The sequence below is a fragment of the Pelmatolapia mariae genome, linkage group LG3_W (assembly GCF_036321145.2).
Source record: "Pelmatolapia mariae isolate MD_Pm_ZW linkage group LG3_W, Pm_UMD_F_2, whole genome shotgun sequence".
Classification (NCBI taxonomy): Eukaryota; Metazoa; Chordata; class Actinopteri; order Cichliformes; family Cichlidae; genus Pelmatolapia; species Pelmatolapia mariae.
The window spans coordinates 83879195-83946209 of NC_086229.1; the positions used below are offsets into that span (position 1 = coordinate 83879195).

General features: G+C 40.2%; 1 protein-coding gene across 6 annotated transcripts; it reads right to left on the reverse strand.

Moving 5' to 3' along the window:
* Window positions 1–13234: 13234 nt before the first annotated feature.
* Window positions 13235–59164, reverse strand: LOC134624919 (sodium/potassium/calcium exchanger 2-like). 6 transcript variants are annotated; one of them, XM_063470109.1, is made up of 12 exons: window positions 58840–59164; window positions 56720–57796; window positions 38548–38586; window positions 37340–37448; window positions 34461–34475; window positions 28765–28815; window positions 24347–24445; window positions 21287–21369; window positions 14929–15063; window positions 14750–14839; window positions 14277–14443; window positions 13235–13784 (listed from the first exon to the last, which is right to left on the reverse strand). In XM_063470109.1, the coding sequence occupies exons 2-12, from the start codon at window positions 57620–57622 to the stop codon at window positions 13535–13537; spliced, it is 1941 nt and encodes a 646-aa protein (XP_063326179.1). In that variant the 5' UTR covers window positions 57623–57796; window positions 58840–59164; the 3' UTR covers window positions 13235–13534. The 6 variants fall into 6 exon arrangements, with proteins under 6 accessions (XP_063326179.1, XP_063326178.1, XP_063326180.1 ...); XM_063470108.1 differs by having other exon boundaries at window positions 38548–38594; window positions 56719–57796; XM_063470110.1 differs by lacking the exon at window positions 38548–38586 and having other exon boundaries at window positions 58840–59163.
* Between the last annotated feature and the right edge of the window lie 7851 nt (window positions 59165–67015).

Genomic DNA, 67015 nt, shown 5'->3' on the forward strand with positions numbered 1-67015 from the left:
AAAACAGGCCCAATTTAAAAATTTTAGTAACAATATTTAACAGCATGTGTCATAAAGAGATTAATGTTACACTGACAAAACATAAGAATGTTGCACCAAAAAAGTTTCTTTACAATCATCAGAAAGAAAACACACTTTTGTGAAATTATATGTAATGAATTTTATGACACACACACACACACACACACACAGAGTGAGAGAGAGAGAGTAAACCATGCATTTTGTTTTGTCTGCTTGCTGCAAATGATGTATACATAATCAGGGCCTGTGCTGTGTGAACCTGTAGGTTGCCCCAGTAACAGGTAGATTATACACAGTTAGCCCACATTTAACAGCATACATCACATTATATCAGCATAGAAAGAGTTCGCACATGTTCAAAACAAAAATGAAAGCGACATTTAAAAAATATGCATATATATTTGAGCGCAGGTATAGCTAATAAATAAATAAATAAATCTAAAAACAACAACAACAAATCCACTGTTTGTTTGGCAGCATAGGGGAGAGAAAGATGGCAATTTGTCGGCATAGCAGGGTTTTCAACTCAACAGCTATGCCAACATCTTGCCTTCCTTCCTGAACCCGTGGTCTAGTAACACGTTCCGCACGGTCCGCGCTTCAAGGTCCGCACCATGCTGTTCCCCACTCCCGCGTGGAAGATGAAAAATGTTGCTGGAGATGCTTTAAAGATTGGGAGGAAATTTAAAAAAAATTAAAAAGGTGAAGGTCTAAAAACAACGAGCGCAAGTGCCACGCCGATCTAAGAGGTAGGATTACTCCATCTCAAATGAACTCCAAAAACACCCAGTGTGGCATTTCCAAAATAGGATTTTCGTGGTTCTTGGAAAAAAAGGAGTGAGCTCTCATCGAGGCTTCACCTGAAAACGATGGAAACAGAAAAGTCGAGAAGAAAGAGTCTCCTGTAGTGTATGACACAACTTAACTGCAGGCCTACATTCCTCTTCCCTGCGCATGGCACTGCCCTGTAGGTGTATCATCACATCTACCTGTTGCTCTGTGGGAAACAGCAACTGGTAGAGCTCTCTCTCTCTCCGGTGTCCGTCGTCCAAGATCCACCGCCAGTGTCGGACATCCGCGAGTCAAAGTAAAAGTAGGCTCAGGGTTGAAAAGACAGGTTTGCCTTCCGCCACCCACTTTTGTAGCAGCACTGTCGGCGACTGACTGTTGCAGGAGGTGTGTTCTTTGCCCCAAAGAACTCTGGAGTGCGGCTTCCGGCACCTTTGGGCGCTGGCAAGGAATCCGATTGGTCCAATGATTAAGCAGGACAATCTTCCGAGGAGAAATCCGTCCAAACCTGTCCGGTCTGAAGAATCTCCCAAAAAATCCCCAAGTACTTCCACAGTAAAATAATGTTATGTTTAAAAAACAGGAAAAACAAACAAAACAAACGACAAAGAAAAGCCTGCAAACCTTACTCGACTTCTGGATGTTGCTGTAAGGGCACGCAATTTAAACAGTCGCACTTTAGCAGGAAATTTTGCTGATCTCTACAGGATACGGTTTGTTAATGAATCACACAGAATGATTCAAACACCGTCTAGACCAGAAAGTGGTCGCCATCCACGACAGGAAACGCCGTCAGTGTATGAAAGCGCACTTTCTGACCATTCATCATCATCTGTTTCATTTAGATGTTGCTCAGCGGATAGACTTATAACTTCCACACTGTTTTATTTATATTACTTTAAAAAAAAACGTCTTTCTTTCTTTGAGATAGTCACTCATTTACAGCCGTTGTAAATAAGTGAATCATGATGTGGGAACAGTCACCACCAACTAGCAAAAAAAAAGGGACATCTGTGTTCCTCCACACAAGCGTAAAAGTGAAGGGTTCTATGTTTTGTGAGTATTTCTATTTAAAGTTGATACTACTTCACTACATTCATACAATACATTAAAAAGAACATCTTGGAAGCTTATTATCAAACCTAATCACTACTAAAAGCAATGTCCAGCTGGAGCGTTTATGCTTTATGTATATACTAGTACCTCAACCACTGATGTCAGCTGATCCAAGTATATATATATATATATATATATAGAGAGAGAGAGAGAGAGAGAGAGAGAGAGATATTAGAATAAAATACATTTTCCATTTAGATTTTTTAGGGCAGCACAAAAACATTAAAGTGTTATTTACAGTCAGTATGTAATAATTTAACAGCACAGAGTTTTTAAATTTCTTTGCGGTATTTTGCCACTGCCCCTCACAGGTGCTAAATAGACTGTCCTCCCAACATTTAGCTTCATTTTTTTTAATGAAGTTAAAACAACATATTTAGCTGGCCGGTGATCAATGCCTAAGCTAGTGAGAAGGTCAAGATTCTGTCTTTTTAAAAGAAAAACGACAATCTTTCAGTTCATTTCAGTTTGGTCGGGGCTGATGATTCACTTCTCAACTCTGGACACACCTGTCAACTCCCAGAGAACAAATACTTCAAAGGATAAAAAGACAAAAACGATCTGTCAGGGTCAGTGTTTCCATTTCGTACAGTAAGCAGTTGTTTACCATGGCAACCACACTGTAAACAATACTTAGCAGTACAAATGTGTGCTGCAGGGAATGTAAATTTATTTTAAAAGGTAGGTTCATTAAGGTGAAGGTGCTTATTTGCAGTGTTTAAAGCACACTGAAGCAGTGAATTCATACTGAGAGAGCAAAACTACAGGAATGACACAACAGATACTTGTAACATCGCAAGTGAACATTAAACAGCACAGAAAGCATGTCACCACACATCCAATATACTAGATATACATCTGAAACTTGTCAGGAATACTCCAGGAGAGAAGCTCTCAAATTCAAATTCAAAATGACAGCAACACAAAGGGGCTCATTCCTGTAATAAAAAAAACAGATTCACATCTGAATCTGAAGAGAAAACATGAGAATCAAATGGAAATCACCGGTGTGAGGATCAAGATACAAGTCACTGTTATAACACCTGGGAAACGAGGTGTAAACATACAGTTGTGAGGAATAGTGCTTCACATTTTTTTCCCAGGGAAAATGTAAGGTGTGCTTGATTGTGGTTATACATGAATCAGTACGTAGGAGTCAGACTAAAATTCATGTGAAAAGCTTGCTTTCCCTTTTTATTGCTCTTTTAGTGAATGGAAGAATTTGCCTCTATGGATATTCCAACTGTTGATTGCTGTAAGATAAGATAAGATGACCTTTATTAGTCCCACAGGTGGGAAATTTGTTTCGTTACAGCAAAAGTGCAAAGTTATGTTGCAGAAATTAGAAAACACTGGAATGCAATAAAATAAAATAAAATACTATATACAATAGAATAAAATAGAATAATATATACAATAGAATAAAATAGAATACAAATGCTATATACAACTGCCTTGCATTGTAGGGGCAAGGACAAGCAACAGCCTTATTTACAGAGAGCTTATAAACTAGCTTTGCATGGTTTTGCTGAGTGGACGTCAACAAAAGGAAACAATATGAAGTACGGAATATAACAAGCACTATTCAGAATGATATGATGAAATTACTAAATTACTAATGCTTTAAAAACAATCTGTCCCAAGAAGAATTTACTTATTTTTTTTAATTATAGGTTTTTGATTTTAAACTTAATAACTGCTATCACTTTTTTCTTCCTAGACGCTTCATGTAACTGGTCTGTTGCATGAAATGCATCAAATATTTGACGTGCTGCAACAGTTACACACTAATGACATATACTAAAATGTATTGCAAAGCAGCCATTAGCAGCTATAAGTAAATTTGTAGTAGCAAAAAGGGTTTTTTTTTTTTCCCACCATTTGTTAAACTTACATAATTATGCTTCAGCTCCTGTCAGTATAAAAAGAATTACTGTAATGACTATTCTGCTCATTTCTGAAACATAAAGTTCCTCAAGGACTATAAAATGATTTTGTCACATGTCTGTGAAGGTTCTCAGTCATCCAGGTCATCGTAGTCTAAGGAGCTTGGAAAGAGAAGCATCTGGATTTCTTTACGTTTCCTTGAAGATGTTTCACCTCATCCGAGAAGCTTCTTCAGTTCTAAGAACAATTGGTGGAGTCCCAAATTTTAAGCCAGACTTAAAAAACATCTTCAAGGAAACCTAAAGAAGTCCAGACGCTTTTCTTTCCAAGCTCATTAGATTTTGTCACATGACATTTTTTTTCCTGCTCCTATAGCCGCAACATGTTGAAGCTGTAACCCTTAAAATCAGTTTAGTTTAAACCAGCTGCTGTGTTTTGTCTATATTTGCTGTTTTTCCACTCTTTCTGAGTCAGTTTGAAATCTCATGCTGACATATCAGTGCATGTCAGCTTGCATGGTTATTATTATACATCATTTTCTCTGTGCAGCTAACCAAAACCCTCTTACAAACCCGGCTCATGCTGAATCACACGGCCACATGTGCAGCAGTTACAAATCAGATCAACAGAGGCCCTGCTGTGAGTCATCATATGATCTCAGGTCCACCGAGACCCCCTTTTGAAATTGGTGATCTCGACTCCCCACACAAGTTCCCAAAAACAGCTAAATGGGGCAGCTTTAAGCGGTGACACGCATGAGTGTGACATATTTTTAAAATGATGCTCTCACTCTGTCTGCCTCAGACAAGAGTCTGCTGCCACACTTGTAACAGGATCAAATGAGTGTAGAGGATTTGGCTTAGGTGTATTTTGCTGAGTCAAACGTAAGCACGCCCTGTAACAGTGAGCAGATGAAGTCACTGGGCAAAAGTCTGATCGATAGAAAGTTGACTTGCTGAACCAGCCACCCTCTGTACTCCACGAGGAGTTTATTAAAAGCTGACAAATTAGCTACAAAGTCGTAAAATGTGAAGGGTAAGATGGGAACTCCCCACTGACTACAACAATGTCACTGACTAACACTTTTAAGAGGAAACTAGATTTGCTTCTTCTGCACTGGTTTTTATATTGTTTTGTCTATTGTTATATTATACATATCAGTATATAAAGAGAGAGGGGTAGAGCTTTATATTATATTAACGGTATTATGACTTTATTGTTACCAATGGTTTCACATTAAAGTGTTTGGGGTGCTCATAATGTTTGCCTTAAGTGCTGTATTAACTTCATAACATATAAAACAGTAATCCAGCCATGGTTGTGCTAAGTAAATACAACTAACTGCTTATTTACAGTAAGTCCAACTGAAAAAATAATCATTAATTTCCATGAAGAATTAAGAGAATTTTTTTTAATTTACTAAAGTGGATCTTTTTTGTTAAAAAAAAAAGCAAAAATGCAAGTGTAAACGAGACTGTAGGTGATCTTTACAGCTTGTGACGTACGTGGCTCACACTACTCCGTTGTGATTTATGAACAACATGAACTAAATACCCCCTTTAGCTTAGGTGAAGGATGTGTTCCTGTATAATTTATCATGGCTCCAGTGATACAAACCTGTGGGTTTTTCTCTTTAAGCCTCAGGTGATTTTAAGACAGTGATGACATTTGAAGTGGAGGTGATTTATGGTAGTGAAATTGAGGTTGCAGCGTGACAAAAAAGCATTTTTGACATTTAGTAAATCTTATCTCAGTTTACAGTAAGCTGTGAACTGAATTATTAATGCCTGCGAAAAGACAGGTTTGTGAGCTTAAATCTTACTCTTAAGTTAAGAAACTTTGGCTCCCTTTTTTAAATATAGTTTTTGCGCTTACTTGGTTTTTCGTACCTTCTTCAAATTCCTTAAAAATTTCACATAAAAGACACTCAACGAGGCATTAAATCTCAGTGCTTCGTTTTTGTTAGATCTGTCAAAATTGATATTTGACCATGTAGTAAACCACTTTAGCTTTCATTTAGTGTTTTACAACTCTGCTGCTTTAACTGTGACGACTACCAGATGATCTGCTTTCCCACTCAGTGTTTCCATGAACAGCACTGTTCACTCAACGCACGTCCACCCCTGAATAAGCAACACTTAAAAATGAATTCCATCAGCCTTACCGTGACATCGTGTATTTCAAGCAAATGTTTTGGGTATGTCCAGAAAAAGTAGAGGAGAATACCTGGAGAGCTTTGAAACTTAGCACTACTAACATGGTCATGACAGGAGATAAAGAGAGCTAGCACTACAAAAAGTCAAACGACTCTTATCCAGGGGAATACCAGTAAGTTCACTTTTTAACATGTTCAAAAATCCTAAATTTTTTGAGTAAATTACTTCAGTGATGATTCGGCCTGACTCACGGTTTCCAGTGAAAGGTGCTGGTGACACCACTCAAAGGGATTAACGTGAAAAAACTGGGAACACTTGGGGGAGTGAAACATGCTTCTGAGGAAAGATAAGAGATGTTGTTAGGTGTAGGTTTAAAAAGTTCACACAGACTGTGGTTGTTTTTGGTGTTGTAGACTAGCAGCGACCTTTCGTCTGCACATCTAATTGATTTCTAATGAAAACTCTTTGATGTGCATGTGCAGGAAAAGTTATCGAGAATCGGGCTGTGTTTAACTATCCCAGTGGATTTAGCAGGAAACACCCGGGAAATTCTTTGCCTCCCTGGAAGTACATCAGACAATAGCCAGTTCACCGTGCCTTGCCCTCATCAAAGTTTGGCTTCACCTTATAGAATCCAATGCATGTCCTATCAAGTTCAGTAATCCAAATCTCTTACTATCTCTCATCTCACCCACATTCTTACCCTTCTTTTCCCCCCACCTACAACCAGCGTCTCGCCAGTGTGTGTGCCTTGAACTAGATTTTATGTCTTACAACATGCAACCAGGTGAGTCTCAAGGCTATGCAGGGTTTGTGCTTCCTTTTCAATTTGGGTTCACACTGGCATTCAGGAACAAACTGCTGTTAAAAAAATAACAATGAAACATTGACATTTAGCAAATCCTACATTAAAGTAGATTTCTTTATGAATAAACTTATTTATTTCTTTTCTTTTTCAGTAGCAGAAGTAATCAGTTACATAGACCAGCCTTCATGTTCACGTTCATAAATGGATGGATGAGTAACATATTTTTTTCACAATAACCACTTGAGCGTATATTTAAAAGGGGAAATTTGTAGATTTCGTGCAGGAGGGGGTGGTGTCCGTTTTACCTGAGAAATTCTTTATGTTTCCTACAAGACGGATTGCAATAACAACAACACTCGTTTAATCCACCAGAGAGAATGGAAACAAAAATAGAGGTCAGAGAAACAGGTTTGAGTTTTATTGTATCCCTCTCCAGTTATAATGAACTGGGGAAAATCACAGAAAGTAAATATAGAAGTTCGTGGAAAACTCTGAGGCACGTTTCTATAGAAAGTCAAGCACTTTGCAATTCGGTAGAAATCTTAATAGCTGGAGGACAATTTTAAGTGGGTGGAACACGTCGAAGTGATGATTGCGTAACTTTCGCTCTTAGTCACAGTGACGTGTCAGTGTTTGAACAGAAGAGGGCGCCCTGTATCCACAGTTTACCCAGACAAACACAGAAGGCACAATGTGAAGCAAAGAGAATCAGTGCCCTTACTTATATTAGACTATGCTTAAGGCCACTAATAAAAACTTCTATCATTACTGATGATCTCAAACAACAATATAAAATGTATGTTTCATTGAGGATGAAAGTGGGGGCAGCTTATGTAAGCATAATAGCAGTATAGAGTCTATTGTATTCATACAGAGCCAAATTAATTCCAAATTAAAACTAATTACTCAGCTCCTCCCGAGGAAGTGGAAGTTGCAGCATGCAATGGAGAAATCAAATAAATCTGGAGGATGACAGACAGTGGGGTGTATCCTTTTACCAGCTACAGAAAGTGTTCAGTAGAACATCAAAAAGCATTAAGGCAGTACAGAAAACTGTATAGACAGGCCATTGCCACTCCCAGGGCATTAAAGACGGGTGCACTTTGATGTAGGTGATGTGACTCAGTCTTTGTAGCAAAAGTGAGAGGATGTCACTCACAGTTTGTAGCATACTCCTTCTGCAGGGATGTGTCCAAAGAAAGGGTTGTGGGGTGGGGCGGCCCCCAGAGTAGACTGCTATTAGTCTTATATTGGAAGGCACTACTGCATGAGAGCACGGATAGCATCATGCACTCATTGTCTTTACTGAGGTCAAAGTTATTTATGTATTAGTTTGTTGACAATATATTTTGTTGTATTATTTCAGATAACGCTAACCATCAGCATGTACCTAATTAAAATAATCTCCAGCTACACTAACATTTTATATATATATATGAATTGTTAGTGTAGCTGAGCACAATGCTATTAATAAAGTAGGGTTATGACTTTTACACAGGTAAAACGTTTAAAAATGTCAATATTCTTTCATGATCAAATACAAATCTTGATTTCGCACATCTCTGCTGAAGTGCACCATTTAAAAAATTAATAAATAGACACACCCCTGTTGTTCAGGGTGCTTGGCAACCTAGCCACAGGGTAGCATTATGATTTTTCTACATGCACAGTTGTAAATGGAGAAAGATAAAAGTGAAATCAGGAGATGAAATCACAAAACTCCCAAAGAGGACTCCTGCTTGAGTTTTTTTCTACCTTGTCTGTCTCTGGGATCAGAACACTTTGTTAAAGACCTGGAGTGCACTCTGACGCACAGTTATACGTGACTTAATGACACTATTTTATGCTGGTACGTGAATGTACTGAACAATACATTTGTGCTTAAAAATGCTTGAAAAGTAGGCTACACCTCTTTATCACACTCTCAAATCCATAAAAGCAGAATCAGTGTTTCAGATAAGAGAGAACCTCTTTTATTTAAACGTCTGTCCCTGAGGTTACCCGCTCCACCTGCCAAAGTATCTTTGGGGAAGATATTGAACCCTGAGATGCTCTCTGATGCGTTCACTGGAGTGTCAGTGTGTATGATTGTCAGATAGAAAAGCAGAAAAGCCCAGAAAAAAAGTACTTTTCGGAATGTGTGTCAATGAGTCAGCGAGGCACGTTGTATAAAGTGCTTTGAGTGCTTGAGTAAAAAAAGCACTATATAAGACCCTGTCCATTTATCATTTATCATCCGACATCTTGGGTCTGCCACTATCTTTGCTATTTAAGTATATGGTGCTTTAATCAACACAACATTGTAACTCCACAAATTACCAGGCGTGGGTAGTAATGGAAAAACTTAGAAACTTTAATCACCTTTAATCAGCTCAGACTGCATGCCAATGTATTTACACTACAGTGTCATTGTCAATGAGTGCTTAATAGCAGTCCTATTACGTCTTTAAAATATGGATAGAGACAGTCTGGCATCACTGCCAAGAAAGTCTATTTTGTAGTGGCATGCATCTCGACTTACCATTTTTCATGCAAAGTGGAGCATTTGCATAAGAAGCCCTGCATGCCAGGACTGCTTTTCCAGAGTCAGCAGAACTGGTTATCAAGAGTTTCACAATTTTAAAATTGGCACCGTAAAAGTCCAGAGTTTGAAACGTTACATGACTTTAATTCAAGTACATGACTTTAATTTAAGATAAGTTGATGTAATGGCAAGAAATAAAGAGTATTATTTTTAAAACAACAACAAAAAAAGTCATCAAACACACTATTGCATATTTGAAGCATCTTTATTTGTTTTTATTATATACTTTGTGTTTTTACATAAAGAGACATATTTCTTTTACACATATAGTTTATATGGTTAATTTGTATCTGTATATATGTACAACTTAAATAAATCTTACATTAACACCAAGAAAATAAAACATTTACAGTGCAAGAATGTTCATTAGTGGTCAACTTTCATGGTCGCTTACCGTGGTAAACCACAATCACTTCCAAGCTCATGTGCTAAGTCGCTTCTATGTTTTTTTTCTTCTTTTTTTTTGGTTTATTTTTTCTTGTTCTTCTCCCCATTCATGCTCTCAGTCAAAAAAGAAAAAGTATAAATATAAAATTTGGAAATTTGCTGACTTGATGGGAGGGGCTTTGGAGGAATGGAACAATGAAATGACCAGAGTATGCACATGTACCACATGACCAACCAAACTCAAATTACCTGTAAACATGTTGAGGGTAGTTGAGACATTTTAGGAAATTTGCTTGTTTGCTTTGTTGCTTGTAGTTAGACAAGAAGAAACAGCCACATGTAACTAAGTTTCCTTAATTTTAGGCTTTTTTACATATTTTTGTGGAGATTAAACAGATGAGAAAACATGTTACGAAACACTTGGAGAAACTGCAGCGTGATTCACTGAAAGCTGCTGCAGCTCTCTTGAAACGCAGAAGCTGATTGCTTATAAACTAGCCCTGTAATGCCAGGTGTATCATATTTGATACGTGAGCTTTTTGAGTTTTTGAGACTTCTACATCATCAGTGTGAATTTTATTCCTCTGAAAAACTTACAAATTGCACAACTATGCCAGATGTAGCAAAAAAACATGCAAATTAAAACTCATATATGCAAACTGATATTTTAATTTATTATTTTCTTCATTTTCAGAAGGTTCAATAAGCACTCCAGCATCAAAAAGACAGAATTTTCTGGAATTTATTGAATGGTTCAGGCTAGTTTGACCTTTTTAAAAAGTCTAAACTGTGTTTCTATTCATAAGCAATAAAAGTAATTAGGATGAAGTAATTTTCTTGTCACGCTTTCTGTTTTTCTTATTCAGCCTGAGCTGAATTAGGTCAAGCTAGACAACGAGTTGTAGCAGTTTGAGCTAATTTGCTCACACCCACAAACCTTTGATACCTAATTACCAGAAAAAAAGGATATGATGACATGATATCTCTATTCAAGGTTGTCCAAACACTCGAATACACAGTGGAATTTGTAGAATAGAGTCACATTTCAATAACACAAATGGGTGAGGCCTATATATAAATCTTTCAGCAATCACAGTTATTAGCAAAGTGTTGGATTTTTAAAATTTTTTTTACCTGCTCTGGCCGTCTTCTCATCTAACTCTCCGCAAGAAGCTAAATCTCCCACAATGTCAAACTATTCTTTTAAAGAAAAGGTGGTTGAAGAAACTTGAGGTGTGATCACATTAACCCGAGTGTGTGGGAGCTCCGAGGAAAGGGTTTTAATGGCGAATGTGCGCAGGATAATTTCAGAAAGTACATGAGTCATCGCAGAGGCCATAAACCGACTGTTTGAATGCGGCTGCTAGAAATGCTCAAAGAAATCTAACATGTGAGAACGCGCCAAGCACAACAGTTTATCGTGAGCACGGTCTGAACGGGCATTAGAGTTTTGTTTGCCCTGTGCATCTGTAACTTTAAATGGCAACATCGCTCACGTCTACATTTGTTGAATCAGAGGAGGCAATGTGGTTTTTAAAGCCCTCGTTTTCTGAACTGAAGAGACACATTTTTAATCTGATGTTTAGCCTTAAAATGAATTCTTATGTTGTTTCTGTAATATCATGATAATAAAGGGACGCCAGTTTTTTTCCATCCACTATTGCAAAGAAATAAATACCTATTAAAAAAATCAAACACGTTTGTTATTTACAAAGTAAAACCAATGAGTTCCTAGTGTTCTTCTCTGAATGGGTGCATAAAAGTGAACGTCTATTCTAAGCTCCGCTGTACAGTCAGTGGGTAACCAGCCCAAACACCTCGCATGCATTTCCCCGCACACATTCAGAGAATCTATTTACTACTATTTTACAGTTAACTCCTACTAAGCTGCTGTACAGAGGCTGTGTTGAGGTAAAGCAGGTGTTCCTGGCCAGCTCTAACAGGAAGGGGTTCATTTTAGGAGAAATGGTCACCCACTTTATGAAGTGGGGCTTTTTTTTTTTTTTGTATGTTTTTTATTTCTGGACAGGACAGCGAGGGAGGGCAGGGCACTGACGCATGATGGAGGGGTGTCTTTCAACACGACACACGCTATATTGCTGTTGAGTCGATGATTTCCACATTCTATGCTTAAAGAGAGTTCGTGATTATGATTTATTTTCCCAGTATAAAACACAGATTGGGGTACATATTTATATATATTTTTTTGCAGTTAGTTGCAAAACACGGGTAGTATGACCTCTATGAATCGTCATCGTGTCGTGACTTTAAATGCAGATTGCACACATGCACACAAAAGCACCTTTGATTAGAAAAGAAATTGCACAAGTTTGATAGATATCGTCGACCGTACAATGTTGACATTTTCTACATAGAGACTGAGCACTCGTTTGCATTAAGAAGTTATGAAGCATGTCTGGAAAGTATACATTTCGGTATACAACTTCTTAAATGTTGATTGGTATAATTCACCTCCCAGTGGCTTTTTTTTTTTTGTTTCCTTTTTTTCCCTACATGCAGTTGACTCCTTGAAACTTCTACCCCAGGAGCTTAACTAGCCGGTGATTTGAGCCCAGTTCTACTGTGAACAAAGCACTACACACTGACTAATCTAAATCAATCATGACGCTTTAACACAGTAAAGTTATTTTCAAATGTACTATCTTGACATTGACTTTGTTTATGGATCTTTAATGAGCCTATGTATTCATGCTTTTGTTTTCACCCCTCTAACCAGTACAAGATATTGAAGGCTAGCATATATCTCAAGAGGCTAAACTTCATTTAGGCTTTTCTTTTGTTTGTTCTTGCCTTTGTCCATCAGTGCATGTGAAATGGAAATTTCTGTACAATCGTAATGTTTGCTCAATGGGTGAAGAAAAAAAGGAGCAGATTGTCATGCTACAGTTTATCTAATGCTACTTCTAATATTTAGTGAAAATGAATAAAAAAATCATTTAAAAGAAAAAAGGACTCCTCTGCGGAAACATTCAGTGGTGAAAAATGACATCCTGACAGGGGGCGAGGAGAAGCTTCAACTCTGACTGAGCACAGACAGGTTTGCAAGAAAGAAATAAGAAAATAGAAGTTCATCTGTCCTTCGCCGCGTTCCTTGCTGCTCAGGCGCGAAGCTCAAAAGAGAGTCGTCCCCATCGACCATTAAACAACATGTTTCGAAGAACACATTCATCCGTACGCTGCGCCGTTTCTCTCATTCATTAGTTCATCCACATCACAATTCACTCACGACGTCTCAGTCAGTTCAACCAGTATGTGCTTTCAAATGTGATCGCAAATTTGAGCTCAGCCATATTTGTTGTTAAGAGTTTTAAACAGTGCATCTCATGTTTGTTTGTTTCTCCCCCTGAACTTCACAGGAGGTCATTCTTCTCAACCTACCTTCATTTCTCGTCTAGTGAAACTAATGGCATGCATAATACTTCTATATTTGGCATAAACCCATAACCCACCCACCCAAACCCTCTACCCTCCTCACCTGCCAGTGAAAATAACAACATATTTAAAATCCACTCTTGTTAAGCCTATGTTAAACCAGTCAAGCCGTAGTCTTGTCCCTTAATGGTTTAAGCGCTCCCCACCACCACCTGCTCACTGAAAATAAAGGGAGATCCCACAGTTTTCATTCATCTCTTGTACAGTTCTTCTTTTTTTTTCTTTTGTTCCTGGTGTAAAGGATCGCAAAGGGTCAGGTGAGACAGACAGCAGACAAATAGGATGGTTACGGTGGTGAGGGTGACGGAGGGGATGTAGGTCCCTGAAAGGTCCTTAAATAGTCACCGGGCAGCTAATGACTTTGTTCTCTAGCATGACACTGACCACCAGGAAGACGAAGTACAACATGAACATGATGAAGCCGAGCAGCTTGCTCATGCGCCACTTGCAGGCGGCGATGGAGATGATGACGAAGAGGAGCATGAGGAAGAGGAGCACGATTGCACAGAAGAGGCCGTTGGAGCTGACTTGCACCGGTCTCAAGCCTTTGAATAGGGACCACAGGAGCCAGGGGAGCGGCAGTCTGCAAGTACACAAGCACACGATATGTTAAAGGCTGACCACGTGAGCTGCTGAGAGCCGATAACAGCATGAAGATGCACGTCTATGTCCTGGATAAACTGACCCTTTAAATGATATATGCCTGTTTATAATTTAGTCTTTTTTTAGTCAAAGCTGCTTAACAAATATGCACGTGGTTGCCACATCTAACGCGGTACATTTGCTTTACTATCTTGTTGCTATTAGAAGAAATGATACAGGTTTAGCCACGAAACCGAACCTAATCTTGTGTAAAGACTTTGGAAATCAAAATTGCGCTGCAAAAATGCCATTACAGCCTGAAAGCCATCTTACTCCGGCCCATAGAGCCAGTAATAGTTTACTTATGATGCTACAGTAATTCAAGGCTTTGAGAGGACCCTAGTCATCGTCAGAGCAAAAAGTACTGCTTTCTCTGTGCTTCTCCTAAACATCACATACGGCTCCATACCCAGATCATGCTTGGATAACATACCCAACAGTAATGTCAAAGATGTTGGAGCCTACAGAGCTGGATACAGCCATATCACCCAGCCCCTTGCGTGCCACAATAACACTGGTGATGAGGTCAGGGATAGAGGTTCCAGCTGCTAATATAGTCAGTCCCATAATCTCTTCTGTAATCCCAATGGTCTCTCCAACCTGCAAAAAAGAAAAAAAAAGAAAGCTAAGCTTTAGGGTAAATAAAAACAAATCTTTGTTCTAGCTATTTTTAATTTCCTTGTGCTTAGAAGCTGAAGGAGGTGATAAAAGTATCTCTGACAATCTTTGTTTTAAACAAGACAGCTGTAATTATGCGTGAGTGGATGGGAATGGAGGGTTATTATAAATGTCAAGAACGAGAAATGAAGGGAAATATATTTTGCAAGGATTATTCTTATATCATTAGGCTTTTGGGCTGCTGTTATGATCACACAACACCAGTTCTTTTTACAGAGTCTTGTGTACCTGATGGGCCCACCACACCATTAGGTAGGAGAATCCTGCAATCCAGCAGATGGCACCCAGGAATGTAATGGGGAAGAACTTCTTTGATGACTGGAAGATAAAAAAGAAGGATTGAGCAGCACACTTACACATAGACACACGCACACGGCATTCTTGTTCAGGAGAATTTAGTCGCATACCGTTTTCCTGACGTCAGGCAGCGTTAGCCACAGGGGAAGGACAATAGGCATGATCAGGAGGTAGGTGAAGCGCTTGCGGCTAGATTCAGGCCAGGACAGGCTCAGAGGCTGGTCCTCTTCTTCTTCATCCTCAGCCTGAGAGCAGGAAAAAGGGAAGGAGATACTGGTCAAAAACATGTGATTTTGCCTACATTTTGGAATTTATCATTTTGAAAACAATATCAGGTGAACAAGAGGGAATAACTGAAAAAAAAACATTGGAAGTGTCCCTTTTAGCTTCATATACTCACTACCCACAGAGGCAGGGATCAGTTTGACAACACAACTATTATGAAGGAATTCAGAAGTCAGCAGAGATTAATTGCAGGAACTGGATGTGTGCTACCATGACTTTAAAGGGGACCCATTCTGCTCATTTCCATGTCTCTCTTTTCATTTTGGGAATTTACCAGGGTAGTTTTGCATGATTCATAGCTGAAAATGAATATGTCTTATACTGGACCATGTTGCAACCACCTCGGATCATCCTCTGTCTGAAACAAGCAGTGTGATCTCCCGGAAAGCCCACTTTCTTTTTCTTCTGATTGGCTGCCCCTCATAAACCTGCTTCGTTTGATACAGAGCAACACTCAGAGATTTGATTCAAAATATAAAGTAGAAAACAGTCTGAAGAGTGGGCACTTGGTCTCATTATTTGAAACTTTAGCCATTGCAATTGTAAGAGTATGACATAAATTTAAAAAACACATAACAGGTCTACTTTAAGAGAGAGGTGGCTGTGATTTCTGAGACTCCACTGAGCCTGAAGGGCTGAGTCTCAGCAGTCATCGGGGGCTCATCACTGCTGACTGGTGATGCTGGCTGCATCAGCAGATCCTTAGGGTCTGACTGGACGTGCTGCTGGAATGCCAAGTGAGACAAAGGTTGACGGCACCCTGCGATTCGCATGAAATCAGATTCCAGGAAAGATGACTAAATCATCATTTTATCTACCTTCTTACAGGCTGTCACTTAAACATCCAGGTAATAGTTAAATAGTACAACAACTAAGCTTTTTCTATTCGGAAAGAACCCGAGGTCCCTTAGCAACTAATTATAGAAGATGATAAGGAGCCAAGGGGACTTGCAGAGAACAAGTCCATGCACGCAGGCCAGACTAGAACATGTGAGTGATCTAAAATTTATCCCCTGCCCTTTTGAGAATAAATAGGTATGAAAACATGAAGTGAAGGGGTGCAGAAGATACACTGGGCAGAAAAACATAAAGTAAAACAGATGCTGATAACAGATGTGATATGCTGGATAGTAATTTTCTCGAGGAAATCATTTCAGGCCTTAACAAATTCAATCAGATCAGCTAAACAAGGCCACAGTGAAGCAGAAATCTTTAAAGATGGTTGCTGCACGAATCATGAATCATATGGAGCTTATCCTGCTGTGACAGCGACTGCTGTTGAGTATTGCCTGGTAACCTTGGTAATCAGAGCTGCCAAACAAAAGGGCTTGCATCACTTATGTTCAGCATTCTGATTTCTCCTCCTCTCCATATCCAGATGGCTGCATTGTTGTCTTTTAAAAGCTCTAAAAAGCAAAACAAAAACAAAAACACCCGAAGCTTTGCAAAGATCAATTCTGGACCAAATCCACTGCTTTTAAAAGGTGCAAAAATTGTTATTTTGGCTCACTGCAGAATCCAAAAACGCAGCAAAAGCTTCTTCTTATGTTCAATCACAATATTGACAGTCCACTCCACACGGTTTTGCTCTGCAGCTCTTTCATGGGCATGTTGACTGCATGCAGACTACTGTTTCTGGATGACACTGCTCACCATGAATCCAGCATTTGACTATTTATGATTTGCTTTAGTTGCTTTCTATGCTAAAGTACCCCATTGAGCTGGTGCTCCCTGGTCTAACTTGGTTCCTAAATGCCAGCCCCTTGGGGGCCTTTCCTGCCCTGTGGTGGCTCAGTTGGTAACACTGCCAACTCTGTGCTTAAAGGCACTGACTTTTATCAGACACCACAGAGCTGCGAGGGGAGGCGTGACATTTTCTTTTTTTTTTCTTTCTTCCTGGAGGGAAGCATTTGCTCTGGTACCCGGTGTGAGGCAACAAAGCTACAATAGTTGAAATGGTCGAAAAAGTGCAGAACAGCTGCAGCAAGGCTGCAAATGCAAATGGTGCGTTTGCATTAGTTTAACCAGAAGAAGGAAAACACTGCTGATCTGACAGGTTCGCCTCCATGAGGCATCTCCAGTTAATAAATAATGCAAGTACAATAATGGAAAAAAAAAAAAAAACAGAGGAATTTGGTCTTCAAGTAAAATAATATCTCAGCCACAGAGTCGACAGATTATTGTTATTTTCATCAGCAGTGAATTCTGGGAGTACACCTCTCTAGGCTTTCTATGTGCATGCACAGAAAGCCAGAGCAGGGATTGCTGCCAACAGATATGACATCCATCAAATCACACACAGTATTAAAAAGAGTAGCTGGGGTGAAGACGGGTTGCAAAGCAGCTTGCAACTGCAGCTGCAGGCAGGCTAAAGCAGCCTAAACTGCACGCCATATAGGTTATTGGGGTGTTTACGTGGATATCAGCTTCGCTGTGGGTGTGGGTCGATGTTGAAATCAGCTGATCTGTGGTGAAACGTCTAAATTTGTTGTTTTGATTTGGGGTTTTTGGTTCAGAGTGTTCCTCTTGCATTATTTTCTTGATTCAACTTTTAGTATCCAGGAATTGACAAAATGCAGCCATCTGTTTAAAACTAAGATGCTATGTGTAATTCACAAAGAAAGCCTCAAACACACACTGTGATTTGAAACTTCACCCATTTCCATTCACTATTTGCCTGTCTGACAGCAGTGTCTCATTCTTCACATGAAACATTCATCTTCATAGACGCCCTAACAGCTGCAATGGCATGAATATTTTTTTTGTCCCCCACACGCACACACACAGGCTCCATCTGGATATAAAATTCTCATCCTATTTAGGAAAAGAAAAAGCAAGCAAATCTTCAAACTGAATGATACTTCCACCCAGGAACCCCTGAACACAATGGGTTTTTTTTCACATCGCTTTAGTTGTGATAGAAGAGGTAGGATGAGTCATGAGATCCCGTGGTTATGACTTTCTTTAGTTTTCCCGAATGTTATTTAAAGAATTGATTACAGGACCTTTATAAATATTCAAAATGTATGCTACTGAAAGCAGAGAAATCTAGAATATGTTGTTGCAGATAGACAATTGAGTGAGACATAGTTTTAATGTCATCATCAAAATTAGAACCAGATGCAGATTTTAAAATGAAAAATCTGCTGCTCAGAGAAAAATTACAGCACATGACTACTTTTCTTGGCTTGCTTCTCAAGGGTTTAGACAGTAAGTCGTGCAAAACTCTGCTGCAAATTTTAATTTGACCTTAACTATCTCCTTATTCCCCAGTCTTGGTTGCCAAGACATCCAGGAGGAATTGAACAATTAGCGTGATGGGGCCTCTGGCGGCAATATGAAGGTGTGAGCTGTTTCCAGCTACTTCCTGGCTGACACAGGCAGGTGCACTGTGCAGGATCTAAAAATAACAGCATGTAGGAATCAAGAATGGCAATAAGCATCCAGGTCTTTCAAAGTTTGTGAATCATCACCTGGAAAAAAAAAGGTGTTTTTAAACTCCATCTACCTGCTGTTCTGCTTCCTGCCAAACATTAATCACAAGAATATCATTTTTTTTAGCATCATATCAGGTTATGATGTCTGTGTTTAGGAGAGGAAAATGTCAGGATCTTGAGTCAAATAACTAAAACACAGAATGTAATGAGCTGCAAATCTCATAAACCCATAGACAAGATATCAAATATAGAAAAGTTATCATAATGTAGAAAATCAGAACATAGAATTTATATCAAATATTCTTTTTTTGACAGCAGTTCGTAGATGTCTGGAAACTGAGGAGACCAGCTGCTGGACTTCTGGACACGCTTTCCTGAGTCCATGCACTGATTTCAATATCAGAATCATGCCTGTTTTTAATGTGTTTCCTGAGAATCCAAACCCATGAGATGCTCTGTAAGATGCTCTTTTTATACCCAATCGTGTTTCTGAGCCGTTGCCATTTAAACTAAATAGTTTCATGTATTAGTTTCGTTTTAATTTAGTATTAGTACAGTGGAACCCCGACTTACGAATACCCCATTTAACGAAAAATTCAAGTTACGAAGGCACTTAACGGCAATATTTCTGCCCGTGTTACGGCAAAATGCCCGCGTAACGAAATCCGCTGGCTCTGATTGGCTGAGCCCAGAATGCCTACAATGCCCACAATGCCTTCCAAATCATGTGACAACCCCCTTGGCTTTCATACTTGCGCTTCGCTGTTCCACTTGAACAACATATTGTTGTTGCAGTTAGCAATTAGCCTATAGCCTATCGTTGACTCAAAAGAGGTGATGGGTGCTTCGAATTACGAAAATGTTCGACTTACGAAATTAACGAATTAATTTTGTAAGTCGGGGTTCCACTGTATTTAAACTAATCAATTTAAAAATGTTTCTTCAGCTGTGGTAACGCTCACTTTTCCAGTTTTTTGCTCCATCAAATTCAAAATGAGATAATATTTTTCATTAAACTGTAAAATGTGTTAAACATTTGATATGTTTTATATGTCCTATTGTGAATAAAATGTTGATCTCTGAGCTTGGTAAATTATTACATTATGTTTTATTTACATTTTACACAACATTCCAACTTTTCCAGTATTAGCTTTGTACAGTATTATTTGTGCTTTTAATCAAGTAGGACTTCATAGTATTGTGGACACCACTGTATGCAAAGCTGGTTCACATATTACACTTTATACAATATATAAGATATATACATATATTTATATAATGAACCTTATGCACATTTCATACTAAATAACCTAAATTAAACTATACACTCTCTCAAATACAATACTACTGCTGATGCACCAACACTTCTGTTCTACTTTTAATAATGTAAGTCCAGAATTTAAAAAGGAAAAAAAACATGTTACTTCTTAGATTTAAACTTTTCACGTGTCAGTGTTTTATGTTTCATATTCATCTACCTTGTCTTTAAATTTTACACACAGCACGATGTTAGTAAAACTGTAATTTCATTATGCTTATACATGCAATTTTCTTCTATATGAAAGACTTTTACAATGATATGAGATAAATTGGATAAAAGACTGGAAGCTTGAATCAAGAAAAAATGCTTCTGAAAGAAAGAGCAGTCTGAGCCTGCATAATTGTTAACAGAATAAAAACTCTCTCCATATCCTGCATTAATTGTAAAGGATAATAAAGGATAGCTGGAGCTGGATTTGTTCACGTGACGTTTGTGAGAATATCAATAAAATCGTTCCCATTTTTCCCTTTTTTCCCCAATTGTATATATATTTATGAAGAGTGATTAGCCAAAACACTGATTATTACAGCCAAAGCACTTTGGCTAATGCATGTCCTCCACTTGGAGGAAACACATTAAAGTAATTAAAGACCACAAGCAACATCAGTTGAATGTCTCCTTGTAGTAAGTCGTCTGCCCAAAGAGACTTACAAGCTGTGTGATTTCCATCAAGCTTAGAGTTAAATATATTAGCACACAGTGCCTGTTATGTTTTCCTTTTACTTTTTTCCACTATTGTTCACCCAGATGAAACTGGCTGAACATTAGTTGGAACATTAGCAGGCTTTTGGGATTACTCTTGTTGATAGCAATTTAAAAGTTGAAAATCCAGCAGGATGACCGACACCCTCGCCTCCTCTGTCTGTTCTCCTCCTAGTGTACACATTTTGATTGGCTGCCCGTTTGCCCCAGGACCGTCTGCTGGCTTGGCGGGTTGCTGCATCCCGCCGTCGTCGTTAATGCCAGCGATTCTGGTTCAGGTGCCATTATGAGGCTCGCTGAGCCTGGCCACACGTCAAAGACCGAGTGTGTGTTTGTGTTGACGTACGTGTGCGAGTGTGTTTGTTTCGAGCATCCAGCGGCGGGGAGCAGCAGGTGAGTGAGGAGTGTGATTACAGAACTCAGTGGGAGGAGGCGGGTCTTTGGCAGGTCTGGCTGAAGATGGAGGAACTCGCCCGAGTGCATGCTGGGAAATTATCAGCAGTAGTGACCTGTGCCATAGTTGGTGCAACCTTTGCATCAATCACACTCAAGGTGGAACACAGACACAGATGAGAGGCATAAAATATTCATAAATGCCTCTCTTACTTTGATGTACGTCTCACAGTTTCGTTGCCTTCTCACCCAGTTAGGTGGACAGGCGACGAATTGGTATAAATAGATTTTCCACATACTGCGATTTGTGAGTGCCTTTTCATTTCTTACCGTCTCCCCCTCTTGCCCTGCTGTTCCATTCATAGGTGGGGTCACCTCCACTTCCACACTGGAGCTGTTAGGAAGGTTCTTATCTGCAGGAAGTTTGAAAAATAATGAATTAGTATTTGACAAATCTGAAAGACAGAGTGTTAGTTTTTATAGTCTGAAGAAAAGTGGACAAATCATTTCTGCATAGCAATTCTATCCAGGTAAAATGATTCAGCTCATTTTTTAATTATTAGGGAATCCTCACATTGTGATAAAAAAAAAAGCAAAAGTTATTTATACAGCCCTTTTTCTCAGACATAAAAGTTGCAAAGTGCTGTAAAACAACTACAACACAATTATAATATCATAGAGAACCCTGTTAAAATAGAACAAAAACAAATGAAACGCATAAAGAACAACAGAAAATGTCAGCAGAAGGCCTGATTAAACAGAAAACTGTTGTTTAGTTAAGTAAATTATGAGGTGTGATCAAAATGTTCTAAAACTGCACCTGTAAAAAAAACAAAAACCTGTTTTTCCAGATTTTAATTTGACTGAAACTCCTTCAAAGACACACCTAATGTTCCTGCTCTGTTTAGATTGCTCTCTAGAAGCACTATTCCCAACGTGCACGTATGCTTCTGTATCACCTGAACTTCATGACCTGATCTGCCACCACTTGACATGAAGACTGCAACATTTTCGATGGAAGACTGTTACCGGGTGTCTCAGTCTTAGCTACAGACTCGGTCTTCATATCCACAGTTTCTCATATTGAAATTTAGAACGCTGTAACACCAAAGGTGATATTTGCTCTTCATGCAAGCAGTGAAATTGCAAATGCTCATGTGCAAGCGGTGTGAATGCATCCTCCAGGGAAGTTCCATGTACTAGTGCAGAGCTGCAAGAAGATGACCATGAAGGGGACAGCAGTCGTTTCTGCTTTTTATGGCCAAAAAGTTGTTGAACTTTTGATAACACCTTTTTATTCCAGGTCGTCTTTTTGCCAAATAACTAACCTTTATTTCAATCAAGTAACCGACTTAGCATTTCAGTACCAACATCTGTTTCAACCCTTATTTGCTTCTTTCAGATTTCTGTTTTGTAGTCAGAAGCAAAACACATTTATGGAACTGCTGGAAAGTTAGACATAAATGCCATATATTTATTAAAAAAAATGTTGTAACAACAGAAATAATGGCAAAAAGTATATCAAGGCACCCCCATGTGTGTGAACATACATGTGCATGTCTGAGGCTAATACTATCTCACCTTATCAAATGCTAGTGGCTGCTTTAAATCCATTTCAATTGAGGCCCGACTTACTTAACTTACCCTTATTAAAATACAAAGAGCCGAAAGCCATGTAATCAGATGATTAAACTATAATTGCTGTGGAAATTGCTTTAATCCAAGTATGGTTGTGACACAATTAGCAGATTCTCAGACAGATAATGTGCCTCGGTACTACTTTGGTCCACCACATGACCTCCCTCCCTACCTTGCTCGCTCAGATGTAGCAATATTACAAATAAAAATGGGATACCTGGACTGAATCACAGTAAATATTCTTTTGCAACAACCTAAAAAGTGAAGTTAGCTGTGGTGACCACCAGTCGAGCACTTTGATCAAGAGGGTAATATGTTAATGTGGTGCGGTTAGCATAATTTTGCCTTGTTGATCAACAGCTATGTCTCGCTTTGATTCTCCTGCTTTGCCTCCATTGTGGCCATGAAAGTGTTTCCTCTGGCCTCCTGTTTGTTCTTTGGTCCAGCGCTCTTTGAAGTGAAAAACACATAAATTACTCTTGACAGTGACTGTGATTGATTAAATACTGCTTGAAGACAACACTTGCGATCAATTTGGCTGCTCTTGATCATGTCGTGTTTGTTTAACAACAGATGATCGTTTCAGTAGGGAATCTAATAACTAACACACATGAGCTCAGTTATTCTAGCGATACCCGCTTCTCCTTGAAGGTCGTGAGAGGCCAAAGCTGAGCAGCGGTCAGAATGGACAGTGCAGACCTATTCATCGCTATGTTTTTCTATCAAGGCATGCCTTTACTGCACTGACAGCATGTTTGGGATCAAAGTCATTCTGAATAATCTTTCCACATAAAATTTCATGGTGGATTAATATTCTTTTTTGTACAAAAAATACCATAAATTTTGACAAGATCCCCAACACCACTGACTGAAATGGAATTCCAAACCATGGCAGAGCCTCCACCATGTTTTACAGATAGCCGTTACACTCCCTGTCGTAGCTTTCTCTTGAAATCCTGACCTGTTGCCACAGATGTTGAGTCCAGTTCTTGAGTAGTTTTGCTTATCTCAGCCTTTTCTCATCATTTCCCTTCCTTAAGTTTGGCTTTTTGACAGCCACCCTTCCACTTACGCCATTTCTGATAAGGCTTCAGTGAACAGTAGACAGATCAATTGATTTTTCCCATTTCTTTAAGACATGACTTTCAAATACTGTTGATCTGCGGCTGATGGTATTTGTAGGCCTTTCACTTCGTTTGTCCTCCATCTGCCCAGGTTTCTCAAATTCTTTTAAAGGACACGCTTTCCACCATGTTCATATATGTCAAGTTTAAGCTAACAGCTCTTTGCAATTCACCTTGATGGTGCAAAAATACAATTTTATTGCTGTAAAACTGTGTTATCTTTGGCATTTTAGTAGATTCTGTTAGAGAAAAGGGGAATAAATCATGTGTTTTTATGACAGGTTGTTAGTAAAAAAGTATCTAAAGACACAATGTAAAATTGTTTGTTTGTCTTATGTGTAGACACAATACTAGTTCATTGCGGTAAGAGTTAAGATCCTGATTCATGGGAACCTTTGGAAATGGTCTTCCAAGGTCTTCCTTGGAAAGGAAAGGTCTTCCAAAGAAAAGAGACATTTTGGGAAATATCAGACCGACACCACTCAGCCAATGTAGGTGTGTATGTGTAACATAAAGACTGACATTTTTTTATTGTACGGACAATTTTGAGCAAGAAAATAAACAAAGGTATTTCCTATAATTTCATACTACTGCAATAAGATCTAAAGGATATTAAAGTTTTATTTACCTGAACGACTCGCTACTCCATTGGCCTTTTCACTATCCTCCACTTGGCATTTCTTTTTAGCAATCTTGTGCAGAATAGACGCCTTCTCTCGAAATTTACCTGCAAAGAGGAAACGAAAAGAAAAAAAACACAACACTGGTCAAATTCGGACCGAAGCGCTGCGTACCGTAGCATCCACAAAGCCTTTCGGCCTCGTCCCAGTCAGCGCTCCTTCGTTGTCACCTTCGACCCCAGATGGGTCGCGTTTCAAAAGCACAGAACAAACAGGGAGGCGGCTTTACACAAAACTGCAGTTGCAACAACACATAGTCAATATGACATAGCATATCATATACTGATGATCCTGCAATGTCCTGGTCCTTGGCGGAGGCGAAGCAGAGAGAATCTCTTGTGAAAAGATCTGCCTTCTGGAGCTCAGATTAAATCCTGGTCTTGTTCAGTTCTCATTTCAGATCAAAAAGTCACAAGAGATGCCAGAGGCTAGCAGGGAACTTAAAAGCAAACAAAAGTTCGGGACGGCATTTCACAAATCACAAATTTAAAGATTCGAGAGGCTGTGTTCAAATTTTTAATCCAGGAAGCAACTAATTTGATCATTATCACAGCCCATCTCTTACTCCAAGGCAAAAAAATTATCATAACTATAAATATAGAGAATTTGAACAGATGTTTCTAAAACTGCTGGTACGTATTAGTTTGTAGATAACATTAATTGATTCCGTGAAACCATTTTGTAATGATGTGATGCAGTGGACTGGATTGAAACCTTGACCTTGTGGCTCATATAATTTGTGTGCATTCTTGATATTGTAAATAATGGCTCATCCATAGCAATTTTAATCACTAGCAATAACTGGCTGCTGGCTTGAGGAGCACTAGAGTTTTGATAAAATCCCTACAGCCTGAAATCCCCCCAAAAGCCCACAAATATAGCCTAGAAACAAGGAGAAATACGATTCCAGCACCAAGTTGTGCAGATTCCAGGTCAGAGTTCAGCAGTAGTAGCTGCTCTCAGTATTTTTTTTAAACCAGCCTGTAATATAAGAGATTTTATCCTATGCAGCACGTACTTTCTGTGCGAGCCCTCCTGCGCATCATTAATCGTTGTGCTGTCATGCATCCGTGCTTAATTTAACTGTGCGTGTCAATCTTTGCCATTTCTCCTGCCTCATCCAAATCACCCGGCTGCAATCAATGCAAAAGATTTTTTCTGTTTCATTTTACAAATGCATGGCTGATTCGTCAGTGCTTGACACAGTGATGCGTCAATACGAATACTCCGCCCAGCCATGTGAACGCTGTCTGTGACCTTCTGGCAAAATCATTAACCACCCCAAGTCACTGTCGGCCGCCTTCATGCCTCCTCTGTCTCACTCTACATTTCTCTATCACCTCAGATTTTCTCACTCATTCGTCTTTGGCAAACACCATCTTTCTCTCACTTTGTCTTTTTGTTGTTTGGCAACGCTCAGCCCCTCCCTGCCCTTTTTTTTTCTCAACACACATGCACACAAATACACACACATACACTGCCGACTTTCACAAGACAGAATCACACATTCCACTGTCTTGACAACACTCACCTTAGGCGGTCATTGTCAGTTAGTTGTCTTAGCGAGTGTGTGTTTGTGCGTGTTTATTCATGGATAAGTGGGTGTTTATTTATGGATAGGTGAGTGTGAGATCATCATCTGGTTACTTGAGCATAAAAATGACAGGGTTGGGCTTTCTGCTGTAGGTATGCAAAAGAAATGCTAAAAAAAAAAAAACCCACTGGCGTCATGTTTCAGATCTAACTTTGAACATACTTTGATAAAGACCTGTGAAAGCAAAGAGCCGTTACTACAGAAGCTGCAAGAAGAAGGAAGTTTACAATTTTAGATACATAATCCACAGAATCTGAGATCACCTCAGCAAGTTAACTTTAGCAGGAATCTAGCTATTTATTTCTCTCAGTTATGACTGGTATTGTAACAAATTATAAAGAAACTTCTTTAGGTGTTCTGATTATTTATTTTTTTGTTTTAACAAATGTGCAAATGAAAGCAATTAAGTGCATCAGATAATTGGTTAATTATTCGAATGAGCAATCGGTTACCATATACTGTTGTGTCTTTTGTTGTCTGATGACATCACACCATTTCTTTTGCCTTTCCACTCCTTGAAGTATGTTGCATGTACTAGTAGAAGGCTTTCAATCCTCAGGCTGTGTCAGTGTGCATGTTAAGCTCAGTTAGTGATATGGCAAAGGTGGCAGGATTTATCTTGTGGGAAGATGTGTTTTAATTAGTGTCATGGTTATAATTTTCAGATATTGAAAAAGCACCTCCACGCCTCAGTCACACAGGCGTAGAGACCAGTCAGTGACCCCGTGGCAACCTCTGGTCACTTCAGCAAATGTGTATTCCCCAAGTTGCTGGTAAGCGGTTGTTGGAGGCTGGTGGCTTTCGCCACTCAAAAACAGGGAGCTGAAAACAAAAAAACCTTCTCATGATTGGCTTGGTCAGAATCAGACTGGCGCAGTCCCTCACAGTTTGTGTGGAAGACGTTGACTTGTCTGCAAAAACTTGACATTTACTCTCAAAGCTGCAAATAAACGAAAAATGAAAAACATTCACCTTCAAAGTAAAAGCTTTGCCTTAAAACGTCAACCACCAACAATTTCAAAAGGTGACTTTGCATCACATTTTTCAGTTTCACTACAGCTTAGCAAGTAGTTTGCAAGTATCTGCAGGCAGTTTGGCATCTTCCATGGAAACTTCTTCTCACCCTGGAAACCTACTAGCAACCAAAGCAATCACAAAGACGTTTTTGGTGTAGCATAGCAAATCTCTTTGCAATCAGTTTCACACCATCGACTTCCAGCAACCACTCACCAGCTGGTTGTGGAATACACACTTTTTTCTAGTGACTGGTGGTTACCAGAGTTTCACTTAAGATCTCTAGACCTGCTCCAATGTGGTTTTGTGAATCGATTTCATAGGAAATACATAATTTTCCCTTGCAACTAGTGGATGCCACAAGGTTGTTGAAAGGTCTCTAGGCCTGAGTGATTGAGGTCTAAGCTCAACTAGTTACAAAGGTGGCGAGGTGATGTTGAGGAGGAGGAATATGCAAGTGCTACAGCTCTGAAGCGCAAAGATTTTAGTTCGGGGGAAAGCTGTGATGAGGAAAATTAACAAGCTTGTTGTCACCATGAACTCACCATGAGGTAAAGTTAGCATACTCAGAGGTTAAACTGGACAACATAACCAGCTTACTCGAGATTACTATAAAGTTAAATCTGGCAAGATAAAAATACTATAACACATTAATTTCCTCAGCAGCTAACATTGTAACGCAACACATTACCCTTTAATGACAGTGATATTCAAAACTAATAAATTGCTTTTAAAAGTAAAGCTACCAAATGCAGTTTATGACAATTTTTTGCCATTTTCACCTTATTTATTGTTATTTGGAAACAGAGCTTTTACTTAATATGGTTACATTTTTTGATTTTTTTATGCAAATTTTAAAAATGTGTTTTTCTGTCACTTTTAGCATAAAAGCACAAATATCAAAAATAACACTCCACCCAAATTATAAATATGTGATTGCTATGTATAGGAAATGTATGTATGTATTGCTATTTTAAAGGAATTAAAAAAAAAAACCAAAAAAAAAAACCCACAAAGTTAATGTTTAGTTAAATTCTTTAACTTAAAAAATATTTAACACTGCTTAAAAAAAAAGACCAGTTTGTGAAGTGTGGGTTAAGAAACGTTGTCATTTCTGCCTGTTACACAACCACTGGGTGGATTAGTCACTCCAGTTTACCAAATTCAGAAACGTTGCTTCTGGTTCAAGTGTAACCTCGAAGTAAGTGCTGGGGAATGGATGATGTGCTGTATTGCTCAGAGACGCAGATGGGTAACAGGGAAAAACAAGCAAAGAGGAGAAAATGTTAAAAAGACCTTGTGTGTTTTCTGAATGCAATATTGGCTGTGTATGTGTGTGTGTAGTAGTTAAACCAGCCTGCATTATGCATGTCTTAATTTACACAACGTCAAACAAAAGAAGCAAATTTAGAAATTTTCGGAAAATACCTAATAAATAAAATGTCATAATAACACTACACACAGTAACACACAATATGTATGTACATATTCGTAGGGGAAAAAATATAAAAATATGCCAAAAACCAAAAATGGGAACAAAAAGTACAATAAAAAAATGGCATGGCTACTATGATTTGCACTTATGCCAGTGAAATCTCAGCGAGATTATCAACTTAAAGCAAAATTATGCAAACTGTGTATCACAGGCAAAAAAAAAATGGGGCCGGATGTGTTGCTTTGTGATGAAGATGATATAAAAACAAGAGGGATGACAGAAGCTGTCTCAAAGAATCAAGTAATGAAAACTTTCAGGCTTACCTTCCTCAGTCATTGAGTGATAATATTTTAGTTTCCCATAAGTCCCAAGCTCTACAACATCACAGCAAAAGACAAGGGTAAGGCAACAAACACACAGAGAAAAGGAAAAGAGTGAACATGACAGAACAAGACAGATCTGCTGGTTCTACGTACATCACATTCTGTACAGAGAGTCACACAAGAAGCACAAGAAGTCACATACAGAGAGACAAAATCTCCCCAAGTCATCACTGAATAAGTGCAAAGACAAAGCAAGGACTCAACTGCAAATACAAAACATCAAGAGTCTTTCAGTAACTCAGTCTGATAAAGAGCCTGCCAACGGTAAAGGGAGGGGGAAGGGGCAATCAGTAGACCACCATTAAAAAAAATGATCAGAGGTTCATAAAAAGATATATTGAAAACAAACAGAAGAGGACAGTCAGAAGAGAATATACTGGGTCAACATGCAACAAAATGATGAGTCCTCCTCTCCTCTGCGCACAAGCTTTTTCAGGGGCTTGATGATTCGGCATTTTATTCCCACAATGAAACCCGAACAATTAATTTGATTCCCTTACTGCTGCAGTTCTTCCATGCTACAGTAAATAGACAGTCAGCACATCGGCATGATGAATTAGCTGGGAATTCAAACCTGCAGCAACAGCTGAACGTGAAGCAGCTGAGCAGAGGACACCGGACCGCAGACTTCTGCCTCCCACGCTGTTTCAACAATAAATGGCCAATGAAGCGATGATTCGCTTTAAATAGAATAGTAAGTTTATGTTACATTAACTAGATAAACTAACTTAACTACACACAGAAAAAAGAATCACTTATAAATATATTCACTTCTGACCAGAATTAACAATACAGGTCCAGAAGTCAGCACACATTACTGAGATTTATGGAATCCATCCATCCATTTAGCCACTTTCTTAACTGCTTGTCCAATTCAGGGACACGGGGCCACTGAAGCTTATCCTGACTGACTTTAAGATTCATATTTTTTTAATTCATGAGCCATTATTTTCCAGAAGCTCTCTCTGCATGGGGGTTTGTCTTTCTGCGCCACATGCAAATTCAGAAAAAGTAACACCAACCAATTAACACCAAGCAAGACCAATTTGTCCTTAGTCTCTGCTCTTCTTTAGAAACTTTTGATTTTGGCAGCATGCTTTGGATTGTGTTCCTCTTCTGCCTGGCTTCAAGAATATGAGAGTCATCCTATGAGGTAATCTGGCATATCCACAGACATTCATGGTGGCATTGATAAATGTCATTCCTTATCACTTTTTGCACTCATGCAGCCAAGTATCATCACACGCTCACCTCCATGCTTCACTACTGGGGGCATGCATTCACCGTTAGCGGTCCTGGCACCCCAAGCGTGCCGAAGTCCATCTAAGCTGAACTCGTTTATCTTGCTTTCATCTTACCGAAGCATGTCTTCCCGATATTCAACAGGCTTCTTCTTTTAAGGATATTTATCAAAGTTCGATCTCATAGTTTTCTGCCAAAAAACTAAGTATTGTTAATCAGCAGTGGCCTTCTGATTGTGTAAGCTTTCACAGAAACTCTGATTTCCAGCAAACTCAGAATTCCTTTGCCAGATATGAAGCAATTGCCTTGATCTTCAGAGCTAGACTGTTCAAGTGCTGTACTGTCCTTGGAGTGTTTTTTTTTTAGAAAGAAAGCCATTGAGAATCTGATTGGTGGTACTAAGGCTCCCTCTATATCCCTTGATTACTGCTGCTGCGCTTCTACTTATTTTTAGCAATGCACTGATCTTCCTATATACTTTTACATCTTCATGAAATCTCACAACCAGACTTTTAAATTCCCCTTCCTTGTTTGTTCTACCCATGTATATCAACTGGTGTTTTAACCTATATGTCAGGGGTGTAAAATGTTAAATAAAGCCATTCACAGTATTTGCTTTTGATTGCTCATAAGAAGAAATATTCTAGATCTTTACATTTTTATCCACCATGCAAAACATATTGGTCTGGTTCCAAATTCATTCTATGTACTATACTGATATTACCCCCAAACATGCAGTTGCAAAAAACTATGCTCAGCACCAACAAAAATAAAGAGTCCTGCAGCACATGGCCACCACAAGGTCTGATATTCACATCGTGGAGCCAGTCTGGGATTACATAAAGACTGGGAAGCACATGAAACAGCCTGAATATTGAACCATCACAAAAAACTACCTCGAAAAGAAGTCAGCAAGTGTGAGCAACTATTTTCAACTAAAGAGAACATGGCATGTTCTACTAACTATAGCAAGTTTAACCAAACACTGGCAACAAAGTAGAATAACATGTACCTTTTTATTAAAGCTATTCTTGGAAGTCTTTCTGTTTGCTGATGTAAAATCCACTCTCCTGTTTCAAACAGCCATTAGACTGAATCATCACGGCGGCTAATCTCGTTGACGAAGAACCAAGAAGCTGTTTCGAACACTATTTTTTATACAGTACAAACAATGGGCTTGGAACAAGACGAAAAACTTCATTTGAAACACTACCATTAAACCACATGTCATTTACAAATAATTTAAATGTTTTAAATCACTTTGTCCTTTTATGCCTCAATTATTGTGCTGCAGTGTTTTTGTCTGACCTTTATCTGACCTCTTTATCTGATTCAGCTGACAGTACTAAGTTGATATTTTTGACCTTCCTAAATAAGTTAATATAAACCTTTTGGTTAACCCTAACTTTGCAAGTATTGATTTGTAGTTTTTGCCATGTAGTAGGCATCAGTACAATAAGCACTTTATATGTTCCCACCCACATGCCTACATCGTTCACACTAATATCCGACAGTGGGCGACCACTCTGCTAGCGTGTGAGAGGATTATGGTGAAAATCTCATGCCAAATGTGAGACTTGGCAGCCATGAAAACACAATCTAATGAGATGAAATCACATTTCATTGCAAAATGTCTTGCTCATATGCGGCGCTACTTGACAAGCGTCTCAATCCCATATCATCATATTATTTTTGGTTTGAAGTGCACTACCACTCTACGTCCAGTCTCTACAAAGCTGCCCTGAGGGCAATTATCCCCAGACACAATCACTGCCTGCACGGTCCACCCGCTGTAACTCCATAGAGAGAGCGAGGCTTGTTGTTGTTGTTTACCAAGGGACCTCTTGTCCTTGTGGTGTGACCTCTAAACCTCTGGTGAGCCATGCGTGAGAGTGTGTGCGCAAGTCCGCTCTGTCTGCTGGGGGTTGGAGTGTCAGGGAAATTCACAGCCTGTGCAAAAGCAAAAAGGCTTTTAGCATTGATTCTTTCACCCACCCAGTGCAGGGTGGATCAGAGGGCATGGGAGGGGGTGTGACATATGCATAGTATTTGATTGCGTTTGAACAGAGGCCGGTAACTACTTGGTTACAGTTTTTATGCTAAGCTAAATTACATTAACTTTATGTCTATGGCTCCTACGGCACCAGCAAGAAATCAAGTCAAACTATCTATCAGGGCTGTCAAACATAAGGCTTGGCGGCCATAATCGGCCCGCCAAAGACTCCAAACTGGCCTACTGGAAAATATGAAGAAGAGAACAGATTTTCCTCCCATAGCTTTTCATACAATACCAAAGTACCTGAGTAATAGCTAAACATTCAAATGACAGGAAACATTTTTCACTACAACTATAGAAATATATCATTTTTACAGTGGGTCCACAATAAAAAATAAATAAACAAACCAAAAAATAACAGGACATTTTCTGATAATTAACAAAAACTTAGCTAAGAGAATTTTTTGTGTAATTTTATACATTTATTTCCTCCATTTACTCCAGCAGCATTTCTCTATTATGTAGAAAAAGTGAGATGTGCCGTTGAAATTGCACTTCTGTTTTTTACCTGACGCCATCTCAGGGATTCAATGTGTAGTTAAACTTCTTTACACTGACAGAAAGGGGGTTTCACTCGTCTAGCCGGCGTCAGGTCTAAGTGGGCTGTATGTGGCCCACAATGTAAAATGAGTTTCACATTCCTGCAGGATATGAAACAATATCTCTTCTGATTCTATTCTACAGTAAATATGCTAACATGTCATCTTATATTTCAGCTTATTTTCCTTTGCTATGTATGTTTTATGAACATTGTTAAGTTGATACAAAAAAAATATCTAATCCAAAATGTCAATAGACTATATCTGCATACGTGGAAAATATATTTCCGTTGCCCAAGGGGTGGTAGGTCAGTGACAGTGAGTGCATTATTGAACCATGTAATCGATGGAGCTCTGGGTCACGGCACAGACAGTACTGCTGGCGGGCAAGGCAGCTATGTGGGGAAAACTGGAAATGCTTGCTGGAAGAATGGATTAACCCTCATGCTAAATGGCTGTTTTAATAATAACTGCACTGAAAATTCAGACCCTCGTGTAATTTAAGGGGTGTTTTCTGTAGTTCGGTACAAACACACATGTGGACCTAATTTGCTGCCCTTTGCTAATTTTCTTCTATACCAACATCTAAAACTTTAAAGAAAACAACCCCTTTGGTCTCACTAGTTTACTGAAAAAACAGGCTATCTGCTGAAATTATTGTTTTTTAGTTGACCCAAATTTAGTGAGTTTGTCTGTTATTTGCTCAGCCTATGCAAAACTTCCCATCTACCTCAGGAAACAAGATTACTGAGGTCAACTGCAGCTATGGAAAAGCACAGACTCAGTACCACAGTTCAGATCTCAGAGTGATACATTTTACTGAAGCACGCAGCCTGAATTCTGAGTACTGTTTTGGGAAACTTGTTTCAGCAGTCTGTTGAGGGTTCAGACAGTAGAGTTAGAGCCACTCTTCCCTTCTCCCGCCCATTCTCTCTGAGTAGTTCAATATTTGATGCCACTCCTAAGTGATATTGTTTGTAGCTCCACACTGATGGGAAAAAAAAGATGCTGGTCCTTGTGCCCAGAACTAAGTGTACCAGACTAATACAATGTTCCCTGCAATGAAAAACATGCACGTTCTAAGGTCTATTATTAAACTGTAGGAGATTCACCTCAACAACATCAAGAAAGCTGCTGTTTTTTTAAGCTAAATTTAAATGCCGATAGTTTTTCGTCCACAGCTAATTGTAAAAGGTTGTACAAGGAAACACTTTCAGTTCACTGGTTAATTGCTCCATCTAGCTCAACCAGAATTCTGACCACGGGGATGTAAAAAGGGCTGAGAAATCAGCTGACAACATTTCACCATCTTCCAGATAGGCCGTTTCATGACCTAAGCAAAAGGCTGACACATTTAGTCTCTTTCCCACAGCAAATTCTTTCTGCCTAAATATCTGCTTAGCCTCACAGACCTAGAGTGACATACAATGTTGACAGGAAACCCCAAAACACTTATTTTGGGCCTCAACGTGTCTCACAAAGAACAGCACTTATAAAGCTAAAAATCACAAAGGAGTTCATAAGAGGAGAGAGAGGATTAGGGACGATGGGGAAAACAATGTAGAAATGGTAACAGAGGGTTTCCAGGGAAAAAGCATCCACAGGAGAGAATGAGATATCTGAAGAAGAGAGTCTGCAGGGATGGTACGGTACAGAATTGACATACAGCACATCGGCGCTTAGGAAATGTATACATAAGGGACACACTGGGCACAAGAGTTGCCTCCAGGCTGTTGGAATGAGAACAAACATATTTTTTTGGAGTAGGGGGAGATACAGAAATTAGAGGAGTAACTCACCAGAGTCAGCAAATTCTGAAGGGACAGTAAACGAAAGAGAAATAAGAAGACAGAAACAGAGACAAGATAAATCCAGGTGATATTTAGTCCAATAGCGAACATTTAATCATTAATAGGTATTTCCAAGATGAGAAAGGGTTGTGTTAAATTAAATGTCATTAGCTCTTCATTCATGGTATTAAATTAACTCAAGAAAACTTATTTTGGATGTCTTTGCAGAGAGTTAGATGAGAAGGTAGGTACTACTCCTCTGTTTTTAGGCTAAGCATTAAAAAGGGACAGAAGGAAGGAGATGCTAGCTTAGCTCATGTAGCACGTAGCATGTAGCATTTAGCTCATGTAGCATAGCTAAAAAAAAAAACACTGTTACTGTTATCCTATGTGTAGCTGTGTCCTGTTAATAACAAATAAATATGAGTGCAGTTATTCTCATCTAACTCTGGGCAACAAAGTAAATAATCATATCCCCATGATATGACAGAAACATATACATTACCACACATAGATTTAAAATCTTAGGTTTTACATGTTTAGATATAAAATGCACTTTGCCATGATAGCATACGCTGAAGAAACAACACAGATAGATTATATTCAAACTACTGCAGGCCATTTAAATTTTTGTGGTCACTACAGACAAAACAGAGCAGAAGAAAGGAAGCTCTAACCTAATCCTAACTTGTCTTCCCTTGAAAATATGATTTATATCATATTGTTGCTGTTATTTGCTTTTTGTCCCCATAATGTGTAAAAACACTTCAGTCCCCACAATGTTTGCAATACAAGGACCACACACACACACACACACACGGACACACACATCTAACAAACTCTAAATCACTAAAACTCTAATAACCAAAAGCTAACCAGCTCTCAGTACTAGCACAAGAGCCTTTCAGCACTGAAGCCTGAACAACTTATTTTGAGAAATGCGAATGAAAAATGTATGGAAGGAGCTCTGCCAGCTCCCCACGTCCCTGCTGAGCTACACTTAATGCCTAAGAGCACACAAGGACACACAGCACAAGCCTCCAACTAAAATGGATGCACCTGTTCGTCTTTCTCTATGCCGTAAGCTCACCCAGTAAACGCTCCTTTGCATTAATGATGCCAGTAAATGTTTATAGAACACATTTGCTCATCTCCCAATAGGGTCTGTCTTGATTGGGCCTTCGCAGTCCTGCAGCCAATGAAGTTGTTAAGCGTTCAAGGAAATGAGGCCTCTGATAAGTGCTTTTTCAGATGTACTTAAGTCTGTACTTATCACGGGTACATGTCCATTGGAGTACGAGGAAAACTTTCCGATGTGCTACATGGAAATTTCAAAATAATACATGCAAATCATCGGAAGCCCAACGTGTTGCTTTTGTTCTTGACAATAATGAATTCATTGATTGTGTCATGTCACACTGTAGCTGTTGTTTCAGCGAATTAATTTCCAGCCGTTAATTTGCCAGAAGACCTCATCAATCAAATTTGGTATGTCCTGCCATCTCGGCTGCTTTCACACTAAAGTAGGTTTGACCATTTTAAAACCTTTTTTTTTGGCAAATAGGAACTTATTTTGGACACAAATAAATAATCAGTTAAAACAAGGAGAAAACAAAGAATTGAGCTCATATCTTGCACGCATAACTTAGCTTAACTTAGTGAATACTATTATCAGATGCCTTGGAAAAGACACTAAGAGGACCCAACTGGGTGGATTATGTGTAACTTGTACATATATACATGCATGCATACACAACAGTGGTCTTACAGACTTGCACTCAGGCTGTGATTTACCATTAATCACTACGATGGGATGATGAATACACTCAGAGACAGGACGCCTTGGATTCAGTGTACGACAGCGATTTGATGCATGTTAATGGGCACTTTAAGGCTTATTAATCTTTCCTGAGCTGACTCATTCCAAGCTTGGCTTTCAAGCAAAGTAAAGTCATTTCAGAGAAAGCTGAAATGCCTCTGGACTACAGAGCAGCCAATTGCTAATGCAGTCCTATCAATCCAGAAGGAAAATATTTATTCTGGTTTTGTGCTAACACACATTGCTCTAGGACCTATGCGATATTTTGCTGTGTATTGACAGTGATGCTTTTTTTCAGCCAAACAAACCAAACTGAATGTAAACTTTCATGAAAACCAAAAAGGTGGAAGAAAAAGATGAGGAAAACTGACATTGGCTAGTAAGATGGATTCAGCATTTAACATTAATATTCATTTTTAAGGATTAGGATTTGTCAGCCTCCTCAAACCCCTGCTCCCTGTTTGCTTTTCATAAACATTTTTCATTTTTCCTTCATCAAGTTCAGGATGGGTTGAGAATGACACCGCCTCACCCAGCATATTAACATATTCATCCCCTGTGCCGAGCACTGACGCTGACGCCTTTTTTAAACGTTTTTCTTAGCTAAGCTAATGGACTTGGATTAAAGGAGAACGGTGTTTCACCTCAGCCCCGAGTGCACTTTGTCTTACATGGACCGTTTTTAAAAAAAAAAAAAAATGTACAAACAACACAGGGACTGTACAAGTACTTTTCAATGTTAACAGTGGAGCGTCTGTGTTTAAAGAAGTACGTGGGGAGCTTGTGAATAGATAAAAGCCAACATTTTCATCATAACACTCTGTTATGTTATTCATTGGTTAAGAAAATGTGAGCTCAACAGCACTCTTCCTGTGGAAGGAATTACATGTTTTTAGTTAATCCACTTCTGACACGTCTCAAAATACAATTTTAAGAGTTAAAGACGAGAATGAAGACAAGATCCAGGCTCGGTCACTCTGGAAATACATAATGTTGGACAGTTAAAAAAAAAAGAATATCTGTGCTGTATGTCTTTTGTGTTAAAAACTTGCTTTTGTGTGCAGTTTACCTTCACTTAAAGGGTCCAACGTGTGGATCATCAGCTGGAAAATGCTGTTCCGCATCAAGCTGTTGTGCAGCGAGGCAGAACTACCTCCCCTTTGAAGGCGAGGCCGCGCCTGTGAGGGGAGAAAAGCGTCAGTCAAATATTCTGCTACTGCTGGGGATGGGAATCTTTCAGTATCCAGTAAATGTCCTTAATGCGAGCACTCCTCTAAAGCCATTTCTAATCCAAGAGTATTGAGCTAAATGTGGGAAACCACGCTGTTTTGTAGGCTTTTTCATTTTTACATTAGAGGGAAGATCATTCTAGGGACTTGGTGCTTTGACTGTTGTGAAATTCACAGCATTTTAATCACAGAAAGAAGGATTCCTGTCACTGCAATGTTTGTCCATGAGCATATGATGTGCTACCACCTTCAATTACGCTTCCAGTTGGAATATGATTCCCTAATCCTCTTTTACATAAAAAACCCTAAGCAGAACCTGCAACCGAGTTTAAAAAAAAGTCATAAAGTACTACAGCTTCTTAAAAATATAAGCTTCGTGGGCTTGTCACAGGCATTTACACTTAGTGTGGCATTTTTTTAGTTCCTTTTGCGGAAGAAAAAAAATCAAAAAAACAACCCTCGCCAAGGTCGCTCCAGCAGCCGAGGTGGAACTTGAGAATTGTGGGAAATTAGGCACCGTTGCAGGTGACAGCTGCTTGCTGCGAATGTGTCCACCTTTGGCTCATCAGAGGTGATGCGTAGGCAAAGGAGGTGTCAGGTGCTAATTCACAGCCTCCCATGGGTGTGAGCGGGAGGCAAGAGAGACAAGCGGAACGGCACGACTCGTGTGAGGGTTAGAAAGTTGTAGATTCTCAGTACGACGCCGGAGAATGTCCGTCTGCTCTTTTATCTGCTTTCTCTGCATTCGGGATGGAAGCTCTTGTACCTGCTGGAACTGCGTGATCATTAAATGTGGTTTTTCAGAATCCAGGCTTCCTCCTCGATTGCCTTTTACATGCTGCGCACAAATGCAACTGTTGCGAAGGAAGTGCTTTGGGAAACAGACGGAGCTACTCTCGGCACAGAGGGAGGCTGAGGGTTAGAGATAACAGTGTACATGTCTTCTTCACAGTATGGCGGGAGAAACAGAAGTTGCTCTAATACATCTACACAGAAACAGGGACAAACACAGAAGAAGACGGGGGAGTGTCAATCAGACAGGACCTACCGACAACTTGCCGTCATCCTCTGGCGCCCCAGGACTTGCCTTCTCATCCAACACAAAGAGAAGAGGAAGTATAAAAGGGGGGAAGAGGAAGAGAAAGAGAAAACAAGACACAGATGTGAAGCAAGCCTCACACAACCACACAGACAAGACGAAGAGACAGTAGAGAAAGACATTACGGCACAGTAACAGTGACGGTGACGACTGACTGTGATGCAAGTGGACAAGACTTGAGGGACAGATTCCTCCCCACTGCTGTGCCTGCCTACTGTGTCAGTCACAAGCTGAGCAGGATTAGAACGTGTCGACTTGAATTTCCTTGAAATACATTCAAATATGTCATTTCGATTTGAGTCATTTAAGTCAAGGATGTCAACTCGCATCAGAATTTAAGGTGCCTCTTGTTGCTGTGTGAAAGTATAGGGGAAGAGTTAAGGCGGCTTGCTATGGCAAAATGGTTGTTTAATACTGAGATTGTGATTATTAAATGCGGTTACTTGCATGTATTGAACTTTAAAAGCAATGTCTTAAAAAAATAAATGTTAAAAAAAAACAACAACAAAGATGGAGGTGGTGGAGTACACAGGGCTGCCCAATCAGCACTAAAGTAGATAAAAGATGGACATAGCAACCATGACGTCATCCGCAGGCCTGTTGTGAAGCCACAGGCTGACTGTTTTTGCTGTACGCGTCGTTGTGTTTTGTCAAACAAGGAGCAGATCTGACTGAAGAGCCAAATCGTAGGTTAGCGATTTGTGGAACGCGTGCGTCACCCTCCTTTATGACTATTTGGTTTTTTTACGATACTACAAAATTAGCAATCTAGGCTGTAAACTCATCAGGACCGTTTTTACTGTCGCCACAGTCAAATGAAATGAGGAACGTATAGACTTCTACACAACCAGACCTCTTTTGTACTCAAACATTAGAAAAAATGTCAATTTATGGCATTTCTGCATTGGCTTCTCACCCAGAAGCTATGCCCATCTTTTATATACATTCTGTGGTCCAGACGAGAGGTATTTTTGGTGCAGACAGACCTCTTATATACGGTGTGGCGGACCTAGACACACACACTCACTCACTCATGGCAAAAGAAAAAAAACCCCACAGGTTGCCTTACAAAAATCTTTTACTTTAGCCATTATTTACCAAAGGCTCTATTAGTTAGCTCAAACCTAACAGTGCGCGAGTTTGAAAAAGGGGTGTACTTGATTTATGGCAAAAAATAAAATGTAACACAGTAATAACTTTGCCTCAGTTATTTCGTCGCCATGATTGTTCAGAAATAAGACATCAAAATTAAAACTAAGACATATATTGCCTGCACATACTTAGACTATAGCCATAAAAAACTATTAAAATGTTGAGACATATGTGTTTACTTGTATAGGTAAAGGTAAAGATGAAGTTAAACCTGGTTATCTATTGCCTGTAGACTGGAAAACAGAGATGATGATGGTTTCCAAATAATGTACCAGTTTCAGAGTTTTCCAGTTGTTATGCAAGCTACCTTTAAAGTTCCTTGAGCCCTTTACTGAGGATTAGACGGAAATAGCAAGCTGTCCTGTAATTTAAAAGGACCTACTAGCATCTTATTAACATGTGGCATCTTTCTTTATACAATCTTTGTGGCAGCTGTTTTAATGTGAGAACTTGGGCAAACGAGCTGCTGCTGCTTCGTATTTATAACTTCTGAGACTCTTAAGAGAGTCTTACTGATCAGCTCATCTAACTCTCACCAAGTAAGCAAATAAGTGTGTTCTGCCAGTATTAATGTGAAAAACTTTGCCGGGAAGAAAGTGCCAGATCGTGCCAAAGAGACTCGAGCCTTTTTAACAATCGCTCGATTTTCCTGCCATCGTTCTCAGCAGGCCTTTTTGGCATGTACAGCAGAGTACTGTAACACAGTTTATTTTTGAAACAAAAGCCTTTCACCAACTGCCTGACAGAACTGTGCTCACTTCATCTCCAAAAATGTGTGCGAAATAACAGTCGCTTAAGGCCTCTGTTTCTAACTGCAAGAGAACAAACACAAAGCTTTTGTTCAGATCTTAGAACACCGAGGCTTTGTTTCGCTGCCTACACGGTTTCAAACAGCAGTGTGTAGAAAGAGGCGGCACTGGTGTGCATTGATAAGGTGCAAGATGTACAATGAAATTCAGACGCCGGTTCGGTTTGATCTTGTGAGTTTTTAAAAAAAAATGCGGGGTAAACGCACAAATTTCGAGACAGGGCCTGCAAACTTGTCAACACGCTGATTAATTTTCTAAATGACGCTGCATTGAATTAAACTTTTTTTAAAAATCTGTTAACTGTACACGAAGCAGGGGTGGGATGTTAACAGATTTCTTGTTTTTATGAAAAAAAAAAAATTGTGTCGCTTTGGTTTTTGATAATAATACAGAAACTTTTAAATTAATTAAATTGAACATTGAAAAAACGCTGGACTTGTTAGCATGCTCTATTTATAAGAAAAACCCCCACTGCAGTCCCTGTGAACGTCATTACCCACCACGTCCCACTGTATCCCGCTGTTTCTGTTTAACGATTCATAATTTACCATATATTAGTTTTGCTGCTGTGCGGCAACTGAACAATTGCAGAAACGATAGAGCTGAAATTAAACATTTCGCCCCAAAAATTAAGCAGAAGTTGAGCTAATCCTGAGATTTTCCACAAAGCTATTCGACTGTAACCCCCTCCGCCCCATCTTCAGGGTAATTCACTGCACCGTCTAGCATAATTATTCTATTTAACTCCCTCAAATTCAAGTTAGGAGGGTTAGGAGAGAGCAGGTGAATGTGCCAGATAGAGATTATGCCATGGGTCGCTCATTAAGCCAGCGTTAAATATTATGACTAATAATCACATAGGGAGATTAGTATGTTCTCTGGAGTTTTTGTGTTCCCTAATACCCCCGGCTCTGCTTTCCAGCTCTTACGTAATGTCACATCAGGATCATTCTTGGAAGCGGATCAGCAAAGGGAGATAAATGTCCCTCTGCCGCCGTATGCATGTAACACTGCTTTGTGCAGAATTATCGATGAAGGGCGTGACATCCTGCAAAAAATACCTCCACTTTTAACCGTGAAGAAGGGACTTTCAGAGGAATCTGAGCAGATGTTGCAGGCAGAGCTGGAACTCCTGAATTTCCAATATTAGTGGTGGATTATAGGTTTTCTCATATGCAATCAGAGAGCACAAAAGTGGTCTATTTCTGGAGGAATTTGATTTGCATTTCCTTTATGCTTTGACACCCAAGTCAAATTACACAGGAGAATAATAATAGCTTTTTATACAGTATCGAGTTTGCCAGCGATCGAGTTTGATTAAATCCATCACAGCTGTAGATGATTCTTTATATCTCTATCCTCATTATTACACTCTACATATATTACAAAGTGCGATAACAGTAGAGACATAAAATTTTTGAATTCTTAAGAGCCACTGTCCGTATCATCTCCACTTAATTTCCTCAGATATTATTGTATTCTAGTGGCTAAAATACAGTTATAGTCTTAGCAAAATTTCACATGAGAAACTAGGAGAGTTTTAAAAACTTCTTCCTTTAGCCATGGTTTAAGATACAAATGTTAAAGATTACCCGAGTCAAGATCTATGGAAAATAATAGCTGTCATATCTATAAATAGTTCGGTTAGAAATTGGAAAATCTCTGACTCTGTCTAACTTTTCCTTAAATATTTTTATTAAATAGTTTAGGAGGTAATCTGCCATAAAAACCCAAAGTATTAAAACTGAGGATTATCCACCGTCCAAACGCATGCATGTTAGGTAAACTGCTGATTCTAAATTGGTTGTAGGTGTGAATGTGAGTGTGAACGGCTGTCTGTCTGTCTGTGTTAGCCTTGTGACAGGTGTTCCCCGCCTCTCACCCTATGGCAGCTGGGATAGGCTCCAACCCCACCGTGACCCTGAACTGGAAAAACGGAAGAAAACAGATGGCTGGATTATCTATAGACTGTATGGGAGCATCACACATACACTGATACCTGCTAAATAGTGTGATGTATAAATCCTGTTAAATCCAGAACTGAATTTAAAATCCTTCTCCTCACACACACAGTCTTGAATAATCAGGCCCCATCTTATCTTAAAGTCCTCCTAGTACCATATCACTCTAGAGCACTTCACTCTCAGACTGCTCATTTACTTGTGGTTTCTTGGATATTTAAAAGTAGAATAGGAGGCAGCACTTTCAGCTCCCAGGCCTCTCTCTCATTCCTTTTTAACAAAGCATATCGTTAGGACTGGATCAGGTCACCCCGAATCCTCCCTTAGTTGCTCTGCAATAGGCCTGCAGTGTTTCTTCTCTACCTTTTTTCACTCACTATGTGTTTACACACCGCTCTGCATGGAATCGTTGGTTATTATTAATCCCTGGCTCCCTGTCTTTTGTCCTGTCTCCCTCCCCTCACCTCCAATCAGTCGTAGCAGTTGGCTGCCCCACCCTGATAGGTCTACTAGAGGTTTCTTCCTGTTAAAAAGGAGTTTATCCTTTCTAATATTGCCAAGTGCTTGCTCATGGCAGGTCATGTGATTGTTGGGGTTTCCTCTATATTATTGTAGGGTCTTCACTAGAAAGCGTGTTGAAGCAACATTTATTGTTTTTTGGAGCTATATAAATAAAATTGTATTAAATAAATTGGAACAATACTAGAATTTTACTCATGACCTGAGAATAGACTTAAATGCTCTGTTAGCACACTTGACTGAATAAGTCTTGTTGTGTGATCGATAACTGACATAAAAATCTTCCAAAAGGCATTAACACCACAAACATGGTGCGGTTTAAGGACTCGGCCCAAACAGGCCTTTCACATTTTGATTGCTGTCACAAGCTAAAAGTGATACTACAGTAAATCTTAGTTTAGCAGTCAAAGCAGAGACGGACATACTAAAAATAAAGCATATGTAAGTCTGTCTAGACCGCCCAGCTTGCTGAGTGAACTTAAAAAGTGAAATCTTGCACAGCTCCGGGCGATTGCCTGCAAGTACTTAGAAGGCAGCCTGTCTGTCAGAGCATGACAGAACACCCTTTGAGATTTGTCCATCTAGACTCATCGTGTTAGAGCTAAACTGTTGAGCAGCACGACTGAGCAGCATCTCCCTCCCTCCCTCCTTTTCTCTCTCTCTCCCCCATTTTGCTGGGAGACGATAATGATGATCTTCAAGGAATGGAGAGAAAAGATGCACAACAAGTCAAGAAGCCATCCACTTGCTAATTAGTAACCCCTTCATTTTTCTAACAAGCAGAACTAATTACAGGAGCTGCCACGACACTGATTTCCCACAAGGCAATGCTCACCAGGACTAAGCCAAAATTGCCTCCTCTTATCCCCCCTCCCCCCCACCCCCTTCTCATGAACCAATCAGACTGAGACTTTTGGGAGACAAACAGAGTAACAAAAAAAACAAAAGAAAAAAACGCTGTGTCATTACAGCAAGCGAATGTAATCACCCAAAGCTAGGTTTGATCAGACACAAGTACTTTTTGTCATTCTCCTGATATTATATATGCTTGTTCTAAAGCCACTTTTTTGTGTAACAATATTGGAATAATAATGGTCCAAAACATGACTTATTCACGAGATTAAACACTGTGAGAGTCCGATGTAATGTTTTTAACTGAATAAATGCGAGAGGTGGACCTCCTGCAAGACTGATCAAGTCTGCGGTTTGTCGTTCCCATCAGATCAGAGCAGGTTTTGATCTGCAGATGGAGAAGAAAACTGATGCAGGTTCTTTGTTTTTAAGACTGACGCACTCTGTTCCAGATTTTTTTTTTTTTTTTTTTTTTTTAAGTTGCACTTCCTGGATGAGTCGCAGCCACTTTTGAATAAAGTTGAATCCTTTTTCAGTCAGTCTCGGGTGTCGAAAGACTTTATTTTCCAGAGAGCTGTGGTTCACAACAGGGACAACCAGGAAAAAACTTGGATACATGTCCAAATTTAGTTGTTCTCGAGTGGCTAAACAACCGTGTTGAGCGGCTTGAGAGCACATCACTAAAAACACATTGAGTGCAGCCTGCAATGCTAGTTCAGGCAGGCAACCTAAGCTATACAGATAACATGCCTTGCTCTGCTGTTGTCATACACAAAAAACAAGCTTCCAACTTTGGGAAGGAGCAAGTAGCAGTAGAAAAAACCTTAAACATTACAAAGATTTTAGTTGAATGAGTAAATAAACATGCTTGCTCTGTATTGTGGGTTAGTTTTGACAGTTAACAAATCTAATCTGCATGGTATATTGAAGCTTTGCAGACAGATGATCGCTAACCACCGGACATCAACTTGTCTGCCATCTTGGATGTTTAATAATCATGGTGACAATGTAAGCCCCACAGTCTCACGGGCCTTGAGTCTAGCCTACAACCATCTGGCAACCATTGCTCTTAAGGGAAACATTTTTTAAAAAGAGAAGAGACCCCAGGTGCTTGTCGTTTGCATGCATATTTTGACTGCCTTTCACTACTACTTAACTAGCAGTTAGCAAGTGTTTGCAGACAAGTTGGCATCCTCCATGCAAACTGGAGACAAGCACAGTAATCTGCTAGTGACCTAAATAACCATAAGGAGGTTTTTTGTGGAGTAGTTTCACTTAGCAACAACAAACAACCTAAAGGAACCACCGCCCAACCAGTCAGGGAATTCACATTTTCTTTTCTTGTGACCAGAGGTTGTATCGCTGCTCAAGCAGTGAGACCTTTACACTGTGGGACAGGCTGTGTGAACAGCAGGTTTCTGTGCTGATGTAAATGACACCTCTCACATGTTTTTAATTTAATACAGCACATAATCATCTGTTTTTTCTGATGAATCTTGTATTATTCCTTTAAAAATTCCTCTTTAGAAGGTCAAAAACCAACAAAGAGTCCATAACTGAGCTCTTTCCAATTTCCTGAGCACATCTGTGGCATTTCATGCCAAGTCCATCTATTCCTGCTCTTCAAAAGTCACTCACAAATACGGTCCTTTTTTTAAACTGTCTCATTTCCTCAAACAGTTGGGCAGTGTCATTTTTAGCAAACATTATTCAAACAGACATAAAGATGGATTTGTTGCAGACTATTTTAAGACGTGGATTACTGCACATTTGGCACTCTGACTTAAACTGACAGAGTTTGTGGGTTGACTTAAAATAAACTACAGCGACGCTGTTTATGCCGAGCATGCCAAGTAATGCATTGCTGGGACTTATTGATGCTTTTTAATGGTTGCTATAATGCACAGAGGAAGGCACACATTTCTTTTTAGCAGTACAAATATGTGGTGCAGGCACCTCACAGCAAGAAGGTCCCGGGTTAGAAGCCCGGCCGGAGGGAGTCTTTCCGTGTAGAATTTGCATGTTCTCCCTGTGCCTGCGTGGGCTTTCTCAGAGTACTCCAGCTTCCTCCCACAGTCCAGAGGTTAAGTGCCAATTCTAAATGGGCTGTAGGTGTGAACGGTTCTCTGTATCTCTCTGTGTTAGCCCTGCAAAAGACTGGTGTACCCTATCCATGGAATTTCTTTAGTTGGTTTTAGTCTTATGGGACACTTGGAAATTAATAACAGATTTCATCATTAGCTGAGGTGTGCTTAATTTTGCATTCGCATTGCAGTCATCGTTGTCAGGATTTCACGTCATCTTTTTCCATTAAGGCTCCAACTTTTATTTGATTGCACCTCATCCAAACAATCTTGACTATTGATCTGTTTTGTTCAATTGTCAGCAGACAGTTACCTCCCATCTGAAGCAAAGTGCACGCACACACACACAAACACACACAGACGAGGCTTTGTAGAGGAGGTGGAGGCAGAAGTATGCGGAGGAAGCTTCCTCCAGGTCAGTCCATTTTGCCAGCTGACATTTAGTGCAGACAGGGTAATATGCTGATAAGAGCCCCTTCAGGTCACCTTGGTAAGGCTTGAGTTAAAATGGACTTGGGTTGAAGGGCAGCCACATGCACCATCTGTCTGTGAGTGATGGACATACCAAGTGTCAAACCTCTTAAATGAGAACAGCGGAGGAGAACCTTTCAGAGGATTCACGGAGCCCCAGAGCATTTTCTAATTAGCTCATTAGAGACTGTCTGATTGCAATCACTTCAATTTTAAGAGTTTACTCTCTTAGATTTAGTTTTAAACTGTCTCTGCGGTTATCTGTGCGATGTCAGGTCTGTGCGCAGCTGTGAAATCTATACAGGAGCGCTGTGTGTGGCGCAGACATCATCAGTCTGGATTTCACAAATTACGGGTATTACATGAACCACAACTCAGAGCTGATGTAATGTTCAGCTGCTGCAGCTTAGCGCTCCTGATGCTGAGGGTCAAAAATCCCCGTAAGGAAGGAGCCGAGTACGTAAGCCTCGCCAGTCTTCGGCCACCTCCCGCCAAATGTGCCATTTCCTTCTCGCTTGGGGTGTGTGTGTCAGTCATTTCATACACCCCTGAGGTAGGCATCTGGATGCCCTTCACATGATGCTTTTACAGTGCAGTTACATTATTTAATCGACCCCACTTTAAAAATAGCCCTTGATCAATAAAGGCTTTGAATTTCTTGCAAGCTTCAACGGTTCACCTTCAGGTTCTCCCTTGGAAAAAAAAACAAAAACACACACACACACACACACACACACACACGCACTCTCATATGACATTTTCAAGAACTGTTTTACCTCTATCAGAATCCTGCAGTACTAAATGTGGAAATCCCTCGACTTTTATGACCTTGAGTCACCACAGCAAGGTTCAGAAAGAACCCCATCATTGTGTGATGGTGAGTTTTGGAGCACAAACCCTACAGTATGAACTCAGAATAGTTATATCATATGTGATGATCCGATACCTGCTAGCCCCCAGAGCTAAAATTACCCCAAGGTCCACAAACAAATGCTCAGAGAAGTGGCCTCCAATAAAGACAGCTTTAAGGCTGGAGCCAGAGCTGTTCAGACTGTCTAGGTCACATCAGAATACAAACTCATTAAGCTTTAAAGACAAACAGCCTCATGTTACACTCCTCTGTGTTGGCCATTAAATAAAGCAGCATCCAACAATCAGACATTTTGTGTCTCTGCCAATTCTCCACCGCTGAATCAAAGGTCCCATGTTCTGAAAATTCATTTTAGCATTTTTATTTTAAGCTCGGAGATTTAAAAGGAAGAGAAAATATAAGGTTGTCTAAAACCTCTATTGCTCTAGCGCCCCCCACCAATTACACATCGAAAGGGGAAACTTTACATTATTTTCCACCGCCCACTACGTCAGAAAACGTTTGCCAGAGCTGCTTCTCCTTTAAAGTCCATCTGTAAAAGGTCTCAGCTACAACATGTCCTGTTGTTAGCTGCAAGAGCAGACACAACACTATTCAGTTGTCCCTTTTAACCCATTTTTTTGATGGCAACATCCCAACAACTAAAGGAAAGCCTCCTCCCCTTTATGCCACTGCAATCCAACAACGAACCAAAGACTAAATAGTGAATGAAACGCAGCACTTTAACACCTCATGAAACTTCTTGTAGTCTTAAATCGCAGTTGTAGGCAATTTCCATAGCCAACGCTCTTCGAAAAATTATGGTTTGTTTTTAAATGCAATTCCACCTGACAAAATCACGATAAATCTGAGCTAAAGCCAACAGCTGTGCTGTCATTTCATGTACATTTACTCATAAAGTTAGCTAAAAGCAACAATTTATCTTTGCTCAAGCACTTTTTCACATCCAAACAGCAGCTATACTGGTTCATCTGCTCAGCTGGATTTAACTCTACAGACACTGAAAAAGCCAGTCTGGATCAAAGCTAATAGAAAAAACCCCAGGAGCATAAAAGCTTGGTGGAATAAAAAGTCTCTGGTGGCACTTTGAAATTTGAAAGACACCTTTTGGGGCCGTGTGAGCTTTATATAAACTTGTTCAAAAGAGGTAAAATATTGAAACTTTAAAGGAACCTATTCAAAAAGCCATCTGTGAGGGAAAACACTGTAATGTTATGGTATTTCTTTCAAAAATGAATAAAAGGAGATGTTTTTACTCACTTAAACCCTTAAAGCATGTGAGTCTGGTAATCTCACCCTTTAAGCAGATCGGACTTGGGTTGCTCTTGATGGTAAAGCTAACACCAGTGGACTTTAACAAGAACGCGAAGCAAAAGGGATTTTGGAGTCTAAAATAATAAAAGACAAAGTCCATCACTCCAGTCACTAATATTCGAGTATGCAGAAGAGACGGTGCTGTCCATGGTGCTGCACAAAGCACAGAGGCATAACGCATAACGAGTCTTTAAATTGACTTGCGGAGATTCAAAACCTGAGATCTCCGGCTTTACCGCATGAGTGAAGTCAGAGTGATGAACGAGACAAATGAAAGTGACAGGTGCAGTGGCAACTGGCTACAGCGAGCACTGCATTGTTTACAGATTTCTCGCATACTCACCAATGTTCTAATAAATGTGAATTTTCAGTGCTCCAGACAAACTCTCCACCTGCTCCTCATTATCAAAATGGCCAGATTAGTTTTCTGTGAGTCAGCTAATGGATTAATCAACTAATTTTATGCGCTATATGGGAACAAACAGAGTCTCATGAAACTGGCTGCGTCGGAGTGTAGGGAGAAAATTGCAGTTTAATTACATAAGTGGTCTCTTTAGGTTAAAGCTGAATTGATGTACGCATCACAGGATGAGATAAGGTAATCCTAAAGGAGATTTATGTGCATAAATTAACTTGGAAGTTTTTGGTATCAAGGGCCATGTGCGCATTTCTTTTTGCTTTGTGAAGATCCTGGAAACGTCCCAAATCATAACAGCTCCACGGATGGTAAAAATGATAAGCTTCAATGTTTTGTTTTGGGGTTTTTTAATTGCTCTAAGCACACCAGTTTATGCATTTGAATACTGCACAGACAAAATACTGTGAGACGAGGTCACCTTCAAATCATTACCGGCACTGGGGAGGCAGCAAAGAGCCACTGTCCACTCTGATAAGAAAGAAGGGGGAACCCACAATTGACTATTCAGAGCGACATAAAAAAGGAGTCATAGGAACCTGTGGTGTTAATAAAAACTTCAGCTAGTACAATTATAATCACTGAATGCAACTAAATTGAATGTGAACAAAAGCCGAGCTCTAGCAGGGAAGTACGACACAGCCAAGACAGCTTGCAGAGTAATTGCACACAATGGAAGAAGAAACTAAATAGCCCTCCAGTCAAGCCTGTAAAAGTTGACACTGTATGTTTTGATCACTCCATTACTGTCTTTTGAAACTTTTTTTTCTTCCCACCTCTATTGACTTGTCTAACAGCCCAACAACAAGGTAAAACCTCCAAAACAGGAAAACTAATTACTGGCTCGACAGTAGCGCTCAGCCCTTCCTCCCTCCTCAGACAATGAGCCACAGCTGGAACGGATGATAAAACTTGGACTCCTCATCGTCATGGTGAGATCAAAGTTGCAGGCTTTCTATTTTTAAATTATTGGACTCTGGCTCTGTTGTTGCTTGCTGCGCACTTGTCTCTCTCTCTCTCTGCATCTATTTCTATACTGTATGTGCTCACAAAGGTGTGTCCATATTACTGTAAAATGGCACGAACGGATGTAAAAACACAGAAAACTAACCTTTCTTTAAAAAAAATAAAAGATATGAAAAGATTGATGAGTCATCATGCTAAACAATGCTCAGGTATTAGTTGTAGGGTTTTTCTACTACTAACCATTATGTGAGCATCTCTAACCTTGGGCCTGAAATGAACACACAGAAAGATTATTGACTCCGTCAGCGCCTCTTTTTCATTTTGCTCAAAAGCAAGGTCCTTTCTACAACTTTGCTTTTAAAGGATATAACCATAAATCTCACTACTTTCAAAGAAGTACACCACCGTGCAGCTGAAGGACAGAGACGAGAGGCCCAATCCTCTAGAATCTTGCTGCACACGGGCAAGTGGGGTTAATGTTTCCTGCGTTTTTGCACAAAACACGCTCTAATTAAAATGCGCATTTCAAGAGGATTTCCCAGAAATTAGCCTGGCAACTCACTTTTATTATCCGTTCGAGCCTAAAATAGCAATATGAAACAGATGTATTTTATAATTTATGCTCAGCAGTGTCCATCTGGACTTTGCTAAAAATGAGTGTGCTGCCCGTCATGACGGTAGATAATCCCACGGATGCGTAATACGAGGCAAAGATGATGAGAGTTCTCGCAGTGCGGTGTGGTATTTCAGTGCATGGGAAGAAAAGCAGCACAGCAAGCAGCCATGCAACAACTGGTTTTCATGTGTGAATATAAAGAAGGCGCAGAGCGTCATCAGCATGTGCAGCACTGGTGCCCAAATGTCCAAATCCACGGGGAGGAAAGCAGTCTGCTCTCTGCACAGAACATGCTTTGTAACCGATCTTTTGAAGCACGTCCTGATGGAAGATCTCGCCTCAGTGACGCTATTTATAGCTTGGTAATGCATCAGAGGTCGCACCTTCCATCTCAGCAGTAGCAACAACTGCATCGATACACACCGGCTCATCTGACACTGATGATAGCAGGAATCTAATAGTACGGTCGAATGCAGATTCTGACTTTGACTCCAGTCTGCAGGGTCTGGTCAAGTATCTCAATTCTGCTGTGACACTTTTTATTGTGCTTGATTGTTGACAGCTTTCTGTTACTTATCTCTCATTTCACGATCTCTGCTGTTGTGTTTAGTGGAATAGCATGATGCAGTACACTGTACAACGATATTAACCATTTAATTTCTTTAACGTGACTTCACCACACACATCCAGAAATGCCACGTCTTTCATAAAACCATCATGCACAAAGTGTCGGGTAATCGAATCTGCCTGAGCCAATATTTTCAAAAGCAGCCTTTCAGTCCATCAGCTGAAACAATGTGAGAGGTCACAGGATAATGTGATAGCAATAGGCCTGGGTTAGCCAGGCAAGGTGATCCAGACGAGGCAGTCAGGATGATGGCCTCCAGATGACAAAAGACCCTTTTTGGACCGTGTTCAGCCAGATTAGGTTTTTTAAATAGTTACATCAATTACAAGTGCTACAGATTGGATTTGGGAGGGGGGGGGGGGACACTTTTTTATATTAACTGTGGAGTGTGGTTAGGATGCCAGCATTGATTGGCTTGGCTTACTGGGCTGTTTTTTCACACAGAGAAAGAAAAAGAAAAGGGTTGGACAAATGATTGCTGTGGTGGGACACCATCAGCATGCCAATCCAACTCTACTACACATGTATCTGCTGTTTTTGCAGTAAAAAATAGCCAAAGCTGAGAGCAGCACTCATCTATCTTGCAGTGGCATGACGATCCAAGCTTGTGAGGCTAAAGACAGACCCATTATTTCTATTGCGACCTCGAACTGTGTCTGTACAGTCTGCCCATTAAGGATTTACTGGATGTGTGGGTGAGAAGCATTTAGATGGGGTGGAAAATTAATCAAGCACTGGGTGGCCTCCTTTGGCCCCAGTGCACATACTAAGTGACCCAGCATTTTGCAATCAAACTGTGCACAGGCTTGAGTTGACTCTGTCACATAAAGTCACTTAATTCAGGACCACATTAAGTAGATTCACTATAAGAAAACAGATGAAAGTTAACAGCAGTGTTACAGTAAAGTGGCCCATCTTTGACCCACAAGTCATCATAGCTAAGGGCGCAGATATGCGCAATGCTGAAGTCACCTTTCATCACCATCCTGAGAGGTTTAGCTTAAGGCATACAGCACATGTCAAAACAACAGTGGCACGCAACATATACTGAAAGCAAACACATATTCTGCAATACTTTGAGAGAGAGAGGACTGACCATATGAAATCAGTATTTCAAAATAATTTCTATAAATTTAAAGGATGTCACGAGTCAAACTCCATTTGGAACTGGTTAGAGAATACACATTTTTCCCTGAAAAACCAGTCTCTGACAGATGGCCGCTGCCTGGTCTCTGGGCTTGTATGACTGGACTGTAAGGCAAAAACAAAATTTATACAACTCTCATGAGCTTTATTTCTAGAGACCACCTTTATTTTTCCAACACAACCTGAACTCTAAGGAAAGCTTACTCATAATTTTTTTTAAGAACAAGGAATAAGGAATTGTTCTCTTTCTTAAAGGACATTTTAAAGCTATTTTTTGGGTGTTGGCTGCCTTTTAATCTTTTCTCTGTCAAGATGATCCAACACTGCTTCAATAAGGCTGAGGTCCGGGCTATGGGGAGGCCAATCCATGACTTACACTTTCCACTTTGTGTTTTTCCAATCCAGGTATGCTTCTACTGCAGTGGCAGTGTGTTTAGGATCGATGCTATGCTGAAAAATTAAGATATTTCTAATCAGATGCTTTCCAGTTGATATTGCATAATGGGTCAAAATCTGATGCTACTTTTCAACTGGGATAACAGCCCCAACAAATTTGTCAGGTCCTTGCTGGATATTTTTCCTTTTTCCTAAGCACATGAATTTCCACTATTGTTAATCTGCTGTACATATCTTTTTAGTCCTGCCACGTATGCTGCCATAATTCATAGGTCAGTGTTAGTCTTAATGTTCTCTTCAAAAACACAAAAAACATTCTTCTGAAAACTGCCAGGTAGAAGGACTGGACTGAAAAGGAGCCAAAGTCTGAATAAAGACTTTGAAAGACACCTCAGAAAGCCTGAAGAGATACTGGTTAAGATTCATAAGAATAAAACTCATTAACAGCAGGTAAGTTAATATGGCCTTAAGGTAGCAACCCAACTCTGTGAGCAAGTGTCCTTATTGTGAGATTAAGCAACAGCTAAGTACTCACTAGGTAAAACAGAAGTATAAGCTACCATCAGGAAATGAAAAGGTAAATGCTTCCTTCCGATATCTGCTTGTTTCAAAGTTGTGGACATGTGGTCTTACAATGTGTGTTACTAAGCTTTTACATCAGTTATTCCAATAAATTGGTTAAGCATTGCCTTTTATAACACCAGATGTATATGAAAGGGATCGCTAAAATAAACTGAGCTTCCTTAGCATTAGCACCCATTAGCTTTCCAGGCTACTTTGAAAACTTATATATATGGCTGTTATAAGAGCCCCGTATAAAATGTCCGACAGCGAAGTTAGCAACACGCAGTACTGTAAGCTCAGCGGTAAATTTAGCTGGTGCCGTCTCTTGTGTAATGATGGAGAGAAAGCCAAAGCTAAAATTACAGCTATGTTAGCAATATAAAACTTAAAGGATGAGAATGCTATGTCAAACAAAGATTCATATTTTGGGTGTGAATGCATCCATTCACTTGTGCTAGCAGAGTTCATTTTCCACCTCCAAGTAATTCATTAATTGCCTGGTAAATAAGATTGAACTAAACTTCAAGTGCAGCCAAGATTAGCCTGCTGGAAGGAGTACGAAACCCTTCATATGTTTTCACTCCCCAAACAACGTGAAGCCTTGAACTTGTTAAAATTCAAAGCTGCTGCTCTCCTATTTTACTGCATGTCCAGGTCGGCGTAAGTGCAGACCATTCATAGTTGTGCAAATTGGATTAAGAGATTATAGAAAATTGCACAAACTGATGATAAAACAACTGCACGAATATAACTTTCAGTAGCCTGTGCGTGGCTGTGACAGTTCTCTTATTGTCATACTGAAAATGTTAAATCTAGGCCCACAGGATTTTTAAAAAAAGAAAGAAAAAAGAAGAAGAAAGGACAAAAAAAAGTTTGACACCTCTGATTTGTCCAGTGATCGAAAAGCAAACAAAGCTCTGACCGGTTAACTTTGTGCCTGGAAGCTAAAGCATTACTTTCTGTGAAAATATGAGAAACAAAGTCATCTATTTTTATGTTACTGGGAGCAGAATAAACAAGACACACAAAAGAAACCCTTTGTGACAGAAAAAAACGAGAAAAGAACGTGGTACAAGCAGTTATGTAATGTGATGAAAGGAAGCAGTCACAGACAGTACAAAACTCACGGATGACTTCTAAATGCAGAACACCAAGCTGGGGGTTCACGTCAAACTCAGGATCTAATATTTCATGGCACTTACGGCATACATGCAGGATTAAATGGCTAGCTGCCAATTATCTTACCAAGCAACCCTCACATATCACAGCACAACATTTCTCTCCTGTTTAACAGTAACATCCCAATCTCTTAAAGCACCAAATAATCTCAGGAACCCCCCCCCCCCCCCCCTTTGTTAAGCCATGTGTTTTACTCAAGGACATGGGACATAACTATACAGCCCAGCGTCCCTTCCATTGCAAGACTGCACCGCTGTATGAAGGATCAGGAACACCTTTGAACACATCCACAACAATGAACAGATTTAGGGGCTACTCAGTTCATCACAAAAAAAGCACAAAATAAGACTCAGTTTTATTTTGCCTAACATTTTTATGACTCATCGTACCTTCCATCGCTCACGTATGAACTTGAGCATACACACATACGCACACACGCCTGCTCGTATCAATTAATTCTCAAAATAACACTCGTGCCTTGAAATACACACGTCCCGAAAGTGTCAAAGCTTGATTAAACAAGGGTGTTTAGATGATTATGTTCTAATAATATTTGTGCCTTTGCAGTTCTATTAACCCTGTCGACCCAGACTGCAAAACAAAAAGAGGTCAACAGACAGCCTATATAAGTAATTATTTAATAATAATAATTTTGCCATTTTTCACACATTTTCCTTCCTTCATAAGGGCGGATGCTGAGACTTGCATCCGTGGTATCGCTGTCCTCAATATAAGAGAGAGGAAAAAGCTCAGTTTGTTGTAAGGAATGCTGAGATGATGAAGGGTTTTAATCGAATCATCTGTCTTGCTCCCATTTTTTTCTCCCCTCTGTTAGAAGTTGTTTTAACAACAGACACAACACACGCGCAAGCTTCTCTGAGCCAAAGTTCCCAGAATCCATTGCAGTTCAAGGTTGACTGACTCTTTTTCTGGCACTTGGCAAGTGCACTTTTTTCTTGTGCATTATGTGAAAACAATACAGATTAAACAGCACACAGGTGCAAAAGGTAACTGCTTACATGAAGTAGGTAAATTTAAACAAAAAAGAAAAGGACAGATCAGTTTATTTAAGCATTTAAGTTTTTGAACAGCAGACAGGTGCTACCGACTTCAAGAGTTTTTCCCTCAGCATTGTGTAACCTGCTGTTTAAATATCACTTATGTACTTAGAATAAATCCCGATTTAGTGAAAGCTTTACAATGCATCCTTCTCCAAATTTCATTTCCATCTCATGTCACAAAGAAATCTAAATTCATCCGGATAATCTCTACACAAGTATCAAATTGCAGTGCAGTGTCTTTTGCCCTCAAGTGTCATTGGTGGGGGGGTGGGTGAAAGTGAAATGAAGCAACACAGCGATTTCGACTGTTTTTATCCGGGAAGTATTTGATGTTTAAGCCTTCAAGCGAGGAAGGAAAAGAAAAAAAAAGAATTCCACTTAAGAGTAAATGTGAAGACACTCGCACAGGGCTGCCGTACCAATCCTGAAGCCATTTACTTTGCGTGGTTTACCTCATCAAGCTGGGTGCGTTTGTGCGCTTCACGTGACAGTTTGGTTTTTTATGTGAGAAATCTTTAACTGCAGGAGAAAAAAAAAGAAAGAAAATCGCTCCTGAGATTTTCCAAAGCATTTGGTTGTCAGACTGGGACACAATTTGTAGAGCTTAACCCAGAATTACACATTTGATTCTGTTTTATTAATCCCACAGTGGAATACAGTATGCCAGCCCTGCACAGCAGCGACGAGTGAATCATACTGATGTACAATCAGTTTAGCAGTTGAAAGTGCTCCATCCTCAACGCCCACAGAGTTTTGATTATTTTTGAAATAATGAGCGTGTGCAATGGAAGACAGTAAAGCATATGTTTGGCATCAGCAGTCACATGCTGGAAGATCTAAGAGATAAGTGAGGAGACAATGGTTCTTTTTGAGAGAAAGGCGTTAGATACATATCATTTTAAAGCATGTCTCCACAGACAATTTAGGTTTGGGTTATCAAAGCAAGTCTGACTTTATTAGAGTAACATCTAAAGCTGCGTGGAATGACTGAAAGGGATGAATGTGCCCATACCAGAGGAGACATCCGAGGTCATTTCTAGCAGCCAAAAATACTAAAACTAACGTCTGCACACCTACTGTAACTTCTTTATTGTTTGAAACTATAATTTCAACTCACCTTGGGTTGTACCTCTACTTCTACCACTTGGTTCTTGTTCATGCAATCTTTGACAAATCCTTCGACATTGCTGTTGAACTTCATGAAGATCACATAGGCGGCGTAGCCCGTGAGCAGCGTGATACTTTCCCACATGGAGATGACGTTATCCAGGAAGAAGATGATGAGCAAGATCAGATCCAGGATATAGAAGGATACGTCACGGAAGAGCGGCCACCACGTCAAGTTGAGGATCTCCTTGGAGAAGATGGCGCACATCCCAATGACAAAGAGGATGTTGAAGACGGCCGAGCCCACGATGGTCCCGATGCCCACATTGCTGTGCGAGATGAAAACGCCGATGACGGAGGTGAAGAGTTCTGGAGCTGATCCTCCCGCCGCCATGAAGGTGGCGCCCGCAACATCATCGGAAATGGTCAGCTTTTCTGTGATGACTGTCAGCGCCGGGACAAAGAACTCGTCGCACACGATGGCTAATGCGATGAACATGTAGATCATGCCAAACATATGGAGGACCACTGCTCCTTGGCGCCTCTGGGAGAGGGTAAAAATGTCTGGTGGGTACTCCCCCTGGCTGTCGTTGCTATCTGCTGTAGATTTCATGGCTATTGGCATGTCAGCTGACACGTTGGGGTCTCTCTGGTGTTGGGTAAAAAGTAGGGTCCTGTGCGGGGCCGACTGATGGAGACTCTCCTGGGGGAGCACTGGCTCGCTGACACCTCCTGAGTTCCAGGTAAAGGCACTGTAAGAGACAGCACTTAAGGCCACCAGACTGAAGGCCAACCCCAAGATTCGTGTGGGCCTGAACTTTTTCCTCAGACACCCACGGCCCAGCTGCTTACAGCCAGGACCCAATATGGGTCTTGGCTCTGGAGAATCCATGCAGGGTTGATCTGAACCCATGTCTATGCAGCTTTTGGTGTCCTCTCTCTCAATAGGTGCGCAGAAGAGGGGAGAGTGGTGGAGCAAGTTTCACCGGAGACAACGCATCATGTCGTGTTTGGTTTCAAACGAACTGAATTGACAGTAGTGGTTTCCCAGGGTCTGGTTTGCCAAATGATGTCGTCATATTCGCCTCTGATGGACAAAACAAGGAAGAAAAAAAAAAAGAATACCGAGTGAGGGAAATTGAAGAGGTGATTTTGATATTTTACACAAGGTTTATTTGGTTGGTTATTAGTGGTCCTAAAAATCTAAGATAAATTAATAATTTGTAATCATTCTATCATAGTCAAACTAAACACGCTAACATTAAACAACCAGTAAATCAGTGTCACTGTGGAAGACTCCACTATAAACCCACTCCCCAAAAAACATCAGGCTATAAGGAGACATTTAGCAAACTAGATCCAAGAATTAGAGCCATGCACGTGCGGCTTACTCTGCTTAAACCATTTTTAATACATACACGGACACTGTTTTGAACTGTTTCCATCTGAGAGGATGGATGCAAGCAGTTAAACAAAGACGCATATTAAGGAAAAATACATGCAGAATTCACATGATCTGAAGTCTGAACATTTGCACGCAAATCCACCATGACTTTGTCATTTTTGGCCTCATAGCGGAACACCATAAGCCCCCCTACTATCGAGTGTATTTCTGAATCAACAGCACTTCACGTTTCCAAGTAAACCAATTCAAACCACAAGATATGCGAGCAGAGAGAAAACTTATCTCACTGACAGATGATTGCAGCTGATCCTGATCGAACCCTTTCAATTCTGATTTTATCCAGCTGTTCAACAAAAATCATAATGAGTTTTTCAATGTATTTATCTATTACCTGGGACAATATCAACGCAAAAGGCCGACGGTTTACGGACACCACAGGGCTGCAGTCCAAGATTGTAAACATGTAGCCTCCGACGACGCTGCGCAAGTGGAAGCACATCAAAACACGCACGCCGTGTCCTATTTGACTTTTCACTGATGCTGCACGGATGGTCTGACATACCAGCTCCACTGACAACTCTTTCCCCCCGTCTGCCCTTCATTAATGCATTCGCCCTTTCAGGGGTATCACCACATCAGAAACAGCTCTAAGCATCACCCTCGCGAACATTAAGTTCCCTGCCGCGGCGCATGACGCGTGGACAGGCTGCAGACCGCGTCCTTACCTTTGAAAGAGGCGAGAAAACAGCCGCACGGCACAGCAGCAGTAGCAGCAGGTTGAAATTAGGAAATCGTCTCCGGTGCCCTCTTGCTCTCATTGAGCAAAGTGTGACCGGTCTGAGCTCTCCAGCGACAGAGGAGGAGCTTTAGATTGAGGGGTGGGGTGAGTGTTGGGGGGGGGTGAAGAATGCGCTCACCTCTCTCCCTCAGAGCAGCAGCAGCAGCATCTCTGCCGTCTGGGATGAGAAAGAGAGAAAGAGAAAAAAATCTCCCAGTCGGAAAGACCTCTCTAAAGTGGCAGAATATTGTGCTGGGCTGGGCTGACCACGTGAACCTGGCGGTTTATTATTAAAGCCAGGTAAGCGGCAGACAGCGCATCCGTCCCTCCGCTGGTCACGCAGTGGGGGCGTTGGTGATGTTTCATTTTGAGGGAGGAGTTGCCGTGGTTACACAGCAAAGGCAGTATTTCCACTGATCCCCCTCCCCCGATGGCGGAACAGGTGGATATGCCTCAGCTTAGAAAATTTGTGTGCATGGCTGGGGTCACCTCAAGGTTACATACGCGTGATGGATCCATTTCTTAAAGATAACCCTGGAGCCAAGCGATGCAGCACCGCTCATTTTAAAGAGCATGCTCCAGATAGAATTCAGCCTCTTTTTTCTAACCCCCCCATTACACCTCTGCTCGGTTTTGGGAAGATTTGGTTTCTTGCCAAGTGTTTAATGAGATCATTCAGGTCCGCTGTCACATCTTTCTGTTCATCGTGGAAGAGGCTCTGCCCCAGCAGCTTAAGCTTGGCTTACCTCAGGATTTAGAAAACAAGAGTAAAACGCAGCTCTTCTGTTTTCTTTCTTTTGCTTGTATGTTTAAACTTTACCGCATGATTATTTACTGTACTGATTTGTAATAATGTGCATTTACTTCCTGGTAGAGCGTGATCAATACATCAGCCCCCAGATTAGCTACTTGATTAGCTATATTATCTTTTTTTGGTGGTGGTGGGGTTTTTGGTTTTTTTTTGGGGGGGGGGGGGGGGGGGGGGGGTTTGACACTGGATAGACGTTAGTGAAGAAACACCCTTCATGAGTTTTGATATTGCATATTTTGTCCGCTAGAGGGCGCTTTCTTCTCTTGGCCACAGGACAAAACACAAACAACCAGCTCGTCCCAGCTGTCGGAGAAAAGGTAAAAGAGTTATCCACTTAAATAATAACATTTAGCAATTTTTTTAGGGAAACCTGTTTATGTTTCATGTGTCTAAGAGGAGAAAAAATGGCGAATGTTTCAAATTTTCAAATCACCAAAAATCGATATCAGTCTTAAAAATCCCATATCAGCAATTATCTACTTCCTGCAGTTTCACTAATTCATTTTTTTCCCCTTCACATTTACTTGCAAAGAGTCGAACAATATATTATGGGTTAATCTGCACACTTAAGCCAGTTACCTTAACACCTCTTTCAATCATCACGTTTAACTACCTTTATAAAAGAAAAATAATTTCACATTCTTTAAATAGGAAATGTTTCTTTCGTGTCTTTTGAGACTTGTCTCTGTCTCACACATACATACATGTTTTATTCATTACTGCTTTTCATTTTTCATACTTAATTATTACAATTATATTGCATAAGCAAAATGCCAAAAGAGTCACATCCTTTAAACATGTTTACATTATTACATTAGTACATTAGAAACTCCTTACCTGGTTTAAAAATGCTTCCTTGTCATCTCTTCAGGCAGGGTTGTAATGTTTCCAGCCCACCTGGAGGCAATGCAAACAGAAACTGAGTATAGCAGATTTAGCTCACCCGAAACCTTGGCTGATTGTGACCTACACCCGTTTTCACGCCTTGGCGCATGTGATTAGGTAGAGGATCATCAGGGGGTCCTTTGTCCCTCTTTGGGGGGACACTTCCACAGGGTTTAAATCTGGGACTCTCCACCATTTGACCCTAGAACTGAAGAAGCTTCTCGAATGAGAGGTGAAACGTCTTCAAGCAACTTAATGAAGTCCAGACGCTTTTCTTTCCAAGCTCCTTAGAGTACAATGGCCTGGATGACTGAGAACCTTCACAGACGACTTCCAGTGATCGAGAGGCGAATGATTGCAAGATGACCTGAAAGAGGACAGTGGCCAACTTTAAATCAAATATGGTCATTTTTTATGACAAAATCATGAAAATAAACTGGTGAAAACTTTAAAGATCACATGAGCTTTATTCGAGAGTGGCAAGTAGAGTATGTACCCCTCCACACTGAAAGGAGCCAGTCGAGGTGCTTCAGGCATCTGATTAAGATGGCTCCTGGATGTCTTCTAGGTGAGATGTTTCAGGTATCCCCAGCTGGGAGGAGACTTGGACGAGACCCAGGACATGCTGGGTGGAACATGTTTCTCTGCTGCTTATACCAGTCTGCTTTGGTGTCCCCACAGACAAGCGGATGAGCTGGAGGAGGTGGCCTGGGAGAGGGAAATCTAGGCATCTCCTCAGACTGCTGCTCAGCTATTTATCAGGCCGGACCCAGATAAATAGCTGAAAATGAATGAATGGATGGATGAGCGTCATATTCCAGTTTGCTTCATTTTTGAATATGTCAGCCCATGCCACCTCTTCATCTCACAAAACCCTGCAGTCCCCCGGGGTAGCCATGTTTCCCCCTCATGTCAAATAAGTCCCCAACTACATAGTAGCCTGTGGGACAATTCCTGTTGGACTGACACAGACAAATAATCTTTATGCAGTGTGACAAAGTATGTGTGACACTAATGGTCTGGTGCTGTATGACAAATCACGATTCAGTGACCTCATTGATTTGCCCCTCTGCTAACCTCTCTTGTACCCTGTGGCTGTTTCTTGTTACCTAACAGGAAACACAGAGGCAGAGAGATTCAACTTGCATCACATTATTGATAGCATGATCTTTTGTGACCAGTAACCATTATGGTTTTTGGTAAGGAATTTATTTGCGAAGTGAGCAGCTCTTGTACTGGTAGGTATCATGTTTTGTAAATCTACAAATTTATTAATAATGCAAAAACCTGTGGAGTTCCCCTATAGCCTGGTTCCAGGTAGATGTGAAAGTAAATCAAGAAACCTGATCTAAGTATTGATTTAATGACACCAAATGGCCAATAGCTGAGGCATTTTCATGCTTCCACACCAGCAGCACACCCTGGACTGGACAGAAACATGTTGTTGTCTGTCTCATGGATGGACATGCATGAAATGTCTCAGGAAATATCTTACATTTGCTGAAGAAGCACTGACTTGGTTTTTGAAAATTAAGTAATCAGCATTTAGTGGTCCAAGGTCAAAATGACTTTGTCCTGCAGTCTCTTGAAAAACACACTTCCCTGTTCAATTTGGCCACACTTTAATTTGTGAACACTGGTGGGAAAACATGAGCCTATTTCATTCACACTTACAGTCCTGCTGCACATGCGGTAGAGCAGCATCACAGGTAGACACATGATGGTGCAAGTTATAAGTTTGTGAAATTAGCCCCTAACCATTATTGGAAAGTTAAACAGTGATAAATATTACATATTGCATTTATACAGTACAAGTGTGAACATTGTCTGAAATATAGAGATATTGGATATCTTTAGTTTTAAAAACTTGCCCAACCAAAATTCAGTATCAGTCGGGCTCTACTTAAGCTATAATTGAGCCAGTGTGAGATCATGGCTGCAAACTTACAAACCAAATATAAATACAGTTCATGCACTGCATATTCGATACAGATCTGGACGGACAAGTTACTAGATCATACAACTCTGAACAGGCTTTTTAAATGCTTTTGACTTCTTCAGGGTTGTCTCCAACACAACCATATTGTCTGTAAGCGTGTTTTTCAATTTGTCCATATTTATGCCTATCAGATGAGATCCCATCCAAGCTGTCAGCTCTTTTTCAACAATAGTCCCACAGCACACACGCAAGCCTCTCTTCTACACCCCCAGCACCGAGCGCTCACAATCTGGCTCCGTGTCTAGGATAAAAGTGATGACTGGTCACGGGTCATTTGGGTTGCGATACAGAGGAAGGGTGATGGTGGCAGTTGTTTTGATATGTCTGAAATAGGTGCTGTGACAAAAACAAATGACCCCTCCCCTCCACACCAGGCCCACCCAACCTACCCTCACTTTGGCCTGACAGCTAAATCCAAGCCTTTGTGTCCCACATTGTTGTAAGGATTTGTGGGCATTGGGGCACGGAGGGGCGGATAGATAGGGTGATGATAACCAAGCAAGTTTTTTCTGGTGAAGAGGGAAGTACAACTGACTAAAGCAAAGTACTGAGTTAGAGCTATTAAACAAGCTTTTTGCTCTTATAGCTGAGGAAAGAAGTGAAATTGGAGTCTCAAGATAAGCTTTTTCTAAAAGACTTTCTCTGGATTAGATGTCGAAAGCCCCAAATTAATAACCCCACCCATCACAAACACAAGTCTCTACAAAGAGGCTTGAACAGACCACCTGCTCCTTAGGAAAAGGTGGAAATGAGATGCTCAGGAAGTGGCAAAAATGGCAGCATAAATATATTCAAAGCTCAGCATAAAACCAAGATTGTTCCAAGATAATGTGGGCGGGACCAATTTGTCTTAAAATGAGGGGGGGATATTCATTTTAGCAGAAGTAGTGCAAAAGGGATTAACGAAACGATAATCCACAAGCAGGTTTGATCGCCGGGTGCTGGGCTGATTAGATGCAAGCACACATTGTGAAAGTGAAACCCTGCTTTCATGGTATATGTTAGCGCACGGTGTTGTCCAAAACTTTTCAAACTGGTTTGTAATTTTTGATTTCTGTATTTTCTTTTGTTTATTTTTTATTTTTTTTAACTACTCATTGTACTAGGATGGGGTATGGGTGAAGGTGTTACATCATTAACGTGCTGATGTTTGCCCCGGCTAGTACAGCTGAAGTTGTGTGTGTCACTGCACTCAAACAAACCTTTCTTTGCCCTCATAAGTATAAAGCTTAAGTAAGTAAAGTGCAACTGAAATATATTAAATCAGAAGGTTGATTTATCCAAATAATTATTAATTAAGGAAAATATGACTGGTATAATTGAATGTATACCAATCAAATAAATGTCATTTGACCAGATTCCAATAACTTTAATGTTTTACATTGTACTTGTGTTGAAAAATCACCTGAAAATTTACATTTAGTCAAATTGCAGTCAGCACTTTCTGCATTTTTATGAGTGTAGATTATGAGCTATTTGGAAATAAACCAAAATACGGAGCAAACTGAAATCTGTTCAAATTTTTGAGGCCATAAAGCAAAACTCATTAAAGTTTATTCTGAGGGAATCGAAACACGTGCAATCCTCCCAGTATTGCTGAAACATTTCAGTGAAACCTAAAGAAGTCAGCTTCCTACTGACCTTAACATTTCCAAAGTCACTGGACATGGTGCTTTCAATTCAATTTTATTTATATAGTACCCAATCAAAACAACAGTCACCTCAAAGCGCTTTGTATTGTAGGGTAAAAATAATAGAGAAAACCCCAACAATCAAACAAACCCTTATGAGCAAGCACTTGGCAACAGTGGGAAGGAAAAACACCTTTTTCCCAGGAAGAAACCTTCAGAAACCAGACTCAGGAAGTGGCAGCCATCTACCATGACCAGTTTGGGGTGAGGGGAGGAAGACAGGACAGAGGTATACTGGGGAAGAGAGCCAGACCAACCTGCTGCGTGCAACTTTTAATTATAAAACTGAAACTTTTTTTAATTAACAACAAAACATGACCTGAACCACAGTGAAACGGTGTTTTTGGCTTTTTGACCTGGTTAATCTTAACAATATTTTTATATAATTGTTCAGTACTTTGAATTTAACTTTAGTGAGTCCTCCAGAGAGCCTATTAGTGTGTTATGGTCAAGATATTTTGGAGAGTGACAGAGATGCTTCAAAAAACGTAATTTCCCACATGTGCCTTTTATGTCATTACCCTAAAGGTTCAGAGGAAACTTCAAAAAGCTCCGCACATTAACATTTGGGCTTGATTTAAAGCTACATTGTGCATTAAAGGAAGAAATACTATCGTGAATGGATTTTTGTGCCGGGGTCATGAAGTCACCTGAAGCAAATCCAATCAATCGTTGCCTTTTGTGACCTTACTGTATTTAATAATGGCGGGGCAATGCTAAAGCAGAACAAGCAAGAAAAAAAATCATATCGATTTGCTCTCTTCATCCCTCATGTCACATTTCTAAAAGCAGGAGGGACAGCACGTGCGGAGTGTCCTTGTGACCTTTGGTGGTGCAACATGCCTTTCAATATTTCATGGCTTTTTTTTTATCCATGGATGTCTGATGAGTGCCGGGTTTGAGTAAATAACAACCTGACAGTGCAGCAAATATTCTTTGGCTGTTATCTGCTATTGAGAAGCGTGGTGTGAAGGGGCACAGCATTGATACAGGGTGCGTGCTGCATTATAAGGTTAATCCTTATGTCAACAGCCCCACAGATGGACTGACCTGCTGGGCGGCAGTGAGTTTATGTTGGGCGGCAGTGAGTTTATGTTGGGGGGGGGGGGGGGGGAATACGTCAGTGCTGTCTGTCTGGTTTCGACGAGCAGGAGGTGTGGGTGAATGAGACGGGGTAAAAACCAGACAAGTGAGGGAAAAAAAAGTCAAAAAATGTTTCATGCGCCGATGTCATTAGGAAGGCGAAAGCAGAGCTGTAATCCTATTTTAATCGCAGTGGATTTATTAAACAGGAGCAGCAGGTTTAAATCTCAGCAGATTACACAGACGGCCCAAGGAGATGTGGAGAGGGGGGGTCGGAGAGGGTTGCGTAATCAAGTGCACTTAAGGTGATATGGTTCATTTTTGACAAGTCAAGACTGATGGAGGGGGGTCGGGGGGTCTTTAAAATACAGAGAAGTCACATCCTTTCAGATTGTGAGGAGTCGGTTGATGTTCTGCTGGATCAACACCTACATTTCTAATGTTTTGGAATAATTACTTTTGGCGAAGTTAAGACAGAGTGCCAGCTGCAGATGTTACTAATTATTTGGACAAGTGTGCGTGAGCCTTGGTGTCCCTTGGAGTCCCTTGGAGTTGGTGCAAATCTCCTTGGCATCCTTTGTAGAAGACTGCGATTCTTGTGAAGAATGGGTTAATCCCAGGTCACGTCGCATCTGGACTTAATCAAGTCGGTCCCTTAACAGATCAGGAGGAACATACTTCGACCTTTAGAGGTCACCAGCAGTAAGAGGTTTTAGAACAATAGCAGTGTGAGAGGCAAGAGGGGCGGGGGGGCTATTCTTATTAATCACACAGAAATCTTAGAGCAAATTAGACAGTTTCCCCAACCTTCACAAAATACACAGGTAAAGGAACTGAAGGTGATTTTCTCCCTTAACTTACCCTTTTCAATAATGTCACTTTAAGCATCATTGAATTGTATAGTTTGTAATTTTCATTGTAAAGAAAGGCAGAAAATATGTAAACTCATTCACCTTCAAAGACAGTATGAGATATTGCTAAACTTGGCACAAAGTCTAAGTTAAGCACCAAACTAGACAGTTTCATGCCCTTAAATGGACTCGTAAGATGCCAGCACACTCTTCAGAGTGTTGTCGCTGATTTTTGCCTGTGCCAAATGTTTCGTGTAAAAGATTGCCAAGCTCTCCATCTGTTGGCTGAGCGCGGCAAAGCAAGCTTGGCTTGCTCATGACAAAGCCCAACTTTTTGATAGGGAGCCATTTTGAGTCCTTTCTCTTATCTTTAGAGGTGCAGCAGGTAAGGTGTGTTTTCAAATACCTGGACTTTTGTTTTATCACCATCTTTGCTATACGGTGATGTAATAAAGAAAGTGCACTCAGTGGAAAATGTTGACTTTTTATGATATATTTGGACAAGCCAAATCTTTGAAAACTGTGACTTCCACTGAAGGTAATCTAACGTTATGGAAGTGCTGACTGGCAACACCATAAAAACTGTTTTGGACAAGAATTGGCCCAGCAAAGAATCCAATTCGGCCAGTAGAGCACCTTTGGAAAATGTGAAGAATTGCAGATATTTTATATTTTGACTGTATGTTTAAAACTGTAAGTTTTAAAGGTTTTCCTATTGATAAAGGATTCCCTTCCACTGCTAGTACAGCAAAGCATTTAAGGGATAGATAAAAATTAAATGACAGAAAAGTTCTTGTTTGTTT

Excerpts from the sequence above, each read along its gene's own strand:
- LOC134624919 (XM_063470108.1), bottom strand. The coding sequence starts at position 57,622 with ATGGGTTCAGATCAACCCTGCATGGATTCTCCAGAGCCAAGACCCATA. Across the intron at positions 37,449-38,547 it reads AGGATGACGGCAAGTTGTCG|GCGCGGCCTCGCCTTCAAAG; the intron begins GTAGGTCCTGTC and ends CTCCCCTCACAG. Across the intron at positions 21,370-24,346 it reads TGGAGTAGCGAGTCGTTCAG|ATAAGAACCTTCCTAACAGC; the intron begins GTAAATAAAACT and ends AACTTCCTGCAG.